Raw genomic sequence first — 72,089 nt, forward strand, 5'->3', positions numbered from 1 at the left:
GTAGTAGTTCTTGGGTTTTCAATAATTAAAAAATTGTCAGTAAACATGATTTATTTTTAAAGAACAGATGATTTGGAATGAGATAGATCTACCTTTAAAACTTGGCATCACCACTTCAAAGCTTTGTGACCTGTAACAAACCCTTAATCTCTAAAATCTCAGTTTCCAAACACCTTGGATTATTGTGAAGATTTAATGAGAAAATTAATTGAAGTACAAAGCCTAACATATAGTAGGCACTCCATAGGAGTATTGTTGCTATTAGTTCTAAAAGAGAAGTATTTCCAGAGACCTTCATAGATTTCTAAATCCTCATGTGACCTATGTTTCCACAGACACCTGTGGTACTCTAGAATCTAATTCCCATGAAAATGGATGCTTTTTCTATATATACATGTTATTACATTCTATGTCTCATTAGATGGTTGTTTCTCAATATAAAATTAGAGTTATTCTAATTAAAATGGTGGGAAAAAAACCAATAATTCCACGTGGAATTAAGGAGATTTGGCTAGTCATATAGGGGTCACTCACTCAGCCCCATAGACTTTGTGTTTCAAATATAATCCTCAGCCAAACTCCAAAGTATTTTACAATTTTATTACATTATTTATATTTTACAAGGTATTTTGCATTACATTAATTATTTTATATTACCCTCAGTTTATAAAAAAATTGTCAAAATCATATATTTTACATTTTTGAATTCCATGAGGATAATCTGCACTGAGTATAGAACACACATATGACGACTTCAAACATTCTAACCTGTAACTACACCAATCTGTCATTTTAGTCTTCATTTAAATTCTGGATTCAGAATTTCATTGTTTACACTTGAATACATATGGATAGTTCTAAATCAAGCTGAATATTTCAAAATATCATGGCAAGGAGTAAGCTATTCTGATGAGATTTCTCCTTTACCAGCAAGGTGACTGAATGCTAGGATTTTGGCTTTCTCAGTAATTCTGAGATGAGAAAATTAAAGCCCCATGGAATCAAGGAAAATACATTCTGAGGCCCTTCTTAGATCTTGGTTGAGACTTTTGCCCACCAAACTTGACTTTTTCGTTAGTGTTATCTATGTCACTTTATAATCCCATGAATTGCCAACTTACTGGCACAACTTGCTCTTGTTGGCAAAATTCCTATTTCCTGAACACTTTTAGGAATGAAAAACTGAATTGAGGACAAGTGGAGTGATGACAAAGAAAGAACCTAAGAGTGCACCAGAGCACACAACAGTAGTTTCACTTGTGTTTATCCATCAATTAACCAATCACTCCAATATGATTTATTGATTACTTCCTCTGGGTCACCAGGGCTTGTTCCAGTAACGCAGGAGTCTACAAAGGCTTTGTTCATACACCTCTTTCAATAAAAATATTTTTTGTCTTTGCCTCTAATATATGCTATTTATTTATAAAGTATACAATGATACCACTCTGCTAATATATTATGTACACTGTTCAATGCTTGCAAGAATATAAAATAAAAAGGAAGAGATAAAAATAGATACAAATAGCAGTCTTAGTATTTCCTTCCACATCTGCTCCAGTGGACCAGTTGGCACACCTCTGGTGGTATTTGAATTTTATTTTGAAGACCATTGGTCTAAAGGTATTGGATGGCTCTCAACAGGTTAAAGTAAACAGTTTTGTACAACGGCCAGCTTTTCCAAGGGAGGCTATGATCTTCATTTCTAAAGAGTGTAGGCCATATCTAGACAAGCTGAAGTTAAGCCAGTTTTCCATTCTCAGGCTCTCACTAGGTGTTAACACCCTGGCTCCATAGAATGCTAAGTGTGAAAGATAATGGAGAGGGAGAAAGTTTGGGGTAAATGTGGATGTGCTAATAGTTTTAAAGGGAGTGTAACAACTGGAACTCAATTCCAAGCAAATGAATGGCCATTCTGGTTCAACTGCAGGACAGGTAGGAATTAGACAACCGGAGTACATGAAGTCAGAGTCCATCATAAATGTTAAAGTCTCCAGGGTGATATAGAGCAAAGAGGGTAGGAAGTACAAGGAGGACGGTGAGAAAAAGCTATGGTGGAAAACAAATCTCAGATGCACATCTAGAGAGGAAAAGAGGGGTCCCCTTAATTCAAGGGGTAAAGTATCAGGCATCTAGGTGACAACAAGAAGTTCCAGGTTCCCAGTAGTGCTGATCATAAGAAGACACAGACTGCCAGATTCCTCTAAGCTCTACTGCTCCCAACTCACCACCTGAGTGTTTTATTAAGATGCCGTTGCTGCCTTTGCCTCCAGCTAGCTGATCTATGAGGCCCCTGACAGTTCCTTATATCCTTCTTGGAACAATATTTATAGATTTGGCTGGGGAGCTATATTGAGAAAAGCTGAACAAAAGGCAAGAACTGACATGGAGCTCTGGGGACTGACCAGCATCTTCCTCACAAGGAGAAAAAAAGGAAAAATGTAGTGCTTTCATTTTGTCTGCCTTATTATTTTTATGCCTTTCTTTCTAGTTTCTGATATACATCTGGACCTCTATTTTCTGATTCATGTGGTCATTCCATTTTAATAAACCCAGTGGTTACTGGAGATTCTGCTTTACCCCTTCATCTCCCCCCAAATAATTCCTGTGTCCATTTGGCCAAATCCTGAAGCCTGAAGTAATCCAAAATGATGATAATCCTCTATTGCATTTTGAACTGCCAGATCTTCATACCAACTGGTAGAATCACATTTAAATTAAATGATTGAAATATATCATACAACCACCCCATTTGTCTTTCTTTCCACTAGGGAAACAGGATAACTATAGCTACATATTAGGCATAGAAAGTTAGTTTTACCTGGAAAAACAGGGCCAAAATTAGACATGACACCTATTTGTGTATCAAATACCATGGTATGAGTGGCAAGAAGTCACAATTAAAAGAATAGAGGAAAGTCAGGAGACCTGAGTTCCAGTCTTACTCTTCATTAAGCCATAAAATGTTTAGTCTATTTATAACTCACTTCTGATCTGTAAAATTAGACAAACAGACTAGAGCATCAGAGATTCCTTCAGGAATTAATATTATATGATTCTATATCATAATGGTGTGGCTTAAATAATTTTGATATAAAATATTGTCATTCCTAGTTTGGGGGGGGTGTTAAATGAACTGTGCCCCAGCTACAGATTAGTACAAAACAGAAATATAATAAAAGCCAACTGCAATCATCCCCTACAACCCCACCTCTGGAATAATAGCAACTTTCTTTTCCTTGCATTGAGTCTGCTGAACCACCAATTCTATGGGAAGGCTAATTAGAAGGAGATATGTTTGTAAGAGAGTGCTGGGAACCATCCAGGATATGTTTATTCCAAAGGGAAACAGAAACTCATGCAAATTAACAAGACTGTTGACTTTGAAAATAGCATATTATTAATTCAGAGAATATGTACTTAGCTCATAATAACTTAATAGTTTCAGAAAAGGGAAGGATGGGGCTTGCTAAAATATGTCATTATTTCTGAAGGTATGTTTTCAGAAATGCTCGCAGGAAGAACGAGTTGAAACGAGTCTACCTGTTTGTTTCAGCCCAGAAGGCTATTTGGATAAATTCTGAACTCAACAGGTTCTTACATGTCACCTGAAAAATATTTGTTGTTTGGGTGTATTTGAAATAACTTTCAAAAGACCACAGTGTGAACATTTAAAATTTTTTCTTTCTAGCTGAAGTCAGTTGCAGAAACTCTTTTACTCCTTTATCCTGTCCTTTAGTTTTAGACCACAATTCAAATGGTTCTTGGCTCAATTAAAAAAAACATTAATTTTTTTAATTTATTCTCAAACATAAGAGCCCAGGTTGGCGGGGGGGGGGAGGAAATACTCCCTTGTTTAGAAAAGTAGATGCTATTGTTTCTAAATGATCTCTTTTCACTGAGAGAACAGAATGTAAAGAATGACTGTTTCTCTTTCCACTAGTAAATTATATGGAAATAAAACCCTGAATTCAGCATTTTTCAAATATGATTTTCAAAGAATGACATATAACATTTTAAGGGCAGCAAAAAGTTTAACCTTTAGAACAAATAAAACAACATGAGCAATAAGTATGTAATTTCAGAAGGGAACACATTGCTTTCTGGCTGCTCTGCTAACAATTGGCTACTGTACATTGTGCAATTCTTCCAGTAATAAGATTTCTATATATGCTGGGTCTATTATACTTAAAGGCTATAATCTGGGAATGCAAGATATTTTTCTGGTAATTTTTCACTATCATCTACCTTTTTGGGGGGACTAAGTAAAAAATATATTAAAAATATGCATGTTGATATTTTACAATAATCAAGTAGCCTATAAAAATTCATTAGCATATTTGGAATGATTCAAGTGAAAATGGGCAACTTCTGAGAAAAGGCAAACAGAGGAGACAATTTCTTAAGTTATTAACCTGAAAGGAGGACTTTGAAAGTGTCAGAGGAAGGAGATTGTGAAATCCATATGTTTACATAATTTTGGTGATTCTAAGCAGACTCCTTAGAGAATGTAGGTAGAGTCCACATTTGGTGGCTTCTCTTTCACAATTTGAGCACACAGAAGCAAGAATACCATTTGTTGACTTTTTAGATTTATAGCAAAAAAAAAAAAAAAAAAACCCTGATTTGATCTACAGTGGAAACAAATCCAAGGTATTACAATGTTCTTTATGGATTACAAATTAACATGTAAAATACTACATAGCAGTTATAATAGGCTAAAGACTGTTTATGTTCTTTATATACATTAACATATTTAATACATCAGTAAGATAGGTATTATCATACTTTGCAATGTAGAGACTAGACCCACCAGTGGGAAGACCTGCCCAAGTATGCACAGCTTGAGGGGTACCCTGGGATCTGAGCTCAGGCAGTTTGGCTGAGGCAGAGTCTCAGCCCTTAATACAGCCCGCCTTCCCGTCTTCAGTCATAGAACCTAAAAGCATGCTAAAAGTCAAGTAGTTCAGCCCTCTAACTGAAGCTCAGAGAGATGAAAATATGTTTGTATACCACAGTAAGTTGGTCACAAAGCCAGAAACAAAATACTGATTTCATTAGCCCCACTTGAGAACTCTCAACTCCATTTTTTTTTCCCTTGGAAAAGCAAAGTACTTAATAATGCCTTTAAACATTTATAATTAGATCATTCTGTCTTTTCTTTGGTCTAAACACGGTTAGTCAGTTGAAGAAAAACTAACTAGAATTGTCATTGCCCACTTAGCGGGAGATGAGGTATACACCATTAGCCAAATGACCCAGAAGCAGCTGGAGTCTCAGACAAGGAAAGATCTTACAATACATTTCAAACAAAGCACTCTTTTCCTCAAAATTCATTTTCCCTCCAGGCCACATTTCCTACAAGAAGTATACCTTCAATTATTTGCTTTGGATTAAAGCACACAACTTTGTTTTCTCCTTTCTCCCTCTGTCTCTGTGTTTCTTTGGGAAAATGGAAAACTAGATTATTGAGCTCCTGGAATGCTTCTTCCTCTTCCCCTTATGGTGATGTCTTAACCTTTTTTCCTTCGTTCATAACATTTCTATCAGGTGGTGGCAAGGAAAAGGAAAGAAAACTTCTGTCATTTCCATGAAGGCCTTGAAGCAACAAAACGTTGAAACTATTGGCTGGATTCAAAGTGCTTCTACAGCATTCTTCACATTTCTGGATTCTTCCCTGTGGTAGGAGAGAAAGCTGATGTTCACATGCAGAGTTCACTGTCACAATCACAAGAATTTTATGAAAAACTAAAGCTTCGTGAATAATTTGCAGTCACAACTATTAGAAGTTGTTCCTTATAGACTGCATAATAGACGGAGTAAGAATTGTCATGTGCACCCTATTTCTGTAGATGTAACCTCACCCTTTTTCTCCCACTCAAATGAACATACTATAAGTCATGTTACTTACTATAGGAATCACCTTGATGTGTTTTGCCTTGTTTTTTTTTTTTAAAGTAAATATCAGATATATTTTAGTACTTTTCTTAACATTCCATTTAAATGCATCTCACAACCCACTGGTGCCCCAAAACTACAATATCATTAGATGACCAAAGAATTCATAAAGCAGAGTCAAGCATACACTCATTCATTTATTCAACAATATGTATGGAGCCCCTGTTATGTGTTAGGCTCTGTGCTGGGGACTGTGAGATACTAAGATGAGTAAGAAAAGGTCCTGGATCTCAAAGCTCACATTCTAGCGAGAGAGACAGAGAAATCCACAGAGTAACAGTGGTGGATTTAGGGTGAGGCTTATAGGGTCGCTCAGGATATTTGCCTTATCTGGAGTCCAGGGAATGCCTACAAAGTCTTCTTGACTTTTTGGAGGAGGAAATGGCTGGGAGCCTTTGGGATAGGTGGTAAGTGGCCAGGTGTAGTTGACCATGTAGATTTGCCTGTAAGACTTACACGCACTCTTTCCCGTGGATGCTCTAAGACTTAAAAGGAATTATCTTCATCAGAATAAATCTTCCTGGAGTAAGGTCATGCCCCCCTCATGGAGACATTGGTATGCAAAGACTTGTTAATAGGGAAGGGGAGCAATTGAAAGCCCAGCTCTCTTGCCTCTAGACAGATAAGTATTGAAGGTCCATCCTAGTTGCTGAGTTCCCCTAGGATCATCTGAGCATTTTGTTGTACATTTCTTTCTTAATCTTTTGTTTGTTTTTATTATTGAGAGAGAGAGAGAGAGAGTGAGAGAGAGAAAGTGAAAGAGAGAGAGCTTGAGCAGGGTGGAGCAGAAAGAGAGTGGGATAGGGGATCTGAAGTGGGTTCTGCACTGACAGCAGCGAGCCCAACGTGGGGCTCAAGTTCATGAACCCTGAGATCATGACCTGAGCTGAAGTCAAAGCTGGAGGTTCAACTGACTGAGCCACCAACACCCTGTTGTGCTTTTTTTATTCCTTTCTGCCCAATCCTACTGTCTCCACCTCCCTACAGGGACACTTCCCAGTAAATGTTTTTTCTCACAACTTTTTATCTCAGAATCTATTTTCAGGCAACATTACTGAAGATAAAGACTGTAGAAGCAAACAGAAGAAAGATCTTTCTGGCAAAAGGAACAGATTAAACAAGAGAAGGGTAATTTTGTTAAATTACCATTTGTTAAGTAGAGACAGGGGTGTCAGATGGTGAGCTACTGTTCAACAAGAGACCACAAAGGAATTGAAATAGAGAAGATTGTTACCCATAGGTGCAACAGGAAGTACAGAGCCACTCAGGGTGCTCAAGGCAGGGTGCAGGCAGAGAGAGAAGCAGGCCTTAGAGCACGTGCCTTTGTTAGGGTCCATGGATAGAGTGGTTTCAGGCTCCTATGCTAAGGCCAGATTGGTCAATATAAGCCAAAACAAGTGGGGTTTCAGTCAGTTCTTCTTCTTCTTCTTCTTTTTTTTTTTTTTTTTTAATTTTTGAGAGAGACAGACAGAATGTGAGTGGGTTAGGGGCAGAGAGAGAGAGAGAGATGCAGAATCCAAAACAGGCTCCAGGCTCTGAGCTGTCAGCACAGAGCCCGACAAGGGGCTCAAACACACGAACCGCAAGATCATGACTTGAGCCGAAGTCAGTTGCTCAACCGACTGAGCCACCCAGGTGCCCCAGTCAGTTCTTCTTTTTAATGTTTTTAATGTTTATTTGTTTTTGAGAGAGAGTAAGAGAGAGTGAGAGAGAGAGAGAAGGAGGGAGTGTGTCAGCAGGGGAGGGGCAGAGAAAGAGGGAGACACAGAATCCAAAGCAGGCTCCTTGCTCCAAGCTGTCAGCACAGAGTCCCATACGGGGCTCAAACCCACAAACCATGAGATCATGACCTGAGCCAAAGTCAGATGCATAACTAACTGAGCCACTCAGGCACTCTGACAGGCATCTTATCTAAGAGGTATACAAGGGGAAGATCCTGGGAGGTGGAGGAGGTTTTGTATCACAAGGGAAGTCCTATCAGGAACACAACATCTACTTGTAATTCTGTAGGCTGATATCTCGGGCACTTGTGTGAGGGTCTGTGAGCTTTAACACCCACTTCCTCACTAGCTACTTGACCAAAAGAATGGATGCCAAAGCAACAATATCAAAGAGTAGCTTAGCTAAGCACTTAACACAGAGACAAGAAACAATATGTGCGTTTCATATTGTAAGCGCCTCATACCTGTTGTACAACTTAAACAGAAGATGAAACTGGAAGGTGAGGTGGACATCAGGACTTCAGGAAGCTTATAATCAAATTTTAGGGAATTTGGCAGCATCATATAGGAGCTGGTGAGCCACTGAGGGTTTTAAAACAGAGGAGTAAGTTGGTAGAGGTTTCTGTTTTTAATGGAGCGTGCTGTTGACTGTGCAAAGAAGTCATTTCAGGGGCAAAATGTCAGAGGTAAGAAAATCCATTAGAGACTGTTATAGTAGTCTAGGAAAAAAAGAATGAGAATCTCAACTAGCTAGTGGTAGACTCCAGGCAGACAGAAGGGTCAAGATGACCTTGTGATTTCTAAAATAACTAAATGGATGGTGGTATCATTTACTGAGTTAGAGAATACTAGAAAAGTTGAAGTAGTAAGGTGGAAGTCATGAGTTCACTGTTATGCTGTGGTTTTGAGGTGCTTATGAAGACATCCAGGTTGCCATGTCCTGTGATAGATACTTCAGTGAGGTTTCTGGTGGAGATAAAAATGGGAATATCCCCACCACATGGCTGAGAGCTGAGGTCCACGTGTAGGGGGGTAGGACTGGAGGAGCATACAGAGATGAAGGAATTGGTATCCAAGCACAGTAGCTTGGTATCGATATTTTATGGGTGAGACAAGGAAGAAGAATCTGCTCCACAGACACCTTACTTCACAGGTGGAAGAAGAGAGCAGAATCTGAAGCCTTCTCTGGCAGGACTTATTATTGTGGAACACAGACTCTAAGCAGAGATACTTTTCTATCAGTGATTTTTCCGACGGCTGTGTTATGCATCACATTGAGAATTCTAAAATGACTTCCTCCCCTTAGTTGTTTACCCCATCACTCATTCATAACAGGATACATCTCATCACCCCTTTGCATTTCCATGCCTGTCGGCGCACTAAATAGAATTATTTCCACACTCGATATAAGGATACTGTGTTGTGTACAAAAAAACACCGTTAACAAATTTTCTGAGAGAATATTTTCAAGGTACCACTTCTGAATAAATGCTGGGTGCAGTCTGAATATTTTATGGAATGCTGCCTGTCCTCATTTCAGAGCTTTTTATTTAGATTGATAGATTGTGATGAAAGTGGCCTCCATTGAGTAGGTTCATAAGCAAACTGTCTCTGTGGCATGTTTTTACCATGTTACTCTACAGAGCAACTTCTTAGTTCTTGCCATCATAATGCTTTTGAGATTACGATATAAGGAGCTAATATCACACAATGTTAATCAGGTTAGATATTTGGCTATATAGGAGGGAAATGAATACTCAAAATGCTAATTTTGGCACAACTTTGGTCACTGGCAGATAACGTTCCTGAGTTTTTAGGTGCCTGGAGTTCTCCTGGAATCCCCTAACTAGCTTGTTTTTGCCACCTGTTTTCTGTATCAAATTTGATGTTCTGTGCAAAAGACATGGGCTATTTCTGGTAGGAATGAAGTGACATAAATATTTACAGAAATACCATGTAAAGTCCATTTCTTATTTTCTATGTCATCAATTATGCTGTCATCAAACACGCCCACTCTACTAGAGGAAAAACGCACATGAATAAAAATGGAGATAGCCTTCCTAGCACAGAAAATCCAGAAATATAGAAGGCAAGATTTCACAAACACATTGTTGCCTAGTTAACTATCATTCTATCTTTGGCCATGTTCTTAAATATAAAGGTACCTCTGAAACCCTGTAGGAATGAGAACACTGTCCAGTTTCAATTATTTTCGAGTTTTCTATTTCTAATCTGCAAATAACTTTTGGATGATGTCTGTGGCCATTGAGTGGACTCTTCAATCCATGAGTTTCACATGAATAAATGTGATATCTTTGAGAACTAGACATTTAACTTCTGTACACCTCAGTTTCCTTGAATGCAAAAGCAGAAAATAACATTTGATGTGATAACACATATGAAACCACTTTGGAAAGTTTGTAAAGCAGGCTACAAATGTCACTGGTTCTATTCTGTGTTCATTAAACACTTCCTGGTGTCCCCAAGTTATCTACAGCATGGTGCTCCTTGGGCCTGCCTTAATAAAGCTGAAGAGGAGGAGTGAGAAGGAAAGAGGTTTCCGTTGCTTAGCAAAGCTGTGAATGCATTACTGTAGTTTTTGATGGATCTTGATGTTGAATTTGAGGTTCATTACCCCACTTTTGCTTGCTACCTAGTTGTGGTAATTTACTGAGACCAATGGGTTCTGCTACTTCATGTAGGAAAAACTCCTTGGATATTAGTGCAAAGACAGGAAAAGCTCTTTTATATTTGTAGAAAATAAATGTCATTTGGATTCAAAGTGGTATTGTGGGTATATGAAGAGAAGTCCTCAGATGAAAGCATTCACTCAGAAAGACAGTGTCCAATTTCTGTTCATAGCACTTCAGGTGATCTTACCTGTCAAAATGATAAAGTTATTTATTGCCTTTAAGGACACAAATTTGAGTCAGCCCAAATTGTTCCTTCAAGTACTCATATTAAAGTTGTAGTTTTGTCAGTAATATTAAATTGACCCAGGGGCTTTATTTTCACAGGGGAATACTTACTTGAGCTTGTAAAAGGGGCATTTTTATTCTTGATTGAACAACATACTGGAAGGTGTTAACACTTTTTATTTCCAAGGCGCTATACACACATTATCCTACACTCATACTATCTATGCAAACTGGTTTGATATTCTTGTCAGCAGCACCAAATTTATAGCCAAAGGACCTCCAGGGCTTCAGTGATTTTTTTTAAAGGCAAGAAAATATAGTTTCAGAGTGCCCTATCAGTCCTCCATTCAGCCCAATCCCCCACGCTGGACTCTGCCTTTTTGCATGCAGAAATCCCTGCCCACTTGCTCAGACACACTTCGGGGGACTCCCTTCTTTAGGCAGGTTCGTGACCTGATTTTAAATAAACACATTGCTATCACTGGTTGAGGGAAGGCTATTTACTTAATCGTTGGCACTCCATTTATTCTGAAATAATTTGAAATTTAGCCTTTTCCTATGTCAGTTGAGAAATTATGCATAATTAATATATTTGAGAACAATTTAGAGAGGACTTCAGACATAGATGTAAGAAAAGCCAATTTGTGAAATGTAAATTGTCACCAATCTCAATAGCAACTATAAATATTTAAAATATACCCTAGGAAAAACAGAGGGGTGAAAAGAATGTGTGATGGCCAGTCTTCTAATGAGTCCCATGGAAAGACACTGTGTTTGGGGTTTTATAGGTTTATTAGGGAAAGTAGCAAAGGATGAAAAACTGAGCACCTACACTATTCTGGGCATCTTACAAAGTGCTTTGTATAAGTTGATGATGCCATTTGTTCTCCACAATTCTTTGATATTTGGATTATTTTTAAGACAGAGTAACAGACTCTGAGAGGTTAGGCAACAGTAAGGTTAGGATTTGCAACTGGACAGTCTTTGGTGTTTTTTATACATTTGTTTTGATTTTTTTTTTTTTTTAAAGAGAGAGAGAGTGCCAGCTGGAGAAGGGAGGTAGAGAGAGAGAGACAAAGAGAATCCCAAGCAGGCTCCATGTCCAACACGGAGTCTGACGTGAGGTTCCATCCCACAATCCTGGGATCATGACCTGAGCCAAAATCAAGAGTGGGACACTCAACTGATTGAGCCACCCAGGCACCCCAGCAACTGGCATACTTTGATTTGAATCTATTAAAAAAGAGACAACAGGCCCAAAATAGAGTCACTTGTGCTAACCATGTCACTAAACCAAGATTTAATAACTAATTTAAATACAGCTTCAATCTCTCCCAGGAATGGAATCTTAACCCAGTCAATCTGGAATTATCTGCTCAGCACTAGTGAGGTATTCTGTCTGACAGACTCCTGCTGTCCCCCAGAGGAAGGTGACCGTACCTTAAACTATCCACATTGTGCTAGTAACTTCCTTGTCTTGCCCTCCTCTGCCTATACAAGTCTTTAATTTTCCACAGTTCTTTTTTTTTTTTAATTTTTTTTTTCAACATTTTTTATTTATTTTTGGGACAGAGAGAGACAGACAGAGCATGAACGGGGGAGGGGCAGAGAGAGGGAGACACAGAATCGGAAACAGGCTCCAGGCTCTGAGCCATCAGCCCAGAGCCCGACGCGGGGCTCGAACTCACGGGCCGCGAGATCGTGACCTGGCTGAAGTCGGACGCTTAACCGACTGCGCCACCCAGGCGCCCCAAATTTTCCACAGTTCTTCAGAGACCCTTTCTATTTTGCTAGATAGGATGCTGTCCAGTTCATGAATTGTTGAAGAAAGCCAGTAAGATCTTTAAAATGTACTCAGTTGAGTTTTGTTTTTTAGAAAGCCTAGCTCTGTGCTCCTAACCTACAGACAGCGCCACCCCTAGACTCAGCAGGCAGCAAAGGAAAGGAATAGAAAGAGGCTAATTCCTTTCCAGATAGGGGCAGTACAAGATGAATATTCTATGTCTATCTAATCCCAGCCTGTTCTGTTGCTAGTTACCAAACAAAATTTTGAGTACCAGAGAAAGGGTTAGAATTAAACCAGATTAAAAATCTGTCCCATGGTTGATAATCAGGAAGGTTTAATTTGTGAACGTGGCTATGTGTGACACTATGGGTGGTATCTCTAGACTCGATCATTTGTACATATAGATTATATGTTCTCCTCTTGTAGGGAAATCACATGGTTTCCTGGGTGTGCAGGTCAGAAAGATGTCAGGACAGGAGTTTGTGTCTGACTCTAGAAGGCTAGATTTACAGCTCTGTTGATCAGCAGTTTAGATGGAACACCACAGGCTCCTGACACTTGAAACAACAAAGATTTGGTTTCTCTTTCCGGATTCCACCCCATGGAGCGGTATTTTCATCGCGCTCTTTTTTTTAGATGTTTGCTTCTTGGTACCTAAACCTGCCACAGAATTCAGCTTTGGCCTATGCTGCTGCCCTTATGCTTTCAGTTCTTAGTTGCTGGAGTGATGTTTTTCTTCATCAGTTCTCTTTCCACTGTGTGTAGCCTTGCCTCCATTCGTGCACTCCCTGGCTGACCCCTGGCCTTCTTCGGTTTGGATCCACTACCTCCCCTTTTTCAGTCTAAAGGTCTCTGGAGTGTTTGTGGTTTTGTGTGTGTTTGTTTGTTTTCATGAACAGCTCCTTGCTGCCCCCATCTGGCTCAAATTGTAATTGACCTATCTGTTGGCAGACCAAGAGTTGAGAGTCCTACCTGAGCATTAGATCACACCGTGTCGATCCCATATTCTTCTCTCTTCTTTTTCTCCTATTACTCTTTCCAAACGTTTTTTTTTAATTACCTTCTCTAATATTATTTCAATAATAACTATTTTTTCTTGGATTTGTCAAATCAATAAAACTGGTTATATATGTGTTCATCTTAAATTTATAACAATGAGAACTTTTTATTTTCCTTTGATTTTAAACATAAAGTCTGTTTTCCTTATTAATACAGTGTACCTGCTCAATATTGAAAGTTTTGAAAACACCGAAAGGCATACAGAGAGCAAACATCATTTATAACTCAACTACAACAGATAGTTACCATTAACATTGTGTTGTTTTCTGTACGTGTTATTTATAAGATTCTGTATGGGTGGTTCCATAGCCTGCTCTCCCTCTTAGCAATATGTCATTGGCTATTTTGGCCCTTTTAATAGTGACAACCTCCTTTCACAGGCGATCATACTCACAACTTTGTTGGGGTCTCAAATCATTATAAGATTATAAGCATCTGCAAAGCAGATTTTGGATATATGAACAGAAGCTTCTGCATTCTCTCCACACTGTAAAATGCTAGGCTGTTTATGCTGTGATGCTCAATGAATGAGGTTGACTGTCTGTTTTGAGTTCATGATATGTTTTCCAAAATGGCAATAAAAATGGTAATGAAATGTTAAGTTATTCTCAGCTACTAAATTCCTAGTACCAGGAACATCATAAATTGTCTTTTTGATGATCAAAACTATTTGACCATAAATTTCAATGAAGTCACAATAACCTCTGAATTTCTCTCCAGTCCTTTTTATCCCATATGTTTTCATCATGACTGAATTACTTTGCAACTAATTAGAACGTAAGAGAAAATACAGTATATATTAAGGTGGTTTTGAGAAGTCACTAAATTTATTTAAAAAAAAATTTATTATAAAGGGCATTTGGTGGAGCATCTTACCCCAAATACCCTTTTTTGTCAATAATTCATCTGTCCATCTTGCCTCCTTTCTGGCCATAGTGAAGTAATTCCTGTGTATACTTTCCTGTGATCCAGAAGGGAATGGATAGGCTCAAAATCAAAGCTGCATGTCAAAGGAGAGCTCAAAATCACCAGCCCTGGTGCTATACTATTTCTTTCTAATGTTTCTAGCTTACAGAAGCTGGTGAGGTTGAATAATATCCCAAGCCTGAAGGAGAATCTATGGACAGGTCTGTTTTTAGCCAGTGCATGAGGTCAGCCTTGATATGGGAGGGATGGCTCCACTCCTCTTCTCTCTTAATGGTAAGAAACAAAATGTTACAAAATAAAGACTAAATTGAAGAAATGAAGTTGTTTTCATCTAAAAAAGATAATAAAAAGAGCAGAGAACAGGAACATGCTTTTTTTTCCCCCACCAATTAATAATCTTCACATTTTAAAGAAGTTTTAGGTTCACAGCAAAAATGAGAAGAAAGTACAGAGAGTTTCCATATGCTCTTGCCTTCACACACCCACAGCCTCCCCCACTATCAACATCTCACACCAAAGTACATTTGTTGCACTGGATGAGCCTATATTGACACATCATTACTGCTCCAAGTCTATAGTCTACATTGTGGTTCACTCTAGTTTTTCATATCACATGAGTTTGGGCAAGTGTATATGTACCCAACATCATAGTATTGTACAGAACAGTTTCACTGTGCTAAAAATCCTCTGCGCTCCGTATATTCACCCCTCCCTTCCAGCCCCCCCCCCCCCCCCCAGCCCTCATCAAGCTCTAATCCTCTTACTGTCTCTATAGTTTTTCCTTTTCCAGAATGTTGGAATCATCATACAGTATGTAGCCTTTTCAGGTTGGCTTCTTTCACTTAGTAATATGCATTTGAGTTTCCTTTATGTCTTTTCGTGGCTTGATAGCTCATTTCATTTTAGCATTGAGTAATATCCCATTGTCTGGATGAACCACAGTATATCCCTGTAACCACTGAAGGACATCTTGGTTGTTTTCAAGTTTGGGCAATTAGGAACAAAGTTGCTATATGTATCTGTGTACAAGTGTATGGTTCGTCATTAAGTTTTCAACTCATCTGAGTAAATCAGAGTGTGATTGCTAGATTGTACCACAAGAGTATGCTTAGATTTGTCTTTCAAAGTGGCTATACCATTCCACATTCCCACAAGTAATGAATGAGAGTTCCTGTTTACTCCACATCCTTTTCAGTAGTTGGTGTTGTCAGTGTTTTGGAATTGGCCATTCTAATACGTATGTAGTAATATCTCATCATTAATTTACAATTCCCTAATGACGTATGATGTTGAATATCTTTTCATGTGCTTACTTTGTGATCTGTATATCTTCTTTGGCGAGGCATCTGTTGAGGTCTTTACCCATTTCTTTCACTGGTTTGCTCGTTTTCTTATTGTTGATGTCTAAGAGTTTTTTGTCTATATTTTGAAGAACAGTTGTTTATGAGAGGTGTCCTTTGCAAAAATTTTCTCCCTGCCTGTGGCTTGTCTTCTCATTTTCTTGAAGAGCATGCTTTAGAAAAACAGCTTTCTTTTTACTTTTGTCTCCATGGATAACCAATGCAGAGAGTTCTTCTTAACATATTTAGAAAATAATTGTTTAACCAGAGAAACTGAATAAATTATATTTGCCTGACTGTTCTTGGTTCTAATTCTGGAAACTCAAAATGCATGTTCTATGATCTATGGATACTTAGTATCTAGCTCTTCCTACTCTAGATGCTACATGGATGTGAACCGGCAAGAAAGAATAGAGCAAAGAGACTTATTTTTTTAATGTTTTTTTATCTTTTGAGAGATAGACAGAGTGCAAGTGGGGGAGGGGCAGAGAGAGGAGAAACACAGAACCTGAAGCCCGCTCCCAGATCTGAGCTGTCAGCATAGAACATGATGAGGGGCTTGAATTCATGAATAGCGAGATCATGACCTAAGCCAAATTCAAAAGCTTAACCAACTGAGCCACCCAGGCGCAATGCAAAGAGACTTCTTAACTTTATGTTTAATGTCTCTGAAGGCAATTCTCTTCTGGCATAGTATTTCCTGTTCAGGATTATTTCTGTCCAAGTACAGTCAGGACTTTTTTTTTTTCTTCTTTTTGCTATCCTAGAAAGGACTACCAGGAGATTAAAGATAAAATATATGGTATTATATTTCAGCTCTCTACCCAGCATTCTCAAACATCTTACAAACACTTATCAAAAAAAGATATTATGTGATATTTTCCTTAGCGCAAATTAAAAAAGAAATGTTTGCTCTCTGTTTATATTCTGGTACCATACAATGTATTCTCAAAGAAGAAAAAGCTTTACAAATTCCTTTGAAAATAATGTTTTTGCTATTTCCTTTCTTTTTCTCTCTTCCACCCTTTCTTAAACATTTTCTGAATGCAGCTGAAATTATCTTCAGTTTGAATTCCATGTAATTCTTTGCTTATTTTCTGTTTGGTCATGATAGGGAATGATGAGGATGATAAAGTCAGAACTTTATAAAAGCTATATGTAAAATTTAATTATAGATATTGAGTACATTGGGATGTTAGGTAATCTTCCATTTATGCTTTGATTATATAAGCATACTTATAATTTCAAAAGTGTTCAGACAATAATTTTAGATGAAATCAATCAGGCACTTAAGCAAAGTTAGATTATTATGGTAAATACACATCCCTACACACAAAAAAATATTGGTTTTGATTACTCTATATTCTATCATTACACACATAAGCATAGTTTTTCTTTCTCTCAACCCTTTCCATCTTCTCCTGATGAAATCCCCTATCCTTTGAAATGTTAGTGTGACACTAAGAACTTCATGATAAAAGATGTAAGAGAAACATGACCTTTCTCAGCAAATGCAACACTAAGAGTGTTGTCTATATTTCCATTTCATCTTTTATATGAAAAACACAACAGTCTTCACTTTTTCAATAGAAAGAGACATTGTAGCAGTTAACAAGCTAATAACACAAGTGGACTGTGTTTCTCCTAAGGAAAGTATTACATAGGTTCAAAACTCTTCAGAATTACAGTAATTTGAGAAGAGCTGCCCTATCAGTTTTATTTAAGGGCATGTTAGAACTAGTACTCCAAGCTCTTCAATCTGTCAATAGACAATTAGATGTGCTACAAAACATCTCTCCTCTACAACTTGTGTCTTCAGTGTGTTTAAATTGGGTGAAATCACAGTTATTAGCCTGATAAGCAATGATGTCATTGACTCTTTGGGCTACATTTCTTCCTATTAAACATGGCTGCATGAGGGAATAATTTTTGGACAGCTGCATCAGATGTTGCTGTGTTTTGCAGATCTAGCTAATGTGGAAGCTTCCTCTCTATTGAACTTGGTATCTGTACTGGAATAAATTCTCAGAAATCATTAATAAAGTAATTTTTTAAAATGCTCCTGCCGTTTCTGTGAGCTCAGATTACAGCAGTTACAGTAATTACTACTAGTGATATGCAATATACCCAGGGCCTATTAAGGAGATTTTTATGGGCCTCTTTTTTGCAATCTTTGCACCTGAAAGATTGTAAAGGAAAAAGGGTGCTAACGATGGAAGCCTCAGTACTGCTATCACCTTACTGTTTATGATGCTTATATGAATACTTAGAAATTTTGGTCCTTTCTGACACAGACTCCTCTCAGGCCATTGACAGAATTACCACCTTTAGGCAATTTGCATGTTCTAATTAGGGTTCCCTTAAAAATTTACTTGGAGGACAAACTACAGCTCTTACAGAGGGTAAGACAATTATGAAGACTCATCATTTGCCATCTGTGCTGTTTTCCAATAGACCAGTGGAAAATCATTTTCTTGGAATACTCATAGTCATTTATGTCTGAGGCCCTTAGGGAATTGATTTTCCCATAGGACCCTTCTAAGGAAACAGCATCTGGCTATGGTCTTTTGCTTCCTACTTGAACACAGCCAAGAAACAGGATTGTCTCTAATTGAGAGTTCCATATATAAGAATCCTATTCAGGCTTTCTAACAGGCCTGAGGCTGGCTCTAGGAACAGATTGGATTTTTCTTCTCATGGCTACTTAGCCATTGTTTCAGTGTCTGCAGATAGGTGGACAATTTCTCCTTCCTTTCCTCCTTCTTTCTTTCCTTTCTTTTTTCTTTCCTCCCTTCCTCCCTTTCTTCCTTCATCTATAACATTTATTTATATGTAGCTCTTTTCTGAGCATGGAGCCTGGTGTGGCTTGTGGTTTATTTATAATGTACTGTCTCCCTGTCTTCTGTTTGGAGGTGGGCATATCATCCAGAGATGATTAAGCATTCTGTAGGTCCGTTAGATATCAATGTAGATTGCTGGACTCTTAATAAAGCAAGCCCAGTGATGACCCCTGCAATAACAAGTTTACCATTAAGTATTATTTGCTCAAGAAGAGGTTATGTTGTCTCTTCAGTCTTAGACTTTAGAATCAGTGATGGGTCATAGTGGGCATGAACATAAGGAGAAGGGATGTGGGAAGAGTGTTCCTTTCAAGTCAGTGAGTACTCTCAGAGAAGCAAGTGGAAGAGTCAACTGAGAGGCATTCTCATTCCATTTTGAAATCTATAAACAAATAAGTTGAGTTATTTTCATCTCATAGTTATCTTTAGTAGTGCCGCAATAGTATTATGCATAAGGGGGAAATGTTGCCTTTTTTGAATAGTCAAAGTAACCTACATCCTTTTCAGAATAAAACTTTTTCATATATGAGGAAGAGGATAGTGTAGTGATATATATACACTTGGAAGCCAGGTTACCAAGTACACATTTTGGCTCTGTATTGTGACCTTCTTAACCTACCTATGGCTCAGTTTCCTAATGTATCTAATGGGGTTAAAAACACCATCTACCTCGCAAGGTTGTTAAAGGGATTAAAAGAGCATATATTTATAAAGCAGTCAGAATGGTGACTGCCATGTAGCAAGCAACTTGAAAGTGTGTTCCAAACAAGTAAAAGTTCAACCCACTCCAACAAGATAGAAATTGTACATTAATAGGGAATGGAGGAGTAGCAGTGAAGGTAGCTTATACAGCATTACATCAATGCAAGATGACATTGCTTATGATTCATTTTCCATGGACAGAGTTTAGATATACATTTGGTAGATGGCCTATAAATTTTATTGAGTGATTGAGCACTGTGCTCAGTATTTTGGTCCACATTGCTATTTTTCATATAGATTCTATTTTACAAAGCCTTTTCATTAGATTTGAACAAAATTATGGTCACAGTGGTTCTCAGGATCTTTCACCGTAGAGTATTGCTATAGGAAGCACTTAGATAAAGGCATTAAATTATCCTTTATTGATAAGCTACACTTGGTGAATTAATTTTTTATTTATACATTAACTTTTAATAGTCATTTAACTTCAGAAAGAGTCATAGACATATGGTCTTTCAATATCTTCCAGTTAAGATATTCTAAAATCAATCTTTTCATTTCCAGAAATAAATCCAATTTGATCGCGTCATTTCCCTGATTAGAGGTATTTAGTGTCTCTCCATCATCCACACAAGATACAATACAAGTACCTTAGTGTACATGCCCTTTCATGATCTGGCTATAACTTTTTTTTTTTTTTTTTTTGCCTAATCTCTTATCATTTCTTCCATTTCTCCTCACTTTAGCTCTACAAATATAAAACTTAACGCAGGGTTAATACCTTTTACATTTGCACCTGGAAAAAGCTGTTCTCAGCACCTGTAGCATATCCTTTTTGATTCCTCACTGTCTACTTTCTCCTCTTAGCTCATACCAAACTGTGACTTGGCCTTTACATTTTAGCTCTGTTTAACGAAATTTCTAGGGCTACATAAGCTCTTTCCTCCATGTTGTCACTGTAATAACAATAAGCCTAGCATGTGTGAGGTTCTACTCCTGTTGCTTTACATATTAACTCATTTAATCCTCATAATTAACGTGGAAGGCAAATATTCCCCCATTTTACAGACTGGGAAACTGAGTCACCAAATAAGTTAAATAAGTTGTCCAAGGTCATACTGTTGATTGATTACAGAGCCATATTTTAAGGGCACTGCACTACACTGAAGCTTGTATATTTTTATATTTTTCCCTTTATCAGATCTTAATAAGTATTTATACACATGACTCTGTTCCGGTAAACACTTCCATGGCCTACTAAGATCCTTAACTGATAGATGCTCAATAAATGTTTGCAAGATGGTTACTCATTCATTAAAAAAATTTGAAAATTAGAAAGTGCAATTATTGAATCCAAAGAAATTCATATGATTTCTCAAATCTCCATTGCTTTTTTCCATCTTCTATGTTTTCTGATTAATAAAAACCACAGTGATGATATTGCTACTATTTTATTTTCAATATACATAAACTCTTGCAGTTGAATTGGAGACTGGATCTCATTTTGCCTCTTTTTACTTGACATTACCAATAATTCACCGCTTTAGTCATCTTTTCATTCAGGCTTTAGTAGACCAGATACTGAGTTTATATGTTATTATAATACATTTTCTCAACCTTGAAGACATAACTGCCTCTGTTTTAAAAACTTCTGGGGCACCTGGGTGGCTCAGTCGGTTAAGCACCAGATTTCAACTCAGGTCATGATCTCAAGGTTTGTGGGTTTGAGCCCCATGTCAGGCTCTATGCTGACAGCTCAGAGCCTAGATCCTGTTTCAGATTTTGTGTCTCCCTCTCTCTCTGCCCCTCCACCACTCACACTCTGTCTCGGTCTCTGTCTCTCTCTCTCTCTTTCTCTCTCTCTCAAAAACAAATAAACATTAAAAATTTTTTTTTAAAAAAAGCTTCTAGGCAAAGGGGAGGAATTGAAATAAAAATGAAACATAGAATTTGTCACACTCTAAAGAAATATTTTAATAACACACCACCAGGATGTTCTGCTTTTGAAATAACAAATTATTTATTTTCGAGTATGTAGGGAAAGTCACGTATAAGATCACAGTAAACATCAGCACATTATAGAAAGATGACTTCATTACTTTGCTCTAGTCTTAATTCCCACATTTCTATATTATGTTATCTTATAGGTTGATTGATTTTTTTTTCAGGCATTTAATAGTTTACTTCATGGTCCTTTGAAAAAATACCACAGGCCCTTACCTTACTACCCCCTGCCTTTTTTTTTTAACAATACTTCATAGAACATTAGCCTGATCTGGATCTCGTAGAAAACACGACATGTTTGTCAAAATAAAAAGCATTGTTAGCCATCTCCATATTGACAACAAACCTAGTCAACTCACTTTAAATGTAGATCAAACTGATTGGCTCTGACAGGAAACCACTTAAATACGTTTGTATTTTATGCTTAAATTCATGCTATATTTTTCATCTGTTTTTTTTCTTTTTTTTTTTTTTTTTTTTTTTTTTTTTTTTCCAGTTCCAAGAAGACACAACTTTTAGGGAACTTAATAAATTAGGTATGGTCAACTTTCTGTGTATTTCATATTTTCCTAGTCTCTTTGTAATGGCCATAGAAAAAGAACTTGGGAATTTACCACTGGAAGAGTTTTTAACATTAGAATGGTGGAATCTTTCTTTCTTTCTGAATTTAACAGTGCATATGGATGCATGTGCAGGTGCAGAATGCATCGCTAGAATGGCCTTGTGTCCTCACCAGTCTAGAGTTAAATTTCCACCCCTTGCTGCTATTTTACTTCTCTAGAAATATTTCCTATGTAATTTCCTGTTGCATCGATATAGTTTTTCCTATTCTAAGTTCTATTGAGTCTCACAGACCTAGCTTTGAAGATTTCAAATTTCATATTCCTTGAAAAAATATTTTCTTTCATAATTATTATGCCCACTCCCCCAAAAATAAAATACAAAAGGAATAATTGGAATGTCTCTAATAGCCAGGTACAAACTCCTAAAACATAACTATGATCTTTAAAAAGCATGCTACTTTTTGCTTATGATTCTGTCAGCTGAATCAACCTACAAATTTTATCTAAATGTTAAACAGTATGAAACAGAATAAGGTAGCCAGTATAGTTCCAATACAAAGAAAGAAAGTAAATCGTATTGTTTATTTTGTGACATTTTCTGCAACGTGTTGCTTACCATGGTAAATTTTTTTTTGCAAAGTTTTGAGACAGCGCATAAGTAGATGATATCCATTTCCAGCACTGTCAAAGTGAATTCCAACTGAGCTCATTTTTTTTTTATTTTTTTAAGTTTATTTATTTTTGAGACAGAGACAGAGCATGAACGGGGGAGGGGCAGAGAGAGGGAGACACAGAATCGGAAGCAGGCTCCAGGCTCTGAGCCATCAGCCCAGAGCCCGATGCGGGGCTCGAACCCACAGACCGCGAGATCGTGACCTGAGCCGATGTCGGACGCTTAACCGACTGAGCCACCCAGGCACCCCAATTGAGCTCATTTTTTATCTGTTTGTTGGAAACCAGATTTATGACCACAGGTAATGTCTCTCTGCTCCCTTCCAACAGGACTTCCTACCAAAAATTGAACAATACTATTTTGCTATTTTAGTTTTAAAAACAAAAGTTCCCACCCATATATGTTTTACAACCCTGCTCACCAATTTGGATGATTTTGTTGATTTGCCTCTGCATACACGTGAGTGAATTGCTTATTTCTCCCTTCTCCTCTAATGCCAGGTCTCTCATTCTCTGCCTCTCAGAGCCTGAATGAACTACAAGTCAAAGGAGACACTTAGGAAGATCTTAGATTATCATCATCCATCCATCCCATTAAAAAAATCTTAAAAAACATTTTATGGTGGCTAAAATAACATTCATAAACTTAACAATATCTTAGTTTCATTTGTATGGGTATATTTGTGTCAAAATAGTTTCCGATGCTACCTTATATTATTTTTTCTCTTTGGGTAAGTACAGTATTCTTGTAAATGCTAAAGAATCACGTAGTTCCACAATTCAAACTCAAGTATTGTTGCTGTGCCCTGGCTAGTCATGTGGTCCATAGGCTGGACCTGTGGTAAGAAGTAAGAGTGTGATAAAAATATTTTAAATTCCTTCAGCCTTAATACTTTTATTTTGCTCAGATTATGGTGAAGACAGGCACACAATAAGTCATTAACTTGCTAACAAGAGAGGGTCTGGTGAGAAACACTCTCTCTCATGCCAGGTAACCTTCTCCTTTTGCTCAGTATTTAGGGCCCCCAGGGAGAGGCCCAGGACCATGAACATATCAAGTTCATTGGATATTTCTTAGCAGCTTTTTCCAGGGTGGCCCTTGTCATACACTGTCTATTTCTCTTTCCCTAGGGGCACAATTTGAATCAACATTCCTCTCTTGTTGAAGACTCCAAATCTTTTTACAAATCAAAATGTGTGAAATTTTAATCTGCATAGCTCTAAAGTCTAGAAGACATTTCCTGGTTTGTGGGAATCCTATATCAGATGGGCACCCCTAGCTTGAAATGTTAAATATGTTAAATTGATTTTCTTAAGGACTTCAATGCAAATGAGAAACTTTAGAAGGGAAAGCTATAAAATTTCATATGGAATCATGAAACCATCATGGTGATTTGGTAACAGAAAATGTGGGCAAATGGTCAGACAGATTATGTTGTAGAAATCTTGATTCCAAGGCTTTGGGTGAGATTCTAAGAAGTATTCATTGATTTAGATGACTGACTTAGAAGTAAGGTTAATGGACTTTGGAAGAAGCATTCAGAATGGAAGTGAAGAATGAGGTCTCTTGACTTCTTTAAAACATAAGAGACTCCTAAAAACTGAGAACAAACTGAGGGTTTATGGGGGGTGGGAGGGAGGGGTGGGTTGGTGATGGGTATTAAGGGCACCTCTTGGGATGAGCACTGGGTATTGTATGGAAACCAATTTGATAATAAATTTCATTAAAAAAAAAGATATTATTAATCAGGCCCAGAAGCTGTACTAACAACAACAAAATCATAAACACTCAGGGAAAGAATACAAAGAATTTTAGTGACAAAATAGCATAAAATATGAGGATGTACATAGGAAAATCCTCTTAAGATGAAAAGGCAAACGGGCACCTGTGTGACTCAGTCGGTTAAGCATCCGACTTTGGCTCAGGTCATGATCTCCCAGTCCGGAGGTTCTAGCCCCATGTCAGGCTCTTCGCTGACAGCTCAGAGCCTGGAGCCTACTTCATATTCTGTGTCTCCCTCTCCCTCTGCCCCTCCCCTGCTCACACTCTGTCTTTCTGTCTCAAAAATAAATAAATAAATAAACATTTTTTAAAAATAAAAAAAAAAGATGAAAAGGCAATATGATAAAATTAAATAAATAACAAATTAAGGAAGTAATTCTAAAATACCACAAGAATAAGCATTAAGAAAATCCTCCAAGAGAAGTAGGCACTAAAGGAAGGTGTGTTTATAGACAGATGGCAAAGTAGTCAGTCACACGTGGGTCTAGCCCACTACTCCAATTCAACTGGTCCCAACCCAAATTGTGTTTATCATAGTTAAGGTCTGAGCAATTGTATTTAATTTGAACTTTACAGAGATTAATATAATTAGATAAAAGATGATATGCTAATGGATAAGAATATAAAACTATGAACAACATAGTACTATTTCTCTGAGATAAGAAAGAGCTGAGCATTTATATTATTGAAAGGGTGTGTTGAACTCTAGTCACCATGTGGATAGCAGATAGCATCTCCAGTAATGCTCTACTGGTGAGAAAAATTTTTCCTCTACCTTCTAGGTTCTTTGGCTGGTCTAATAGTCAACTTGATGTAAGACAGGTTAATAGGAGAAAAACAAAATTACATATAAACAGGGGACCCATAAGAATATGTGATCCCAGGACAAGTAGGGCAATTGAGATTTATATACTATCCTGAGCTAAGAAATGTGATAAGGGTCTGGGACAGCCAAGCAGGGGAGGATAATTCACAGACTATCAGAAGAGCAGCTGTTTGGTAATTAGGTGCTTACCTTGCCATACAGATAGGTCATTCAAATAAAAGTTATCTCTAATAATATCTCTAGTAATATGTCTTTCTCTCTGAGCCAGGCCCCCTATCTAAATTCTTTTAGGTAGGTAAGGGAGAGGTGAACATTTTTCTTAATCTGCTGGGTCTTGATTACATCCAACTCAAAATAATCCCCATGCCAAAGTGGCATATTCTGGGGTCACATATTCTCTTCCCCTTCACTGCCCAATGCAACATGTTCCCTTAATAATTTAGAGGAATTCAATTCTCCAGTGCCCATGTAAACTATATTTTTACCTTCTTCATCTAGTCTTCAAGTTAGAGTCATAGTTTTCTGACACATTACAAAAAGATTTCTTGGACTCAAAAAGTGATCTGAAATAGTGGGGATTCCAAAAGTCTTGCTCAGTAGGCAGCACACATAGATCCAGTACGGAGAACTGGGCCAAATGAGGGGCAAACATGACTTTTCTACGTTCAATTTTAAGTCTCTACGTATAGAGGTAGTCGTGAAGGAGTCACAGTTACTTCTTGGAATGGAAAGGTGTGCTTTGCAAATGGAATGCACTTTCATAATTTCAGATAGCTATGTTTACTCACCCTGTAATAACAAGATCTTAAGTCTTAGGTACTTCTTTGCTATCCTTGTTATCTGGATTGCTCATTCAAGCAGTTACTTGTTCCTTGTTTACTCATTCAATAAATATTTTTTTAACTTATGTTGGCCAATGCAGACTAGTCTATTTTAGCAAACAGTTTGCTTAGCATGTGTCTGGTCACTCCAAATATAAACTACTTTAGGGCATAGATGAGCTTATATTTTCTTTATATTACCCCACTCGCCCACATCAGTTCTTGGCATGTAGTAAGCAATTAATGCCTACCTAATTAATTTAGTTTAATTGAAATTACATTCATAAGGTGTGGGGATTTTGACTAAATAAATTCAGGTATTAGAATAACTCGTTTCCATAAACACTAGAATTCTGAATAAATGAAGCCAAGAATGTGAATGTTTTAATTCTATTGGCAGTAACAGAGAGACATTAACAATTGCTACATCAGTGTCATGCTTGAAAGAGAATGCTTATTTTGAAAAAAAACAAAAGAGTCTTGGACATGAATGGAAGCCCCAGAATCATTCCTGGATTGTTCTTAAAACTATAATCCAGGTAAGAAGTTGAGACTGGTAAATAAAGAACTCAGTCAAGTGTCAGGTTTCAGGAACAAGAGTTCACTCGCAGGACGATTGTTAAAACTTTGATAATCTTAAGTTGGCTCTTTCAGCATATTGCCTACATTTGACTGTCTCTGGCAAATTCTACCCAAATATAGTCATGTGTTTAAGTGAAGAACCTCACATGATCTGAGACATCTAACTGAGCTCTCCACAGGTAGGTTAGAAAAGTAGTTAGTGGTGCTGTGTTGGGCTCAAAAAAGATGGGACACTTTTTTCAGTATAAAGAAGTGTTGAAGAAGCAGAATTTCCTGACTTTGCTGAGGGCCAGCCCTGCCTTTTTGTATATGGGCCTGGTACTTAGAAACACAATGAACTCTTGGTTTGAGAGAATCTCTCAAGGGTGTATATTTTCCATGTCAAGACTTGAGTTCCTGCCAATAAGATGAGGTCCTTACTATTTTTGCAACATAATTGTAGTAGTAGGATGGGGTTGAAAGTTTTGAAAAAGGGAATTCCCATGTCAACCCTGCCACCTCCTGCAACATTCCTCTATGCTTTTGTCTGTATTTGACTCTAGTCATAGGAAACAACTCTTCCTGATGATTCTGGATGGAAGAGGCCATAGAAGAAGGAGCATTTTCCAACTGCTTTAATGTGCAACCTTCTTACTTCTCAAGAGCCAGTTATCAACATGCCACCTCAGTATGTGAAAAATTACTTGACTCCTAGAAACTCCCAAAGAACTTTTACACTATATTCTGCCTTTCTTGGCAGCTTTCCTTAGAGACATTTTGGCATAGTTTTTCCTCTCTTAAAGGATAAGCTTTTTCTCCTCCATCAGATATTTGCTAGGCATCATCAACTGATTTCTTTGCTCACCTACATAACTTTCTGATCTGGCCTAGGACTTTATCTCCATAATGCCTTTTTCTAAAACTTAAATTTTAAAATGCATGCAACTAAATTAAATACAGTTTTAAAAAATATCCTAGGGACAACCTAAAGAAGGGGAAAAAAACTTTTAAAACAGCATCCAAAAAGATCTTCAGTAAAGACAAAGCATTTGTCTTGGTAGTGGCAAGGAAGTGTATGAATTGATTTCATGCACAAGCAATCTCAAATTTTATGAAAACAGGTTGTATTCCAGGACTGTTTGTTTGGAATTTGGAAAGTATTCTCTCATAAAAACAATATGTTGACTAGGGATTAGAGTGTCAGGCTAACTCACAAAAGCTTACTTAATTCATGGAGTAGAACTGCAGTATGTATTGTCAGAATACCTGGTAACAGGAATCAGGCAGCCTTGAGAGTTAAATGGAAGAAGAATGTCTTTTCCCATTTCCTAGGGATGCCTCTAAACAGTAATTTGAAGCCTGTGGGGTTTGCCCTTGACATCCTTCTACAACCCTGTCTGATCTTACTTCCTGCACTCAATGCTACTCTGGCAGTCCTAGCACACGCTTAACCTGCCTTAAGGCACTCATACTCAGGCATCTCACCCATGATTTCATTGAGATTTTAAAGGATCTGTCTTCCTTCATCTCTCAATTTCCAATTTTCTCAGCATATTTACATTTAAGTGCTAAAAACAGATCAATCAAAACCAATTAAATCATGCTATGGTGTGGAAAACCAATGACTTCTCTGCAAGTATTCTTTTAAAAGAGACTTGTTGACCCAAATATATAAATTCAGATAAAATTGTGCAATTTAGGGTAACCTAGGTGGCTCAGTCAGTTGAGCATCTGACTCTTGGTTTCAGCTCAGGTCGTGATCTCACAGTTCATGGGTTCAAGCCCTTTGTTGGGCTCTGTGCTGACAGTGCAGAGCCTGTTTAGGATTCTCTCTCTCTTTCTCTCTCTCTCTCTCTCTGCCCCTCTCACAGTTTCTCTTTCTCCAAATAAACTTTTTTAAAAAAACGGAGTAATTATGGCAATTGGACAGGTGTTTTTAAGGATGTAAGAAGTATCCTAGAAGCAGGCCAAATTGCAATTCCCATCACATAATTAAGCATATTAAAATTACATATATATATATATATATATATATGACAATCTGACTTTATATTTGACTTGGCACTACAGTTTCATATGCTTCAGCTCTTGGTTCTGGTTCTGACACCTCAAGACTACTTGCCATTTTTTTAAAAAGTATTTTGTCTCAGGTTAATTAGCATTACCTACTGAAACAAAGAGTTCCCAAATCCCAGTGGATTTACACAATAAAAGTTTATTTCTGTACACACAAAATCCTGTGGAATTTTTCCTCCAATAGGAAAATCAGGTGGTTCTGTCATTTGAGTCTTTCAATCTAACTGCTAAAGAAAGAACATGGGAGATTGGACATATGGCACATAGCTTTTCTGCCTGTTTTTTCGTTGGCCACAATCTATCACATGGTTCAATCCAACTGCAAGAAAGCCTTGAAATGTGGAATAGCACAGAGATAGGGTGAATGTTAGCACTCTCTGACACACTCTTACCAGTGGATATTTGTCCTCAGAGTAAGCTGCTCATCTTTTTCATGGTTTCTTCTCTATCTGAAACCAAAACTTACTTGAATCTCCGAAGTTCCTTCCCTTCACTTCCAGATACAGGGATACCAGTTGTGTGTGTGTGTGTGTGTGTGTGTGTGTGTGTGTGTGTGTTTGCTTGGCTAATGTATGGCATAATTTATGGCAATGAAATGAGCAGGAAGGTAGGCAGAGGAGGCTAGAGTAGTGTGGGACATAGAAAGAAATGAGCAACATAGGTAGAAATAGGAAAGACATGGAAAGATTATTTGTACATCATGGTTTATAAATCAAGGACTCTTTTTCTCTAGTCATTTGTTTGCTTGTTGTTTTAATAACAGCTAGTAAGTCAGTCTTTTTTTCTCTGCTAGTAACTTCTTCAAATAATTGTTTAGATACAAACAGTAAGTCTCAAGGTACAGGGTCCAAGATGATTATGTCTAGCGCTTAAAATCTTAGAATGACTATACTGACAAACTCCAAATATGTAGGCAACTCTTTATATGATGCAAGTCCGAAGAGGAAGCATACATAATTGAGAATTATGGATAAGTCACCCACTTGACTTCACAATTTTGCTGGTGTGGACCTCTTGGGAATTGCTATGAATTCAGTTATTTGTGAAATGGAAAGTGAATAGTATCTGATACTTCAATGGGTTTACACAATAGGTTCTGAGTTCGGTTTTGTAAGTCAGGAAATATTCAGATTCCTGCTTGAGTGGACATTCTTCTGAAATGTCTGATGTGTTTTCACTGTGGAATTAGCCCCAACGTTCTTAATGTGGAGGCTGCAATTCCTCAAATTGATTCAATCTTCTAACTGCACTTTTAAAACGCAAACATTTTATTTCTTTTGTTTATTTTATCTTCCTTTTCATTGTAATTTCCATTATTTATTTAAAAATTTCCAACCGTAGTTTTCATTTAAGCAAAAATAGTCATATGTTACAAAGAAGATGTGGACAGCAGAGCTGATATTAGAACACAGAGCAATTGACATGGCGTGGAAAGGGAAAGAAAGCAACATACACATGGAGAAATATGTGTGGAGTATGGAAGTTCTGGAGGTTGTTTTTGTTTTTATTTTTGGTTTCCTGCAGTTGAAAGTGAAGTCTATCAGTATGCACACAAGTCCCAATAACAGGTGTATTAAAACTCAGATTATGAAATTTATGTAACAAAAGGTAATTTGACTATTACCAATACACAGATATAGTAAATCTGAGAAGAAAGAATTGTTATGTACTGAAATGTGTCACACTTCAGAATTTTTAGTATACTTTTATCTATTTCATTTAATCTTCAAAACAACCTCATGAGTATGTAGGACATGAATTATTATGCCCATTTCATTGTTAAAGCAAACACAACCAAAGGGTTTAGGCAACTTGCTGGAGTCACACTCTCCTTAAATGGTTGAATAAGAAACAGAGCCCACTTTTCTTTACAGTCCAATTTTCCTTATGTTATAACAACCTGGAGTTTTCTTATCACCACATTAAGACCTAACTGGGAAAGCTAGTCATGTGTTGGCTTTTCTAGAAGCTGTGGTTTCCTCATCTCTAGGGAGGGTCTTTCTCTAGATTCTCAATCCTTTTTCTTGAAAGGTGGGAATACTAATATCCACTCTTTGGTGGACACATGGAAGCTATGCACTATGATAGTTAAAAGCCTCATTGTCATCCTTGGTTCACAGTTCCTATGCAATCTTGAAGCAAATCCCATGGCTCTTTATCCAGAGTACATCCTCAATTCAACCACTTGTCACTTCTGCCTCTGCCAGATGCCTAGCTTGCACTATTGCAGCAGTCTTCTGACTGAACTCCCTGCTCCTTTTCTCACTGAGCCCCCTTCCAAGTCTAGTTTCCCTACAGCTAGTAAACCATTCCCTCCTCTGCTTGAAACCTTTCAAGTCTCCCTATCAGACTCAGAATAAAATCTTCCACAATGTCCTACAATATATGTCCCTGGGAACTTTTTTATTGCATTTTCTACTACTCTCCTCCCTTAGCATACCATCTTTAGTCCCATTGCCTCCTTCTTATCCCTTTAATGTGACAATCAATCACTTTGTAAGCATGTGCCACCCCCTGGAGTTCTTTCCTTGCAAATGTGTGCCTGGCTGGCTTCCTAACTTTGGATGGGTCTCATTACAAAGATACCCCTGCAAAGAGCTCTTTAAGCCATCCTGTCTAGCTAAGTTGTACCCAACACATCATCACTTATTTTGTTTTGAGAATTAGGATTTTATTTTATTATTTATTTTATTTTATTTTAATTCCAGTGTTGTTAACATACAGTGTTATGTTAGTTTCAAAACACCATCATGTTTATCCCTTATCATACTTATTATATCAGAAACATCTTTATTTATTCATTTTCTATCTTCTCCACTGCAATGTGAGTTCCATGAGGATAGAGACTTTGTTTGATTTGTCATTATATTTTCAGTGCCAAGAGTAGTGTCTGCCATGTAATAGATGTTTAATAAATATTTACTCAGTGGGCAAATTTGTTGAAGAAATGAGTGACTGATGAGGTAAGCCACTTGGGTCTTAATATGGCTTGGCTATATCTTAGCTAGATGGCATTCAGTATTATTTAACTTTCTTAGCCTCAGTTTTCACATCTGCAAAATAACAATTACAATAATCTCTGCCTCACAGTTGGTTTGTTATGAACATTAAGTGCGATCATTCACATGCATTGCTTCACAGGTGCCTGACAGATAATGGCCAAACTTTTTGACAACTATTGACTTTGCTACCCATGGAAAAAACATAGATAAAATGCAATTTTGTTATTCTCAGTAGAACTGTGCCCATCCATTTAGAACATGCAATCAATGGAACGAGTGACTCAGCTCTTAATTCAAGCTGTGCAGAATCTTGGATCTCAATTTTTTGAGATTGCACAATGCCTTTCAATAGAAAATGTGGCAAAAACATGTTCAGGTTTTGGAGACTGCCTTTGTTTTCACTGTCTCTGCCAATAATGTGGCTTTTTTTTTTTTTTCAGAGATCTGGCTAGAGGCTGTTGAATCCTTCGTTTCACCTGGTTTAACATCTGGTGCCAGGAGGGCCTTGTGTTAGATTTTGGGACGAGGTTTTGTGAAAGCAAGATTACACCCCTTTGCTTGAGTGGAGGGCTGAGCCTGGGCTTGAAGCCAGGCATGCTGGAAACAATGGTCCAATTTGCTTTCCAAAGCTTCTGGCTTTATGGGCTTTGTTAGAAAAGCGCAGAATCACTTCACACTTCTGTGACCTAGGTCTGGCCCTGGACCGTCCTCTGGATGCTTAGCCTGGTGGTCCTGCTGTGTCATTCTGAGGCCAAAGGTGGATGACTCCTGACTCTTCCCCTCTGATGGAAGTTCTCCTGTCATAGGTACTCAGGAATTTAATGGGCTATGGCTGCTTCTAGGGCAGCCCCATAAGGACCACCTTCATGGCAGAAGATGTTAATAGAGGGAAAATTTCCCCAGAAACCTCATCACAGTAACATTGAGAACTCAAGAAAAGTGTAACAGAGAGGGCCTAAGCTTGAAGATATGTAGGTCAGGCTAAAAAATTATGAGAATCATGAACGATTTGATAGAAAGTGCTTCAGGATTCCTGAAGCCTGATGGATTCCTGAAGAAAAAATCTGAGACACACAAGGTCCTGTTTGACCAACTCCCACTTGCAAACCAGTGTTTTCTACAGCTGTGGGAACAATGATGCAGACAATACCTGTTAAGACTCTAGAGTTCAGTAGAATCCCTTGATAGGCTTGCAGAATATACAGATTCCTGGATCCCATCCTCAGGACTTTTTATTTAATAAATCTGTAATCAGGATCAGACACCTGCTGTTGCCATTGTCTTTCTCCTCCACCTTCTCCTTCTTTATCTCCTCCTCCTTCTTCTTCCCTTTAACATATTTTATTGACATGCAATTAACATAACTGAAAAGTATGTATCTTGAAATTCTGTTCAATGAGTTTTAACAATTGCATACATCCATATAACTACTTCCCAAAACAAGATATAAAATATTTCCATCACCACAGGGAGTCCCCTTGTGCCCCTTTCTAGAAAATTCCATTTCCCCTAACCTCCTCTCCCCCATTTTCTGATTCTAGTCACAGATTTCCTCAGCATGCTCTTGAATTTAGTGTAACTGGAATCCTAAGATAAGTAGAGTTTTATATCTGGCTTCTTTTGTTCAACATAATTTGCTGCATATAGTATGCAGCAATAGTTCGTTTCTTTTTAAATTGCTGCCTAATATCCCATTGTTTAAACACAGATTTTTATTTTGCTTAGATAGGCATTTAGATTGTTTTCAGTTTTGACTATTATGAATAAGTCTGCTATAAACATTCTTATACATTTCTTTTTGTGAACATAAGTTTTTATTTCTCTTTGGCAAGTACCTAGGAATGAAATGTCTGGCTCGTAGGATAGATGTATATTTAAATTTATAAAAAAAAATCACTAGATACTTCTCCAAAACGAGTGCATCATTTTACACTCTCAACAGTAAAGCAGGAGAGTTCCAGTTGCTCCCTACGTTCACCAACCAACATTTGGTGTTGTTAAAAATTTTTAATTAAAAATGTTAAGCTCCTTTTTGTCTATTCATTGGTCATTTGTAATATCTTATTTCTTGAAGTGTCTGTTCAAATCATTTGGATATTTTTCATGGGGTACTTTGTCTTTTTTATTGTTCATTTTCATGAGTCCTTCTATGTTCTAGGTAGAAGGGTTTTTGTCAGATACTTGTAGCAAATGTTTTTTTCAGTCTGTAGCTTTTCATTTTTTACAGATTGCTTTTGATAAGTAGACATTTCTAATCTTTGTTGTTTAATTTGCCAATTTTTCTTTTGTGGTCAGTGATTTTGAGGGAGTGTTTCAAGAAATTTTTTTTCCATGATATTGCAAAGATATTCACCTATTTTTTTTTTCTCTAGAAGTTTCATAGTTTAGGACTCTGATCAGTTTGAGTGTGTGTGTGTATGTCTGTGTATGAAATGAGGTAGGAGATTGAGACTCATTGTTTTTCCATACAGGTATTTTATGGAAAGTATAAATTGCTAAAAAGACTTGAGTTAATCTGATGTCTTGGTTTTCTGCATTTTTAATAAGCATTTTAAATGGCTGTGGTGCAGAGAATTCAAAGATTATTTAATATATGTTGCTATGGAAGAAAAGTGAATAGATGTTTATTTTGCTTTTTAAGGGAGAAAATTATTAGCCATTTAATAATAATACTATCAATAATCACTAGGAGAGACTAAACTTTATTAAGTTTCTACTGCTTTACCTCAATTATAATGAACACCTTATATCTTATTTAATCTCTATAACAGTCATATGAAGTAGATATTATTACTTATATATGAAGACACAGAGGCTCAGTGAGCCTAATTCATTTATCCAAAGATGCCTGTTAGTAAACAGTGAAGCCAAAATCCAAACCCTGGTTTTATGACTCTAAAGCCATTGTTCTCTGCCTTCTTCCATTGTGTACTGACATTGTTTCACTGCTTATAGTAAATGTAATGGTTCCTTGATGCAGTGGTCCTCAAATATCTTTCTCTCAGGTCTACTTTATACTCTTAAAATTTATTGAAGACCTCAGAGAGCTTCTATTATATGAATAATGTTCATTGACATTTATTATATTAAAAACTAAAACTGAGAAACTTTCAAAATGTTGATAAATTTATTTTAAAAATCGTGGTAAAAAATCCATCAGAGATTAGCATACATAACATATTGTAATGAAAATTATTTTCCAGGAAAGCAATTAGTGAGAAGGGTGGTATTATACATTTTTTCAAATCTCTATAATATTTGGCTTAACAGAAGATATCTATATTCTCATATCTGCTTCTTATACAATATGTTGAGATGTGTTCTTTTTGTTGAAGTAAAATCTGGTGGCACACATATATATGGTTTGAAAAAGGAGCAATATTTTAATGGAATTTTTAGATAATTATGGCTATTCTTTGATATTACATCAAACACCAACAAATTGTGGTTTCTTAAATATTAAATGATATTTAAATGTGTTGCATTGTAGGATCTGAAACCATATTTCATATCAGTGAGCTCTTTGCACTCAGTTTAAGTGAATATTTTATCCATGAATGATTGTGTAACAACATGCATTGGTCATTTAGAAAATATAGGTTTTCTGAGTTATAAGGATTCTGGTGGGTATGAAAATGCACTGCCGAGCTCTCCTACCACGGGGAATAGAATTGACTCATAGCATCTGCTTCTGCCTTTCTGGATTCACCACTACATTTGAACAAAAAAGGTCAAGCTTTCCACGGCTGCTCACAGCCAAGGAATAAGCATAGTGGAAGCACTAATGCAATCCTATACCTGTGAGATGCAGACCTGCTCAAACTGGTGATATTGACTCCAGCATGTGCCATTGGCTTGTCAGAAACATTCCTGAAATTGTACTGCAGTCTGACACTCTTGTTACCCCAACCACTTTCCTGCCTCCCTCCTTCACAGATGTCAGACCTACATTTCTGTGCCTTCCCTAACTCTCTCTCTTTATCTTTCAGGCGCATGTGCATCAATAACTCTCTTGAATGACTAATTTCATTTTAACATCTGCTTTTCAGCAGACTAGAACTAATACACAGATCTCTAAATATTGACAAATTTTATCACAGAATATCAAAATTCATAATTATAAACATCATCCCTGATTTCATTAAGAAAGACTTTTAAGTATTGGGAAGTTCTCAAGTACAAAGTGGAAGACATGAGTTTTTTCCAAAATTCTAATTTTTTACTTGAAAACTTGAATTTTACCATTTGCAACATATACTGTCAGTTGTTTTCCTTGAAATTGCAAGAGTACTCTATTTAATTGTGTGAAAATTTCTGCCAAAATCCTAAGTCTGAATAGCCATAGTATACATACCTGTTGGTGGTTCTTTCTAGGAAAAAAAAAAAGTGGCTAGTTTAGCTCACAATTCAAACAAACGAAGTCTTTCCCTTGAGAAAATCACTGAGCTGCAGAATGCCAGCAAAGGTGTTTTTAATCCATCCATGCCATTTCATTTAATCACTCTGAATATTAGAAAGACAAGTCTTAAGGGCCATGATTTAATAAAATTAGTAATTTTTACTGCTGTCTCAAAGACATTCCTAAGTGGAACTGGCACTACATTTCCTACAAGTGCATAAGAAAATAATGACCACTGATAGTATCTGTTGACACTGACTCGATTCAGCTCTGACCTGAGTCATTTTACCCAACATTGTTTTTGATCCATCAGTGCAAAAGTCAATGCAGTAAGAAAGGCAAATGATACTTTTATATTGATATAAAAATAGTTTTGATGTCACAGACCCTGTAGGTGTATGGAATCCCTATATTTTCACAGGCTATATTCTAAGAACCATTTAATGGAAACATCAAACATTTATTGAACACTCAGTAAGTATAGTACATTTTTCTAGGCCCTGAGGATGCACAGATGGACAGCTCCATGTAAATGCCCTCAAAGAGCCCTCTAGCTTTTTTAAAAAGGACACAAGTTATAAATAAATAGATTAGAAGTAGTGGAGTATGCTATAGAACAGAGACAAAGAATATTTTCCTTCTGGCTGTAAGGGTCAGAGGAGTTCATAGTAGGAATATGATTATTTTGGGGGCAGAGGGAAGAGAGAATCTTTTAACTTTTTTATTTCTTTTATTTTAGAGAAAGAGAGAACGCAACACAAGTGGGGGAGAGAGGCAGAGGGAGGGAGGGAGGGAGGGAGGGAGGGAGAGAGAGAGAGAGAGAGAGAATCTTAAGCAGGTTCTGAGCTGGGCATGGAGGTGGTGTTCAATCTCATCACCATGAGGTCATGACCTGAGCCGAAATCAAGGGTTGGACACTAAACTAACTAAGCCACCCAGGCATCCTTACTAGGAATATGGGGTTTTTTTAGAAATTGACAAGTATATTGTAAAATTTTTTAATATAAAATTTATTGTCAAATTGGTTTCCATACAATACCCAGTGCTCATCCCAACAGGTCCCCTCCTCAACACCCATCACCCACCCTCCCCTCCTTCCCACCCCCCATCAACCCTCAGTTTGTTCTCAGTTTGTTTTTTTGAATTTTTTTTTTAACGTTTATTTATTTTTGAGACAGAGAGAGATAGAGCATGAACGGGGGAGGGTCAGAGAGAGAGGGAGACACAGAATCGGAAGCAGGCTCCAGGCTCTGAGCCATCAGCACAGAGCCCGACGCGGGGCTTGAACTCATGGACCGTGAGATCGTGACCTGAGCCGAAGTCGGCCGCTTAACCGACTGAGCCACCCAGGCGCCCCTGTTCTCAGTTTTTAAGAGTCTCTTATGCTTTGGCTCCCTCCCTCTCTAGCCTCTCTTCTTTTTTTTTCCTTCCCCTCCCCTATAGTCTTCTGTTAAGCTTCTCAGGATCCATATGATTCTTGAGGCAAGAATTGAAGATTGAATAGTGGCTTATCCAAAATTTAAAGGAGGTAGGAATTCTGGGAGGAAAGCAAAGACATAAAGGCATGGCAGAGTGTGAAGTTTTTACAATATTCTATCTGAAAAACAGTAAAAATACTATTTTAATCCACCTCCAAGATCCCAGAAAGTTTAATTACATATTTTGCTAGAATTTTTATTTCTGTGTTACTACTCAGCCAAGTAAACCATTGGATGGTGTCTCTCCTTTGCGCCAGGTACAGTGGCAAACACAGCCTTTATATTGTGACACTCATATTTTCCCTCATGGTGGCTGCTTCTTAATCATTTCTCTGAATATTGTTTTTTTTCTTTTTCTTTTTAAATAGGACCCCCAAATAAGACACATCTGAATATTTCCCTAGCCACTCAAGTGAAACTGCTCAAATTGTATTATCCTCACATACTTGGAGCACAAATGTCCACATTCTCCAGTAGCTCAAATCTGGTTTATTTAATATGTATAAAACCATGAATCTTAAAGTCCAAGCCCTTGTTTTCCCAAACATGCTTATGATTTGCTAAACCATAAAGAGAGTGGATACTTTAGATCAGAAACCCACAGTGCAAATAAGTGTATTAGTGTGGTGTGTATTGAATGTTTATTTATGTAAACTCAAGATTGCTAGGGAGAGTTCACAACAAATCACTATGATTCAGATGTTTCCTAACAACCACCTGGGGGAGGAGTGAGATCTCATTTAATCTTAATCACTGGCAATCAGGGACATTTGACAACTGGGAAATATCACACAAATTATTAGAAGAGCAATCACAAAATATAATAAAAGAGAGAAAGAAATATAGTCTTCCCTTGTCAGGGATTTATGAACAATTATGTAAAATATTTGATCAGGTTTAAATCTGAGTCGTATTTTTAACTAAAATCCTCTCTATAGGAATTACAGCTCTTGTAGACCAAATCTTTTTATATGCAAGAAAGAAAAAATAAAAAGAATGGATATCAACACTGAGATTCACATGTTCAGTTTTGTGTATCTCCTCAACATTTGGTGTCTATGTGGAAGTTTTAGCTTTATAGCCTCTCTATAAACTTATAAATATTTCTTGACTAAGAAATTTCCAAGGGTTGTGTCACCTTAGCCATTATGTTAGAGAAGATTAAAAACCATAACAAGTAGGACTTGTTCCACCAGCTCCCATCCCCAAACCTCTGAGGCTTGAAATGTTCTTTTTGGTTTCCCCCCATTCTAAATATTTTTCTACAAGTGGAATTTTATTAAGGTAAACAATAAGACTGGGGAATAAGTGGGAGAAACAAGTCACATGAAGGCAGTCTGAGAGTGTATGAAGGAGTGTATGAAAAAAAGAAATGTAGGCAAATTGCTGTAACAATGGCTCTAAAATTCTCAGTGGCATTTTTCAGATGTAACACCAAAAGCACAGGTAACAAAAGCAAAAATAAGCAAGGAGACTAAATCTAAGTAAAAAATTCTCCACACAGCAAAGGAGATAATAAACAAAATGAAAAAGCAACCTACAGAATGGGAGAAAATATTTACATACCATACATCTGATAAGGGGTTAGTATCCACAGTGTATAAGGAACTCATAAAACTCAATAGCGAATCACTAGCTAACTCAATTTAAAAATGGGCAAAGGAACTGAACAGACATTTTTCCAAAGAAGATTTACAACTGACCAACAAGTATATGAAAAGGTGCTCAACATCAACTTGGATGATTGGAAATGCAAATCAAAACCACAATGAGATATCTCCTCATACTTGTTACGAAGGCTATTATCAAAAAGTCAAAAGGTAGTAGTTGTTAAGGAGGATGTGAAAAAAAAAAAAAGGAAGTCTTACACACTGTTGATAAGAATGTAAATTGCTGCAGCTACTATGGAAAACACTATAGAATTTCCTCAAAAATTTAAAAAAAGAACTACCATGTGATCCAGGAATACTACTTCTGGCTATGTAACTTAAGGAAATGGAATCAATATTTCAAAGAGATATCTGCACTCCTACGTTCATTGCAGCATTATTCAATAGAGCCAAGATATGGAAACAACCTGAGTGTCTACTGGATCAATTGATAAAGAAAATATGATATATAGAGATATAGATACAGATGTATATTATTCAGCCTTAAAAAAGAAATCCTGCCATTTGTGACAATATAAAACTGGAGGACATTATGCTAAGTGAAATAAACCAAAGAAAGACAAATACTACATGTTCTCACTTATATGTGGAATCTAAAAATGCTGAGGTCACAAAAGCAAGAGAGTAAAATGGTGGTTGCCAGGGGCTGGAGTTTTGGGGAAATAGGGGAGATGCTGGTCAAAGGATATAAACTTTCAGTTAAAGATGAATAAATTCTGGAGATCTGGGTACAGCATGTTGACTATAGTTAACAATACTGTATTGTGTATTTGAAATTTGCTAAGAGTAGACCCTAAGTGTTCTGACCACAAAAACACACAAAGAGGGGTGCCTGGGTGGCTCAGTCGGTTAGGCGGCCGACTTCGGCTCAGGTCATGATCTCGTGGTCCGTGAGTTCGAGCCCCGCGTTGGGCTCTGTGCTGACAGCTCAGAGCCTGGAGCCTGTTTCAGATTCTGTGTCTCCCTCTCTCTGATCCTCCCCCATTCATGCTCTGTCTGTCTCTGTCTCAAAAATAAATAAACATTAAAAAAAAATAAAAAAAAAACACACAAAGAAAGTAAAGTGATATATGTGGTAATTAACTTGATTATGATAATTATTTCACAATGCATACATATATCAATACATCACATTGAACACCTTAAATATATACAATTTGTATTTGCAATCATACATCAATAAAGCTGGAGGTGGAAAATCTCAGCTGCTTAACAAATTAAAAGTTTATTTCCCATACTTGCTGGAGTCCATTGTGAGTCAGTGGTGGTAGGGACAGGGGTTACCTGACGATGCATTCAGGGACCTACAATGCTTCCACCTTACGGGTTCACCATATCCCAGTGCTCTGGATTCCACAACTAGATTCTCTGCCTTCAGTTGGCAGGAGGGGTAAGAGGGTTAGAGATTGACTTGTGAGGTTTGGGAGGCCAACCCTAGAAAGGATGTTGTTCACTTTTGTTCCTATTCATTGACTGGATCTAAGTTGTAGTACCCCACTAACTGCAAGAGAGGTTGATAAATATAGTCTGGTTATATACCCTGCAAGAAACAGAAACAGAGTTTGGTGACCACCTACCATTGTCTCAGTCATACTCATCAACATGTTCTTAGTGATAGTGGTCAGCATTATGGGTAGATTGCATGACAAAACGTTTCAAATCTATCCTAATAGGTACTTATAATTTTATTTATTCACTCAAAAAATATTATCAAGTACCACTCTGAGCAGGGCATTGGACAAAGTACTCAGTATGCAACACTAAGCAGAGCATATAACACAGAGATATATCACAGTCCCTGCCTTCAGGAGCTAATGGTCTCCTACCAGCAAACACACCTACTTTCTCATCAGCTTTCTTCATTCATCCCGAAGCTGCTGACAGTGTAGGAATAAGAGGGAAGGGGAGGTAAACATTTGTCCTAATTTACTATCCCAGAGGTTATTCTAGCCACAGATGTGCATTTCAATTTAGCCACAATAGCTATTTTAGGGGCAATCCAGAAGAACATGTAATTTATATATAATGGGGCTTAATATTTTTTAAACTGCTTATATACACAGGTGAAGAGGACTTGGAATTAGCTGTGTGATCTTGGGCGAATGATTTAAGCAATCAAGATTAATTCTTGATCTATAAAATGGGAATAAAAATAGGATCTACCTTTTAGAGTAATTGAGAATAACATGAAATTACATTGGTGATGTGGTTAGCAGAATGCTCAACCCACTGTGATAAAAAATGTGATATTACCTTTTACCATTTTTACTGAACTTAAAAAAAACAACCCTGAGAAGTAGAGTCCATTTTATAGATGAGAAAAACTATAGTTCAGAGAAGTTAGGTATCTAGAAAGAAGTTGCAGGGTCAGGGTTGCAGGGTCAATCACAGGGTCAGGATTGGCACCTAGGTTAGTGGCCTTTCATTAATCCATGATTTCTTGCAAGGCCTACAAGTTATAGAATACTTTTGAGGACCATTCGCTTTCTTCTCTATTGAAAAGAAACTGGGCTAACCCCTCTAATACAATGGAAAGACAAGTACTGCTTCCTCTGGGTAACCTGACATGACAGTTTTTATAAGCATGGAATTTTAGTTTTCAGGCAGCATATTTGCAAAACATCTGCACCTTGCTGTTTTGGGGTAAAGGTTGCTGTAGTTTACAGATGGTGTGGAAAGAGAATAGTGAGTGTAAGATTTGCAAGGTCTGAGTTCTAATATTTGTTCTACAGGTGGCCAGCTGTAGGACTTGAGATAAGTCACCTCATCTTACCTCGGTTTTTTTATTTGTAAAATAGGCTTCTGCAACACCATGTAGTTACTAAGCACCCTGCCAATGTAGCATAAAGCAGATTAACTGATGAGTCAAAAGACAATGAAAGCATAGCATTTTGGAATTAGAAGTGAACTCATCTTTAGACTCAGGCTGCTGAATAGCAGTTTCCTGATGCTACAGCCACTTTGCTGTTTGGAGAGTTTAAATCCTTCCTAGAAAGGAGGGAGAGTCTGAATAGTCCCTGTTGCCATGGTAGAGAATATTCTGAAGATATGAATTGTGTCTATGTTGAGGGTCCAATTATGAACAGACCAAGGTTCATACCCTACAACTATCGCTGTGCCCCGACAGAAACAGACATGGTGTTGGTAAGTTTGTGAATGAACTTTTATAACCTGTTATCCTCTAACGATGTCTTTGTGGTCATCATAGAGACATTTACTTCATTTACTATAAAGACCAGACAATAGTATTCTTTTCATCTATCCCAGCCCTTAACTAGTGTATCTTTTTAAAAGAAAACATAATCTTACTGATTCTAAGATTAGGGTGGAGAGTCTGTTATTGAAACGATATAGTTACATTTCAATCAAAACGTTATAATTCAATAACAGTTCAGTCCTTTTATTCTGCCAAATCAAGTTGGCAAAAAATTTGCTGATTAATCTAAAGACCTGAAGTAAAAAATAGTTTATTAAAAAATGCCACTATTAGATTTGTTTAGAGGATTTTTCTAAAAAGATCAGATATTTATCTCATAGTTAACATTTCAATTTATTTTTATCTGTGAGGAAGGAGGCACAGAGAAGTCCATGAGGAGGAATTTGTCACAGAGGAGATGGTAAGGACCCAGGTATGCCAGATTTGTGACACTGTCCTCTTTTCACCAACTGCACTTGGAACATTCATCTGGAACTTGCTTTGGTTTGGGAAAAAACAAAAACAAAAACCAAAAAACAACAACAAAACTCTGTGAAGGATTCTGTTATCTGAGTCCATGAATGTTGAGAGATACAGTCACCGCTACACAAATAACTTCATCTTAATCTGAATCACAGTTGCCTAATTTGTAAAATGACCAGTACAGAAATATTTGCCTCCCAGGATTTTCACAGGACTTACATGAGAAAGGAACCAAAAAGTGATGGAGACTTAGCTGGATTCAATCATTGTCAGCCCCTTTCCTTCCTAATACTAGCTTCCATTCGTGGCACACGTTCTGTACCCTTATCTTTGCTTAAACACTTTCCATGAATCATCTCATTAATTGATCAAAACATGAGGAAGGCTGAAGCTTCTGGAAATTAAATCCACTCTCAAGGTTACCAGGTCATTAAGTGTCAGAGTCAGTTTCTAACTCAGATGTCCCTGACACTGGAGACCATGCTCTTGATCATCAGGTGTATTTATTTCCTGTTGCTGCTGTAACAAATTACCACAGATTTAATGGTTTCAACAGCACAAATTTATTCTCCTACAGTTCTGGATGTAAAATCCAAAGTCCATTTCAGTGGGCTAAAGTCAAGGTGTTAGCAAAGCTGGTTCCTTTTGGAGGCTCTAGGATAGAATCCGTGACTTGCCTCATCTAGCTCCTGGAGGTCACCTGCATCCTTCCTGTGGCCCTGTCTTCTATCTCCATAGTCACATAATCGTCTTCTGTGGTCAAATCGTCTCCCTCCCTCTTTTAGGATACTTGTGATTAATTTTAGGGTCCACTCTGATAATCCAGGATAACCTCTTCATCTCAAGATCCTTAATTTAATAACATCTCCAAAGTTCCTCTGCTACATGAGGTAATGTTCACAAATTCCAGGAATTAACACCTGGATATCTACCACACCCTGTTACCTTACTTACTTTTCCCTTCCTACTATATGATAACCCAGCTTTAGTTTTATCACCTAATTGTGATGTCCTTCTTGGTTAAAGTTCATAGTTTAATAGGTTTGTTAAAAAAAAAAAAAAAACAATCAAACTTGGCTGGGTGGGAGATGGCAAGATGCACACACTGAAAGAATTTAGATAGGACAGATGGGTTCTTGGTGTTCCATAGGGCCAAAGGCTTCCTCCCTTGCTCATAACTCAACAGGTGAGAACACCAGGTTTGACTGAGCTGAACCCCAAAAAAAGGCTAAACATATAGCTTCTCCCTGACTCATGATACAAACTGGCCAATGTGAATTTGAGTATCTGGAGACATGGTCAGGACAGGCTCCAAAGTTTCCTTCTTTTCTGAAACTTTTAGGTTTTCCTCCCAATTCTAACATCTCTGTTCATGTTTCTGGGAAGCTTTGTTAATGGCAGAGGCAGGATCTTGAAGTCCTTTTGTGATTCACTTCAGATATGTCATTCTGTAATTTTTATATCTATTTATTCATCATAGATTCGTCCAGATTTCTATTTATTTATTCATAGTTGATCATAAACACAAAGAGCTTAGTGTAATTTCTAATTCTTCTTATTTTTAAAATTATTATTATTTTTTACATCTGAGATTTTCTTCTCTACAATCAACCCCTGGAAATGAACTAGTTCACCGGTTAAAAGTACTGTAATATTTTGGGGCACCTGGGTGGCTGTCAGTTAAGTGTCCAACTCTTGACTTCAGTTAAGGTCATTATCTGTCGGTGGTCAGATCGACCCCACGTCAGGCTCCACATTGAGTGTGGAGCCTGCTTGAGATTCTCTCTCCCTCTGCCCATGTTTCCCCCAACCCTGCTCACACACACACACACTCTTTCTCTCTCTCTCTCTCTCTCAAAAAAAAAAAAAAAAGTACTGTGATATTTTAAAGCTTTTGGTAGACATCGCCAATTAGACCTCTACAAAGGTTTTGCAAACATGTTGTACTCCTAGCGGTGCACATCCATTACATGCTTTCTTTTTATCACTTTTTTTTTTTAATTTAGAGGATCATGCTTGTTGGGAAAACAAATAAGGACAGAAGGCTGTAAATACCCAATCCCACTTTCCAGAAGTAAGTTCTGGTAACAGATATTTTCTCTTCCAGTCAAAAGCTTACACATGTGTAAGTATAAATTGAGATCCTACCAACATACTATTCGGTCACTTTAACTTATGTGCTTAACAGTATACATTGGTCACTATTTTACTCTAGTACATAAAGAGTTACTCATTCTTTGAAATGGCTGCCAAGTTTTTATTGTATGACTACACCCTATTTTTTTAAACCAAGCTCCTATTACCTATTACATTTTCATCTCAGCTTCCACACAACAAACTTTCTGCATATGTTCCCATATTTCAGAGCCCTCATACTGTTATTCCTAATTCTATTGATTACCTTGGGAATAATATATCCCCTGCCTCACATGAGGTGGGGTATTTTTTAATTTTTGTTGAGGAATTGCAATGTTAGGAGATAATCGTGTAGTAGGGAAAGAGAGGGTGTCATTTCAGAATTTATCCCAGTATGACTTTTTAAAAACTGAGATATAGTTGAAATACAGTGTTATATTAGTTTCAGTGATTCAACAATTCTATACATGACTTAGTGCTCACCCTGATAAATATAGTCACCATCTATCACCATACAATATTATTACAATATTATTGACTATGTTCCCACTGCTGTACTTTTCATTCTTGTGACTTATTTATTTCATAATTGGAAGTTTGTACCTCTTAATCCTCATCAACTAGTTCACCCATCCCCTCAAACCCTTCCCTTCTGGAAACCACCACTTTGTTATTTGTATTTATGATTCTGTTTCTGTTTTTTTGTTTGTTTGTTTGTTTGTTTGCTTATTCATTTCCTTTGTTACTTACTTACTTACTTACTTTATTTATTTATTTATTTATTTATTTATTTATTTAAGAGACTGAGTGAGCAGGGAAGAGGGGAAGAGGGACACACACACACACACACACACAGAGCATCTTAAGTAGGCTCTTGTTGAAAGAAACAATATTTATGAAAGAATTCCAGAAAGATACTCATTTCATTTATTTCTCCAGTTATTTTAAAATCAATCCTCAGATTAAGGAGTTTAGCAGAGAGGTTGTATAAATAAGTGTGATCCTTTGCCCTTCTGCAGAATTACTTGAATAGCATTGTGCTTTGATATTAGGCCACTGGTCTGCACTGAAGGGTAGTGTGAAGAAACAGCTCCAGGAGAGCAGCCCAGGCCAAGTGTCAGTATCAGAACTTACCTGAACAAGGCATACACACTTTCCTTCTACTTCAGCCATAGGGTTATTCAGGGACCAAGATTGGTGTTTTTTCCCTGTTTTGAGGACCTAACGCTCTACTTAGAAGATGTTGTCTTTCAGGGCTTATGATTGCCATAGAGTGACAAAATCCTACTTTTCCTCCCCAGAACAGAGCAGCATTGTATTTTTAGAGGTCATCACAGCATATTCATCACATTTGCAATCTTTGAGTCAGCTCTCTGTGATCTAGCCAGGACTGATTCTTGAATTGCTTTTTCTGATTACTTAAAGGCATTGTCTTTGTCCATTTAACATAGCTGGCTTGGCTTCCATCACATCTGTTAGCATGATCATTCATTTGTTTAATATCAAGTGGGCTTGAGACTCCTGAAAGGGTGATCTGAACCTGGCAATCATGCTCAGTTTCATTTGTTTATAATTTTGTGGCAGTGCATCGAGAGGTTATAATCTTTTGTCTTTTTCCAAGGTTTCCCTCCACCTTTTCTTTCTTACTTTTTTTTTTTTTTTAATCCTGAGAGAGTTTGTGTTGCCTCTTTAAGGAGAGAAAACTGTGGGGCACCTGGGTGGCTCAGTCAGTTTTATGTTGGACTGCAGTTCAGGTCATGATATCACAGTTCATGAATTCAAGCACAGAGCCCACTTCAGATCCTCTGTCTCCCTCTCTCTCTCTCTCTCTCTCTCTGCCCCTCTTGTGAGTCTCCCTCTCTCTCTCAAAAATGAATAAACATTTTAAAAAATAAAAAGGAGAGAAAACTGCATATCATTCAGAATGTAGAGATTCAGTCTATAATTTACTGCTTTTTCTTGGTGATTTTAGACCTCCCCAGTTTTCCCATTAAGACCTATACACCCCATGGCTACTATGAGGATTAATGTTTATGCAGCAGTTGCTAGAAAGCAGGGTGTCGGAAGGGGTGGCTAGATATTAACAGTGATATAAAAATTTGTATAGAGATGACAAAATGACCTACCATAAAAAGCTACAAAGCCTGAAGTAGTTTGCCTGGAGAAAAGCTCATGAGAGATGCCAAGGGGTTGATGATTATCCATTTTTAAGGATACTCACATATTATGGTCTAGCTCCCTTGAGAGGAAGACAAGCTAGAGGTGATCCAGAGGCAGGTTACATCCAACCAAGGTTTCAAAGTCCTAAAGTATGTTACTTCACAAGGTTGATTAGAATCTACCTGTTCCTAATAGACTTGACTTCTATCAGTCTAGGCATCTGAAGAGAAGACAGGGAATGTTCTTCGTTCATTTCCAATTCTATTAAGTCCTATGATCTTATTAAATTCATGATACAAATAAATTTCAACTTGATGTGTTTAAAGCTATGAATCATAATGGCTATGTAATAAGGAATACTTTTAAATCCTTTGAAGACATGTTTGTTTGAACAAATTTCATACTCATCTAATATCATGACACCAAAGCAACAACAAAACAAAGAGTATTTACTGATCTTTTGTGGATTTGTTTGTTTGTTACCTTTTTTTTTTTTGTTTTTTAAGTAAGCTCTACACCCAACATGGGGCTTGAACTCAGGACCCTAAGGTCAAGAGTCACATACTCTACCAACTGAACCAGTCAGGTGGTCTCAGCATTTACCTATTCTTTAATGGCAGTTTGAGAGTAGCTAAATTTTCTCGTAGAAATTTATTTTCACTTGTTCAGTTTATTAATAAGCTGCAAATCATCTGAGTTTTTGTCTTCTTTGGAGGAAACATAGACAAAGAAAAGAAGAGCTAGAAAAGAAGGAAATGTCTGAATACTGTTCCATAAGATACTGGTGTACAATTTTCTACTTCAGTAGAACTCTTCCAAAGTGCTTTTTTCTTATTTATAACTTTTCCGTTAATTTTTTTGTAAAAATAAGCATATAATCTGGATGTCTCTGTCAATAGCAACCAGAAACTGAGATTTCTAGGGTTAGGAGGTATGCTTAAAGAGAGAAAACTTGAGGGGGGGAGAAACATGACAAAATTAAAAGAATTCTTATAAGCAAGTGTGGCAAAGACCAGGCTGTGAGAGATGCTGCTAGAAGGGAGAAAAGCTATGGGGTATTCAAGAACAGGGAAGAGGGTAGGATTAGGTGGGAGCCCGTGAAGCATGGATCATAATAGGCTTTCTGTTTTCTGCTCAAGAATAGTTAAAAGCTCTTAATTTATCCTAAGAGGTAGAAGTTCCTTAAAAAGGTTAGGTGTAATGATTATGGTAATTACTGACTTTTTTCCTTCTTAAAGATGTTCGGTCACAGTCTTGATTTCCCATCCCTTTGCGAATAAGCTGTGATCGAGCTGTAAGACATAAAATGGGCAAAATGGAACTTTAAACCTAGAGACGGTTTAGAGCAGTAATTAGGAGCAGAGTTTTTGGAGTCAGAGAACCCCCTCTCTTCAACTTCCCTTGGGAAATGCGCTGAGACTCTCCAAGACTTTCTTCATTTGTAAAATCAGTTTTAATAATACCTGCCTCATAATGTCTCTTAAAGGGATATTCTAAGAATTCAATGACAAAATGGACAAGTTGCCTGACACATGATAAATGCTCAAAATATTATAGTTGATACTACTTTTTATTGTTGTTGTATCTAATCATTATTCTGTGGAATATCTGAGTGGTATATGGTGTGGTGACATACTGAAGGTGTTAAGTGAATGTTAAATAATGATTAAGAGTGGAGTGGGTGACCAAAAGTTCCGGAAGAAAAGTGTGACTCAGGGGCCAGCCTTTCCAGAATGCTAACCAGACAAGCACATTTTTGGCTCCAGCAACCAAACAAATATACCCAAGATCAGAGCCCTTCAACAGGTCCATGGAGCCAAAGCTCTGGGAACCAAACATCTCCACCACCCAGGTCATCTAAACCATCTAAGCATCTCAGCTGGTGCTCTGTAGGTCAGGAAATATGAATCAGAAAGAGGATGTGATCTTGGCAGAGAAAGCCTCACTAAGATGATCGTTTACAGTTTTGTTTTGAACAGGAAGAAGCTTGGTACCTGCTCATAGATGACAATGAGAGGGAATAGTTCTGGACAGGTAGGTAGGAACCCCAGATCTGGTTTTATTTTGCCACTGACATGCTAGAAAATCATTGATAAGACATATCTCTTAAATTCTCAGAGCCTCAGTTCCCTCTTCCAAGCAAAAGGATTGGACAAGATGACCATTGAGGTGTTTTTCAACTTTTTGTCAACTTTATTAATTTATTGGTTTCTTTCCATTAGTCTATAGTCTATTTAGTCTATTAGAATTACAATAATTCAACTTATTCTGTGATTGCACATTTGCATTTCACAAATTTTTCATTAGAGATGTATACCTTAGTAATGTAAAATAAAACACAATTCCCCCTCTTTACTTTTTGTCCTTTCATTGATTGGCCCACGTGAGTGTTGAAACTATGAATAGGAGGCTTACCATGTAGTGTTCCAAATTAACTAAGTATTAGCTAGTGAGTCAACAGAGTTCAAAAAGTTAGTATACAGGGTTAAAACTTACAATGTCATTCACATTTACACAGAGAATATTTTCCAAGAAGGTAGATATTTATGGTAAGTGAGGCAGAATGAAAATATTTGCATGTAGCTATCTCTGGACAGCTGGAGAAAGTTTAAAATTTTAAAACCAGGGGCCAAAATGATTAATTAATTTTGTCCCAGTTTGTTTACTAAGGAAATGAGATTTTTTTAATAGAAACTTTTTTTTTGTTATTTTTTAATAAAAAACTGGGTAAATACTGAATCTGCAAATTCAAGTATACTGTTTGCTTGCTCACAATATTTAGAATGGAACATGGGCTTTACTTTTATGACTTATAGCAATGTTCTGAGATTGGTCTTACTTGTATTCCCCATTCTCCACATTGAATTGCTAAATAATATCACTGGCTATTTTTTATTTTGCAATGCCTTTCAAAAACTTTTGGAGAACATCTCTAAGGGAGACATTTTCAATAGTTGTATTTCATTTGTTTCTCATGGGAAGAATCACAAGTTTCCAAGAACTTGTGAGAGTTGCATTCCATATCTTCTTCAGTATTAGATGTAAGACCTGATTTTTAAAAAATGTTTATATAGGAAAATCATGCTTATACGCATACTGTCTTGTGTCACCCATAAAAGCAGTGGCACAGTGATAGCCAAGTCACCTCTTAGAGAAAAAAACCAGGCAGAAAGACATGTTTTTATTTTTTACTCATCTCATAGATCTTGCACTTTGTCTTAAGAAACGGAGCACAATGATGAGGATAATCTCTTGCTCAGATTTTATTTGGTCGTGTACTATCTACAGGAGTAAGAAAATAAAGATCTATGTTCACCTCCGCCTGGTCTCTCCAATTTCTCCAGACTGTGGAATGCTGGGATTCATACTGTGAATGCTCTGAAAATCAATTATTGTCAGATTCTGTTTTCAGGGCTGCCAGACAATATTTTGGCTCAACTTCAGTCCATTTGGAACACAGCTGTTAAGTTGTTGACAAAAACTAAGGAAATATGAACATGTTCCACCCTTTAAAAAAAATTCCATTTGTTGGCAACCATCTCGGTGGATTTGAAATTTTCTTATTGAAGAGCAAGTTAGTACCACTTTCTGGCATCCTTTTGGGCTGAACTGGTCGTCCCTGTGTTCCAACACACATGGCACCCTTCATTCACCACTTGAGATATTCAGAATTTATTTTTGATCATGAACTTGAGCTTTAAATTATTCTGTTAAAAACTGCCCCATAACTTCAGGTTATCCTGGGATTTAGTGTCTCACTAGTCTCGCCACTTTTCCAGGTGCATTTTTTTAAAAAAGACTACTATGGCAAGTTAGCATTGATTTACTTCTAAAGGATTAGCAGTTATACTATTTTGCATGTTTTTTATTGATAGTAATAGAAAATTCTATTCAACTAAACAATACATAAGATTTAGCCATTTAAGAAAATAGGGAAATTACAATTATACACATATTACATATGTATATAAACATGTATATATAGCATGTATGTATATTAAACATGTATATATACATATGTAATATGTGTATAATTGTAATTTAAGGTAAACAAATGTACATATATTTGTTTACATTAAAAATAAAGACAATGGAAAGATAAACCATAATTTTTTTTAAAGTTTAACTGTAGGAAGAGAGAGAGAATAAGTTAGAGGGAATAGGGAGAGAAACTAAATTTCCTTGAACGTATCTTATTTATAGACTTGTCTTTGGAATTATGTAAGTATTCACTTCATAACAAAACAAAATGAAATAAACATAAAAGAAATTTCTAAAAATTAAAATAAAAGGATTTTAAGTGAATTTAACCATGTGCCTAGCTATCAGTGCTTCCCAACTGAACTTTCTGTGATAATGAAAATGTTCTACAGCTGCACTGTTCAGTATGGTAGCCTCTAGTCATATAGGCTACTGAACACTTGAAATGTGCCTAGTGTTGAATTATTTTGAATTATATCTAATTAATTTAATTTAATTAATTTAAATTACACTTTTAATAGCCACAAGTGTCTAACAGCTACCATACTGGACAGCTCAGAAACAGAATAATCACACAGAGTATGCCAAGTGATTTTAAAATGCAATAATTTAGTTGCATATTCCTTGGGAAGTAATACCCTAAAGTGAAAAGAACTTAACAATAATATTAAACTGTTTTCAGTAATGGTATTCTTATAGTAATATTGGTATTATTCTGAGTCTGTTGGGTGTACACTATGAATAAATCAAGTGAGTAATTATGTTGATACCTTTGAGAACTCAGATATTTGGCATGATATTTGGCATGATTGGAAGAAGATACAGACTGAAGGTTGATAAATTTAAGTTAAAATTTTTTGAAGCATCTATGTGCAAATATACATCATGATGTATATTTTCTTAAGAAAGTTTTCCCAAATCTGCTCACGGAAAAGGCCTACGTAGAAACAATACCAACCCAGTAGCAGTAACACCTCCAGTGCTCAGATTATGGTCTTTAAATGCCTTTTCCCACTAAAGAGAACCAGGACTCATTGGAGAAGTAGTTAAGTCAGAGTTTGGGTCAGGGAATTCATAAGATAAATCTGGAACATCTTCCTGTCATAAAAAACATGGGATGCATTCAAAGACTGATAGAATTAAGTCAAAAAGACTCAGAGCCAATTTGAAAAGCTCCCTCTGGCCAAAAATGGAAAATTCTGTGCATCAGAATGAATAACAACTGCAATGGATTGAAAAAGTTCAAATATGTATATCTTGAGCTTATATTAATATTTTAAAAACTCAGTTATCTTTGAGGGTGCTAGAAAACAACTCATTATTTTGAAAAACTAAGTAATCAAGATTTATTTTGCCTTTTCAATAAGGACTACGCTTTGGAAACCCAAGGAGTTGTTGAAAGAAAATTTCACTTTATAACACTATTCTATCTAACAAATAAAGAAGTAATGATAGTATCAGAATATCACTATCTTTCAACCCCTGATGAATCAATGGATCTAGGCAATAATCAACAATAAATAATAATATCTTAAAAAGATGATAGAGGGGCACCTGGGTGGCTCAGTTGGTTAAGGGTCCAACTCTTGATTTCCGCTTAGGTCATGATCTCATGGTTGTGAGATTGAGCCCTGTTTTGGGCTTGGTGATGAGCACGGAGCCTGCTTGAGATTCTCTGTCTTCCTCTCCCTCTGCCCCTCCCCACCCTCTCTAAAATAAATACATTATTTTTTAAATTAAAATAAAATTTAAAAAAGATGATAGAAGTATGATATGATAGATATTTATTTTTCTTTGTTTTATTTTTGGTTTTGTTTGCTGATGGAAATATGAAAAAAAAAATACACAGAGTTTGTCTGGCAAAATAAAAACTACAACAACAAAACCCAAAACCCACAATCAAACCTGAATCTGATCAAGCCTCTAGATCTAACCACCAATTTACAGACACAACCAAAAACAGAAGACCTGATAATGGACCCAGATGCGTACAATTAATGGAATCAGACTATGGAATACCATAGCAAGGGTCAGCAAACTATGGCCCATAGGGTCAATTTGGGTCCTGATTGAAACAAACATATTGTAAGTAACTTTAAGGAAATCAAAAAAATCTAAATACGGCTGGGATATTGATGATTTTAAGAAATTTTTAAGCTTTCTTTTTGTTTTGTTTTAGCTATGATATTACACCTATATTTTTAAGAGCACTTATCTTTTAGATATATATTCTGAAATGTTTACAGAAGAAATGACACAATATCTAGGGTGTGCTTCAAAATAAGCCAGGGCATAGGGAGTGAGTGAGTATAAAGATAAGACAAGAATGGCCATTTAGTGGTATTTATTGGACATGGTGATAGATAATTTGTGTTAATTACACTATTTTCTTTACTTTTGTATAAGTTTGAAGATTTCCGCAATAATTTTTAATGCCTCTTTTCATGGAACTTGCATTCTAATGGAGGAGATGATAATTAAGATAACTATATATCTATCATAAGTTAGATGCCAAGGTGAGTTTAGTAGAAAAAAAAACAGTAAGATTTTGAGGGGGAAAGGATATGAAATGTTGACAGGATGCTACTAAAATTTTTGAGAAGGTGGCTTGCAGTGTGTAGTGTATAAGCCACCTATCCCACCCTTAAGTTTGGAACAGAGTCAGCTTCCTGAGCAGCACCTGGCAAAAACTGAGCTACCTAAAGTGGTGCTTGCAAGCATACACTCTGGAATAAATTTCCTGGGTCCAAATCCCAAATCCCAACTCTGCTACTTACTAGCTGTGTGAACTTGGGTGAGTTCTTCAGCATCTCTGTGCTTCAGGTCCCTCACGTTGTATGTCCTTGGTAAATGTCAAAACAAATGTTACTGACATGGGAATTGATGCTGAAAGTCTTTTCAAAAATTAACAGGCTTCTTATCAGTATACTAAATGAGTTTTCAATATTCTAACACAGTGGTTCCCAAGTTTAATATGCATCAAAATCAGCTAGAGGGCTTGTGAAAATACATACTGCTCAACCCCACCTCCCTCTCCACCAGCAGAGTTTTTAATTCATTAGGTCTGGTGTGGAGCCAGAGATGTTGTATCTCTAACAGGTTCCCATGTAATAATGATGCTGGTCTGGGCACCATTTTAAGAACCATTGCACAAAGAATTCTCTTATTCTGCTGCTATTTCAAAAGAAAAACGGAAAGATGAATACACATGACTTTAACAAAAAGCAAATTTTTTCAAAGAAATCATTTGCTACCCTAGCCTCATATTAACAGAGGAAACAACATTCTTAGTTTTTCAGCAAACTGAGAGTTTGGGTTTTCTTCTCTTGGCTTTTATGACTGAATGAAGGAAAACTTCACTTACAGGGTAAAAATGACATACCAGCTGCAGATTATTTTTCCCATTCTTTTTTTTTTTTTGTAATGAAAAAATTCAACGTAGCCAGACAATTTCTCACCTACTCATCTCCATCTAAAACAAGACACCATCTGTTATGTATCCACTTAATCAGCACCATGACAAATTGGAGCACACTCAGGCCTCTGATACCATATACCACTCACCAGGAGTTTCTGACTAGACCTTTGGAAGGTCCTGATCAGAGGCTGAGAGGACAGCTGGCCATTAGACTGCAGCTGGATACAATCAGAGAAGATGCCCCCAAGGACTCCCACCAAATAAGTAGGGTCAAACAGCCTGGCCAGGATGACGCTTGGAAAATGAGTTACCTGGGGTCTGGGAGGATTCTGAGTTTGATTTACTTTTCAAGAAGGTTAAGTTATCTTTCAAAAGCAAGTCTCTTTTCTCTTTGTGTCCATCGAACATGAAATGGGGATGTTGAGAGTTTTCAGCATGTCCCCAATCTGTGCCTGGGCTATCACTGCAGTGCTGGCTCACAGACAAAATGCCTCTATGCATGGAATGGAGGGTCTAATTTCTTTTCCTGCTGGTCTGAGGTGACCTGTCAACTGAAGCTAGACAATCCACACCACTTCAGAACTCCCCTCCAGCAGCTACAAAGGACTCTCATCTCTTTGCTTGCTAACAATCCATATGAGTTCAAGAGCAGAGAAAGCAGGTGGGCATTTGAAATGAGAGGGGAAAAAAATCAGCTAGAGGAAAGGAAATAGATAAAAAGCAATGGTATAAGAAGGGAAAAAGTGGAGTCGGAATTTGGAGACTGTAGTCAGGGGCAATGAGGTTAGCAGCTGAAGTTTCAAGAAATATTGTAGGTGAATTAAAATATATATATGGTAGAAGGAATGAAGAAAGAATATAATGATACAGAACAGAAGCTATGCAGATGATGACTATAGGCTTAAAAGGAATTTTGAGGGTTCATGATCTGTTTCATGTCTCCAAGTATTTAGCCATTAAAAAGTAAAAATCACATATATAATTTGAAACAGTTTCATGATGGTATTTTCCACAATTCCCTTAGTAATCCATCTGTAGTATTGGGAAAAGAGGAAAATGCTTAGTTCTGTAATGAATAGAGTACATAGACAAAATAATCCCATAGGAATATAATTCTAGAATGCAAAAGAGAAAATGTTTATTCAAGGAATAAAGGGGAGATAAGAAATATTTGAAATGTTCTTAGCTCTTTACTTTTTTTCTTTCTTTCATTTGGCAAATGTTTATGAGAACTGGCTGTGTGCCAGGCTCTCTTTCAAGGAACGAGGGATTCAGCAATGAACAAAGGAGATAAAAATTTCTATCAACTTTTAGCAAGCAAGAGAATACCTTGAAAATTTTGTTGAATTGCAGATTCTTGGGCCCAAACCCAAGATTCTGATCCAGTAAATTTGTGAAAAGGCCTGGGAATGCATATTTTAAATCTAAATTTCGGTGATTCTGATAGAAAGAAATATTCCCTATAGATACTACATTCACTCTTAAGGCATTTCCCACACAAGTAATGAGTCTGTCTTCCCAGTTCAGCCCCTGAGCTCCAGACCTATATATTCAAATTGTCTTCTGGACTTTTACAATCTGGCCTTAGGAAGAGAAATGCTACATGTAGAAAAAAGAAGAAAAGAAAAGAAATTACCTCTAAATCCATACCTACACTTCTTTCTACATTCCCATCTCCATGAGAAGCATCACCCTCTAGTTATGAATGAGTGAATTGTAAATTCATCTTAAAATCACACCTCTCTTTTCCTTTCATAAATCTAGTCACTCCAGGACTATTTCCCTGATATCTAGTATATTCATCTCTGTTCCTTCTGTTTTAGGTCAGCCTCATTAAACACCAGCTTGATTATTTCCAGTCTTCTAACTATTCTCAGAATCTGCTCTTCCAGTCTATCCTCTCTGCTGTTTCCAGTGTGATCTTTCTAAAAATAATAATAATAAAATAAAATAAAAAAAACAATGATTTAACTTCCCCATCAGTAGCCTCATTACTGACTCAAAATTGCCTCCTGAACAAAATCCAAGTTTTATGAAAAGGTTAACTCATAATGTTATATATATATATAACTCTCCAGCATTTTCCACTTACAGAACTCTTTCCAACTTCCAATGCCCTACAAGTCAGCCGTCACTCAATCATACTTTTCAATCTGCGATGTCTTTGCTCATTCTTGTACCTCCATATGCCTAGAATGGCCTTCTTCATACCCATGGCCACTTGATAAATGCCTACTCATCTGTCAACACTCACTTCACTATAAAATTTCCTGAATACCCCTGTATACCTTCCCACTCCCCCAAAGAACTGACTTCTTTTCTTTGTTCCCCTATATTACAGTGTGCTTCTGATATAGCGAATATAGCCCCTTAGGACGCATATTTCATCACTTGTGTGTCTCAGCTGGGTGTGTGTTGGCAAGCCTCTTAAAGACATGGAGCTTATTTTGCCCTATGTGAGACATTTTATCACAGTGTATTCTCAGTCTTGGATGAATGAATGTATGAATGAATGAATAAATGAATGAAAATAATGACTCATTAAGAAGTATAACTGAAAGCTTTGTGACATGGATTTTTAAATATCCTATATTTTACTCTTGTAAACTATTTTCATTTGCCTGTCCTGTCGTACTAAATCTGAATCAAATAAAGCGTGGTGCTTCCTTTAGTTGCATGCCAGTTTGAACTTTTATCTTTAACAATTAAATCTCAAATTAAGTTCTTTAAGTATTATAGATCTTAGTCTAAGTATTATAGATCTTAGATTTTTGTTCTCGAGCAGAAAAAAACTAAGCTCCAAAACTTCTTTCCTGCATATAAATTTTGTTTTACAATGGTTTCAAGCTTTGTTTATACCTAAGAAAAGAAACTGATTAGTGGTCACATGTTGTAATAGTAGAGAATGACTCAGATTTATTGGTCTTATCTAAACTATTTTCACAACATCTGGATTAGGAGGGAGTAGAGCCTGTTTTCTTTTATAGTAACAGATTCCAAGTACTTCATTAGCATGCCTGAGTGGGTCAGCCTTTGCTGTCTATTTCTCAGGTCTATTTAACCCAACATCAAATGAACCTTATTATATAACCCAGGTCTTGTTAATTTCTCAAGGAATACAGAGGTGAGTCCACCACTGATCTTGTTCATGAACTAGTAGCGGGATAGTAATGTGTTTATTTGTTGCTATACTTTATTTTTTAAACAAGTGTATCATTGCTTATTCAGTGTCTGATGTACTTTGAGTTGTTCTCCAATCGGTAGCAATAGGTTCATAATTTTCCATCTGCACTCAACCAAGCTTCCATGAAGCTAATATGGGGTATTTGGCAGATGATGATAACCCCACATTTCTGCAGCCTTTTATATTTACAATGCACTTTGCCAGGCATAATCATCCTTATTTGATGCCTGGCAGTTTTATGAGAAAAGAGTGAAATTTACTGGCTAGTAAAACCTAACAGACTCTTGTGTGCGCCCTTGTAAGGATCACTTCCTTACACACTGGGATAAGTGACACCCTTATACCCTCTGACCAGATAATTTTCTGGAATAGCATGAAAGAAAATATTTAGAAGAGAAAAAAAAGTAGATTATTTTCCTTTGCTCCTTTTCCTGGTATGTATTACTTTGTTGTGGCTGAAAAATAATAATGAGAGAAGCAAAACTTTACCTTCAGGTAAAAGTGTCTTTGAATGAATCTTTTAGAGATTCCAGATGCTTAAATGCACATTTGCAGCAGTAGTTAGAAAAAATCATTTTCAAACAGAACTGTTTGCCCCTGATTTATTCCTCTAAATAATTCTTACACTAAAAAAAAAAATAAATCCTGACAATTACCTGAATAATAAGAGAAATCTTCCTGTGGTTAATTGTCAGTTGAGAGAAACATAATGGTGTAAATAGCACTTTAAAAAGATATTTGTCTTTTCTGTACCTTACAGTTAGTTCAAAATTATGTCTCCTGATTTTTGAAGCACCAATCTTGAGTTGTTTAAATTCAAGGACTTCATCTGTATAGAGCTGGGAATTGCCAAGATATTAATACCTGCATTTTTATGACACATTCTAAAGTCAATAGGAAAGAGGTTTCTGAATAAAAGCCTTAAAATTACCTTATGAATTATTAATTATGGGGCATATTACCTTTGAATTATAAAAGCCCAGAAAAATGGAAAGGAGAATTGAAAAACATCAATCTCAGGTTCTTTAAAAATGTAATACCAATCATTTGAGCAGTGTACAAATCTTTTATTAAAGATAAAAAGGAGGTGATACGTTTTTTATTAACTGGAGGATATGTTCAATCCACATGATTAAAAATCTCATTACTAACTCAAGTCAGGAAAGTGATTTATTACTAAAACAGAATGGGAGGCATTCGGTTGTCCATAGCAGCGTTTATCAGGAGTGGAACTATCAGTTTGTATCTATTTTAGCATGCTTAATATTTTTTAAAGGTGGCCTTGCCATCTGTTTGAAGAATTGAAGATATTTTTCTAAAGTTGGCAAGCTTAAAGAAAAACATTAAAGCAGAAAAATTAGCTGTTTTTCATTTAGCTTAAAGTTTTAAGTTTTAGAAGTAAAGATTCTATTTGTGCTTTAATGAAGGTTAAGTTTTCTAATGTAAAGGAAAAAAAAATAGAGAGCCTATTATGGTTCCTGTTTTCAATACATATATTTTTAAAGGTTCTAGTTTGTAAACATTTATTATAGGAAGACAATTTTGGGGGTGGGTGGAGGAGAGATAATGTCATGTGTATTTGGTATTTGCAACGACAATGATTAGTATTATTATCTTTCAGATACATTGTTAACACTTTGTTTTTGAGAGTAATTGTGATCATTGCTTTTCTGAATGATTTCATAATCCCTCAGGTCTTTTTTTAAATGTTTATTTATTTTTGAGACAGAGAAAGAATATGCAGGTGCACAAGCGAGGGAGGGGCGGAGAGAGAGGGAGACAGAGAATCTGGAGCAGTTTCCAGGCTCTGAGCTGTCAGCGTGGAGCCGGATGTGGGGCTCAAACTCACTAACAGTGAGATCACGACCTGATCCAAAGTCTGATACTTAACCAACTGAGCCATCCCGGTGCCCCAATCCCTCAGGTCTTACTTAATTCAATATCTAAAGTATTATATTTAGATATCAGTCCCTTGTCATTAACATAATTATTTAGTACTGAATTTGTTTTTATTCATAATATAATTAAATATATCCGTCCAGATGTCAGGGAAATAAATGAGGGTTGATGCTGCTATGATGTGCTTCATGGACATTGAGTGTAACCTGGAAGCTGGGCCTGATTTGGCTTGATGCAGGGGAGACAGGGTTTAGTACAAGGAAAATGGCACTATTTTCTTAACACTTTCAGCTGAGGATGAGCTTGCTGTGTTGGGAAGATACTGAGAAAATGGCTTGGGGAGAAATGGGAGGAAACAGCTTTGGTTGTTCATCATGAGATTAAAGGGAGTGAGTTTGGATTATAGCTAAAACAGAACCCAGTTATGGGAAATTTAGGATCCGACTGAAGTTATACAAAGCAGTGGAAGGTTTTAAGAAAAAGAAGTGGTGGAAAGAAAAAATGAAGAGTCATTCCTTGGGCTGGAACATTTAATTCAGGGAGACAGCCAGAATGATACAAGCAAATGATCCCATGGGAAGTAGGTGATGAGGCCCAAGGCAGTAGGAACTGAAAATTGATGTTGATAAAAAAGCTCTTAAAAAAAAAACAAAACAAAAAAGGTCTTGAGGGAAGAATTTACTAGACAGCTCTGATTTTCATATCATTTGCTTATAGTTTGTTTTAAATAATTCAATGTTTTTTAAAGACAGAATTCTTGATGTTTTCCTTCATATCTCTGTCCTTTGCTATGACTGGAAGGCCATTCTTGGTTTTAGGTGGTTATGTCAGTGCCACAGATCTTAGGGAGCATGTAAAAGTTATCTACAGCCTTTCTTTTCATGTAATCCTTCATGCAGAACCAGACACTGAATTCAGTCAGAACTTCTGTTCACTCCTTGCAGAGGTCATTTGACTCTTCTTGTCCAGGCTGGGGACAGCTGGGATTGCATCTGTGTGCCCATTTTGAAATGGTGCCTTCGTGGATGGCTTATTTTAACTAATTCTAGGGGCACCTTGGCTTGAGGCTGTTTTGGAATTTGGGTTTCTAACTCTGTAAACATTAAACAATAACTTCTGTACTATAAGTTGCCAGTATTATAATGGACAAGAAAGACTGAGAACCTACCAATACTTTTCTCTCTCATTTAAAAAGAAAAATTTTACTTAAGAATGGTTGCCATAGATATGCTCACATTGTTTAGTTTCTTGGCATGGGTATGTGTGTATATCTTCTCTGACTTATATAGTGCTTTCTGAAAAAGAAAGTCTACAGAGTCTCATGTCCATCTATCTATATTTATACGTTTGTGAGTGTACATATGTACTCTAAAGAAAAGAAAAGAAAAACTGTGCTTTGAATACAAAATGCCTATTACAAAGCATCATATTTCTTCAAGCTGTTTGGTGCCTTTGAGTATTTGAGTTTAGACAAATGCCTTTTCCCTGTTCCTTTATTTATTTATTTTTTTAAGCTGGCACATTCTTGTTCAATGAAAACAAGGGAGCAAGGGATTATTCTAGCCATTGAAATAGAAATGGTGTGTGAATCTGACAGCTGGAGCTTGGGTGTGAGATACTGCAATTTTTGCTGTAGGGAAAGGAGATAAAATGAGGTTTTGAATTTCATAGCATAAGGGGCTACCTAAATAGCAGCTGTTAGGTATGAGATCCCTGCTGAAGATTAGAAAATGATGGGGGTTAGGTGTTCCTAAACCCAAGGAGTTGGAGGTGGGAATGGGTGAAACACATTGCTTTCTTTGAAGTGATTTTTCCCCCTTTTCTAACTCATGGCAATTGCTTTCTGAGTGTAGAGCTGCACATTCATAAATTCTCTTCACTTGCTTAGACTAAAAATACCTGCAGCCTTAGAGTTTTCATTTTGGAGGAGCTGAATAATATCCACAGATTACACGAGAGAGTACATATTTTGAAATAGCGGAAATTGTTAATAACATTTCAGTGGGTTTGGTTCTGCATTTCAAGAGGGAATGTTGTAATGAGTTTGACTTCTACATGACAATAAAGTGATCTCTCTCTCTCTCAACAGCACTTAGTTGGTAACTTTTTTATGCATTTATCACTCCCTCATATTAAAGATTTTTTAATATGTCCTATCTTTCTTAAAAGAGAGATGCTCACAGTATACCTCTCCTTTCTTATTTCCCCTCTTCCACCATTACACATCCTCTCCACTCTCCAATCTCAATGCGCTACTTTCAATTCCTCAAATATAAGTTGATATCTCTCATTTCTATGATTTCACAACAGTATGAAATGTAGAAAATAAGTTTCTTTCCCCAAAGTAACCACTACAAATGCTTACATGTTGTAGTAGGATGGTTTTTGTGGTGGACTCCTAAACATACTTTCCAAATAGCTAGCCTAAATCAACGGTTCTCAAACTTTTTGATAACAGAATCGTCCTTAAAATTATTGAGGACTCCTGAAGAACTTCTACTGAAGTGGTTAAATAACATCTATCAATATTTTCCATGTTAGAAATTAAAATGGAGAATAATTTTATTATTTTAATCATGTTTTTAGTTGTTGTTTTCTTTTACTTTAGAGAGAGAGAGAGAGAGAGAGAGAGCGAGCGCATGAGTGAGGGAGAGGGACAGAGGACAGAGGGAGAATCTCAAGCAGGTTCCATGCCCAGAACACAGCCTGATGGAAGGCTCCATCCCACAGCCCTGCAATCATGACCTGAGCCAAAATTAAGTCAGACACTCAACTGACTGAGCCACCTGGGCACCCCTAAAATGGAGAATAACTTTAAATGTTATTTATCAATTCATTAAAAATTAACAGTAATAAATCCATTACATAGTAATATAAATAACATATATGACAAATAAACATTCTAACATTTAAAAATTGCCATTTTTCTCAAATGGTAATTCTCCAGATTTCTTTCTATTATAAATTATATGATTCTAATACTTTTAAATATTTTGAGGTTATTTTATGGTCTATTACATGTTATTATAAGGTCTATTATATGTTTTATGGTCTATTATATTTATGGAGAATATTCCATGTGCACTTAAAAGAATGTGTGTTCTGCTATTGGGTGGAATGTCTACACTATACTATCGATGTCTACTAGATCTAGTTGGTTTATAAGTGTTGTTCAAGATTTTTATTTCATTATTGATTTTCTCTCTAGCATTTCTATCCATTATTAAAAATGGGGTATTGAAATTTCCAGTTATCATTGTTAATTGTCTATTTCTCCCTTCAGTTCTGTCAGTTTTGTTTCATGTATTGTGGAACCCTGTTGTTAGGTGGATATGTTTTAAAAATGTTGTATCTTCCCGATAGACTGAACCTTTTGTAACTGTAAAATGTCCTTCTTTGTCTCTACTAACATTTTTTTGCCTCAAAGTCTATTTTATCTGATATTAGTATAATCACCCCAGTTTTATTCCGGTTACTGTTTGCATGGTATATTATTTTCTATCCATTTACTTTCAATCTATTTGTGTCACTGAATCTAAATGTGTCTTTTGCAGACAGTCTGGAATTGTCTTCCCATGGCGCATTCCCTCATTTCATTAGAACCTCTATGCAAATGTCACTTCCTCGTCCCTGCCAGATCTCCCGTGCCTAGAATAGTGACTGATACAAGGCAGTGACTCAAAACATATTTGTTGAATAAATAAAATTTAACCTAATCTTATATAGAAAAAGTTAAATTTTATGGTTTAATGTTAAACAGAGTACAAAAATTCTACTCTTACAGTTTCAGAAATAACATGCAACTAATTGTTAACAACCTACCACTTGTCAAGTTTTAGTGAATTTTAAAGAAGAATATTCAGAATGGCATTTCCAGAATGGCAAAGTAAGGACTTCCCAAAAAAAACACTTTTCCATAAAGCAACAGGAACACTGGCACAAATGATCAAAATCAACTTTTTCAGAACTCTGGAAATTAACCGCAGGCATACAACAATCTGAGCATAGTTCATTCAAGAAAATGGATGAATCTTGGTAAGAGTAGAGAGATTCATGGTGTTTTAACTTCATCTATTCCAATCTACCCCTCCCCAGATCCATGATAGCATTGAAAACCGGAACAAAGGCCCTAAGGCAAAATCCTGTTTGGCAGGTTAAAAGCACAGCAAAAAGGCTTGTGCTGACACTGCAGTGAGTGGAACAGCACTGTGACACCACAGTTGAAGCTAGAGGCCGGATTGTTCAGTCTTGTGGTTCCTGGTAAATTCGGATTGTAGTCTGAGAAAATGGGAAGCTATTAGAAACTATTGAGTAGATAATTGACATGATCTGATTTGTGTGTTACTGGGGTTACTTCAATCTATGCTCCCTTTTGAGTGGTGCACAGCTTTCATCCTTATCATTTTCTCACCTTTTCTTTTTTCTTGCAGAAAGTTTTGTGGGGTTTGTTTGTTGTGGGTTTTTTTTTTTTTTTTTGTGGGGGGGAGGTGTTGTATGTTAAGATACCAAGAGTTGCCAACTATGGATCTAATATAAGCAGTTAGGAACCCCACACCTGTGTGGGACATGAAAGGATTTTTGTTAAGGGCTGCAGAAGTCTTCACTTTTCAGTAAAAGAAAATTTTCTAAACACATATTTTGAAAAGAAGCCACAGTGCTAGACTATCTTATAGCACAGAAATAATTATTTACCAAGTAGCAATTTAATTTATGAAAGACAGGAAGAAGACTACTTCTCTCCCCTTCTGTTGTTTACATTTAATAATAAGAAGAAAGAACCAGTACTGAAATATTTTATTGGTAATCAGAAATTAAATGCCATTGGTTTTTAGCTATAGTAATAATAATTTCCAGTATCCTTTTGTTAAAATACAGATTGAAAAACAATTCTCTATAGCTTATACCCTCTCTTTCCAGAGCAAACAAGCTTGAAGAATGGTAGTTGGACATGGCTATGAAAAAAGTGGTAAATAGGGAACCTAATGTTAGTCTTTAATTAATTGTGTCAAGTAAGTCATCTATATATTTCTGAACTGGGATTATTTCATCAACAGTCTGTTGAATGCTTCTAATTAATTTTTTGAAATGTCCAAATTCTATCTGACCTGTAACTGTTATCTATTTTCTGTAAAGAGCTTTGGAGTGATGCCATTGCTATATCTGGTAAGCCTACCTCTTGTGGTAGCCTTGGATCTCATATTTGAATACAATTATATTAGAGAGCACAGATTAATTTGTTTTACATATTCAGAGCTAGTTTTTTGGGAAAATGCTATGCAAATTTATGTAAATTGGAATACATGTTTATGTAAAACAACATGTGATTATGCATCCCTAAATTTACAAGAAAAATTCTGCTAGTCTTCTCTTAAAGTAGAGAAAATACAAATATACTCACAATCCCAGTTTGGACTAGGATTCTTGCTAGAATGGTTTGTCTGGCATGTGGAAAGGCTCTCATGTGCCATGGCATTGGTTAAGGATTCTGTGTTTCCTTTGCTGAAACATGGTTTTCGGCTTGAGTTTCAGAGGATGTTGCCAATTTTATCTCCCCTTCTCTGCTTTCCTTTATTTCTGTGATGAAAGATCCTGATTTCCACTAAGTAATTCAAAACAGTTTTGTGGGTTGGTACTCATTTTATAAATAAACGTATATTGGTCGAGGCCACTGCATTTGCCTTTTTGTAATGAACTGTCATGTCATAAACAGAATGGCTCATCCCAGCTTTCGGAGACACTCCCTTTGTTCTTTCTCTTTTTGCCATGCATAGGAATACGATTGCTTCATTCTTTTTGGCTATGGTGACCACATATGTAATATTTGGTCTAGACAAGGACACCTTTGAGAATAAACAGGTTGTAATCATTAATTTTTCCAGTTTTAGGGTTTGAACAAAGACCAATCCAGGAAAGCTGAGACATCTGATTACCCTAACGATGGCTAATTCTAATTGGTTTTTTCTCCCTTTGGCAAGTTTATGTGACTGCTCCATTTGCATGTTCAATCCTAATTTTTTTATTTTTCTAAGTCTTGCAATTTTTCTCAGTTAGATATTCTCTAGAATTCTCAGGCAAGAATGTTATCTTTACCTATCAATCGTTTTAACTATTAGTTGTCAAATTTCCTTTTCCCAAATGATTCCTTTCACTGTTGTTTGGCTTGGTTAAAAGGTAGAAATTTCTCCATTAGGTTTTATGTTTATCCTTCTCAGAAAGAGAGAGAAAGAGTAATTGAAACATAAACTCCCATCCTTAAGCAACCTCAGGCACTGTTTCTTTTCTTCACAAGTTCTGTCAGTTGCTTTCTTTTTTCAAGTCTGCATGTTGCCAACCTGAGAAAAATCTTACCTTCCAGGAAAGGCTTAAGGCTGTGGTAGGCAAAAAGCACTGAATGTTGTAACAACTAAATAGTGAGCTATTTTACTTGCTGGAGGTGATTCCATTTTACCAAGCTTGATGGTAATTGGAATGATACATCCTGAAAAAGGAGGAGGGTCATGAGAAATTTATACACAATTTCTCGGAATGAGACATTGTTCTAGCAACCTGGGGGCTTAGGTGACAGAAAATTGAACAAATTTTGACTCTCTTTATTCAATAATCTTTAAATTATTTTCCACTGTTGCTCAAATATGGTAGGAAAAAAAAAAAACATCTCACAGGAGAGTGAATAGAATTGAGGCAGTTTCTGCACCTTTGTGAGTGTGTGACAGGGCAATGGAAGGACAGCTAGCCTACTCAGAGGGAGACTGTGATTTCAGTTTACTGACTAGGTTTGAGGCTTGGTTTTTGCTAATATTAAAGGGGGGGGGGTGATAATTATCTCCAGATGATACACTTGAAGTCTGGAGGAACAAATGAGACATTGAATATTGAAATATGTTAGACATCACATGAATGTAAGTAATATTATAATGCCATGTATCTACATAGTAGGAATTAAATGAAAGTTAATTGCCTGATTGTTAAATGATGAAATGAAAGTGTCAGTGTGCAATTACAATTTCTTCTCCCTCTTTTAGCAGATATATGTATTTTTCATCCCTAATACTCTAAAATAACTTTTTGTAGAAAGAGAAAGGCAAATTTATTGATTTTAGGACAAGCAACTTCCTCTCCGATAATTAGTCATGGTATTCTGTTGTCTCATATCCTTTTCAGAATAAGGCAAAGTATGAATAAATGAATGTATAAAAAATCATGGTTTTAAAGGAAAGCCTCGTGAATCAATGGTTACATCCTCATGAAGCTGGAACAATGGATGAAAACTGAATAAATATTTGGGAACATCCAGATTGCTTGTCTTTTACAATGTGTTATCTAGAACTGGAGTTTGAATCTCTGAACTGTTGGTCACAAAACAACCATCACTTAATATCCATGTATTTTAGCTGGATTACCCACTAATTTCTATACGTAATTTTACTTTAATTGATCTATAGTTAATTTCAGCTATTAATATGAATTATTGTATGTATTTCTGCAACTCTTCCATTTTACTAATTGTGCAGTTCAGCTGTAATTTGTATCCTCACAGTTTTGAGGACTTTCTATATTATTTCATCCATGTTAAGGGATTAAAGTGAGCTTTATCCTAACCCTAGTATTCATGACCCTTTTCTGTTTTGGATTCTTTGTGAAGGAAACTGCATAATTAAAGGACAATAGTGACATGGAAACAAATTAATGCTTCAGCAATGGCCTATCAAGTGTCTCACACATTCTTCTTATTCCAACCTTACCTCCCCCTACCTCCTTCTTCATCTGGTCTGAGGGCAAGATATTTTGATAAAGTTAAGAGGACATAGCTTGGTTTTGAAAGGTTGCAAAAGCAATTTTGCAATCCTTACATTCAGGGATGCCTGTAGAGGGAAAAAGCCCGGTGATTGTGCCCTTTTGAGTCATCAGCTCCATGGTGGACAAGAAGGAGGAAATAATTTTCCTGCCCCTACAACCATCTGTTTGTTCATGCTTACTGCACGAGATACAGCAATCAAAAGACAGCAAGAAAAAGGGGCGTCTGGGTGACTCAGTTGGTTGAGTGTCTGACTCTTGATTTCAACTTGGGTCATGATCTCATTGTTCCTGGCATCGAGCCTTGAATTGTGCTCTGAGCTGGCAGCATGGAGCCTGCTTGGGCTTCTCTCTCTCCCCTTCTCTTTGTTCCTGTCCCACTCACACACACTCTCTCTCTCTAAAAATAAATAAATAAACTTAAAAAAAATTTTAAATGACAGCAAGAGGAGTGTGGATTATTATTGCCATTAAGGCATAGTAATATCACATACTAGTAAAATGTAGTCCAAGCAATGCTTCATGTACCCACCGGTCGGATGATCAGATCCTCCTTGGATGGGGAGCCAGTGGTAGATACGAGTAGATGAGCAGGAGCCACCCAGAAAAGGAAGGAAAAGGAAGTGGTAGTTCCCTCTTCTTTATCTATCATGTCTTATACTAATGGGTTAAGGGATAATATTGGTCTATGTTACTTGCTCTTCAAGGTAACAAAGAGTCTTTGAAAATTCTGATGTCACATGTAAGTAATGCCACAGTTACGGGTTCTTGAGAGTATAAGGCTTAAGTTTTGCATTCTGCAGGCAAAATATTGAAGAAAATTCACCCCACCATTTACAGTCTTGAAAGATACATGTCCAGAGAATAGCAGCCGCTCTGTTTTCTCACTTCTCTTGGCTAATCTTCATCTCCTAATCTTTTTTGTATCTTCTTTCAGAACAAGGAACCAACTAAATGGTATACACTGAGTCATTAAGTATATTAGACATTTCAACCACTGTTAATTATCAAACAAGTCACAGGACTGTAGGGATATATAAAACATATAACAATGAGCATGACTCCCATACTCCTTATGCGCCTCCCCTGACTTTATCACATGCACACATGTGTTTGGAAACACACATACACACAGAGCAATGTTTTCTGTACAGTGCTGTTTCTCTTTTTTTGTAGCATGACTTGTGTATCCCAGAGATAGCATCCTTTCTGAATTGTACAAGCTCATGGAAGTTCTCAACTATGCAATAAACCTGGCCAAGAAGAAAAATGAGTAACTTATAAACTATAGACCAAATAAAGATTGATACTGGATAAAGAGCCTCTAGTGTGGATAAAGAGCTCCATAGTAACCTATGTTTGAATTTCTCACCTAGGGCCTAATTTAAATATTCAAGTTCTAAAACCAACTAGTGTTATAATCCTGATTGGACGATTGTGAAAACTAACATTTGTTGAGTATACAGTAATTGCCAGTGACTTGCTAAACATTTTGAGAATCTTAGTTTATCTAATTCACACTAGCCCTAGGATGACACTGCTGTTATCATCCTGATTTTACAGATAATTTTTACATCTAGGGGCTATAGAAGGTAAATACTTATTTCTATATGGCAGAAGTCCTTTGGAATCCAAAGCTAAGCTCTTAGCAATTTATTATTGTTTCTCCTATGTCAGGTTTTTGCTTTGTGTGCTCATTTTTATGTATACTCATTACAGACATGTGAAATATGGTTATTCTGAGACACAGTCATCTATTTATGGGTTGGCCACCCAATTAGATCTAAAAAGTGACATACATTCATTTCTTCATATAATTTTTCATATATATGTGTGTGTATATAAATAATTTACTCATGAATTTATAATTCATCTCAAGATCTATTTTTAAGAAACAATGCTGAGTGCTGACTGAAACAAACATTACATTGTTAGATTCTAAGAGAGAACATAATGTTTAACAGTTGCTAGGCACAATGGGACAGTCTTCTTCTCTCCCAATTTATTAAAGTAATGCCACTTATTGTTTGACTGTGCCAACTATTTCAGATGGCTTTGAATACCGACTTGGTAAATGCTTTACTGAAACAGTCATTAAGTTCTCCCACTCCTGAGGCAACCAAATTTTTATCTCTCAAGATGAAATAAAAGTGATCTCAATGTTGCCCAAATCAGCATCTGAGAGGGAGGAGAAAGGTCACTCATGAATGGAGTTAAGTTCTGACTACTTTGCAAAAAAGGAAGCAAGTCAAATCGTAAGTCATGCACTGCTGATTTAACGTGTGGGAACAAGAAAGACAGGAAGAAGCTTAGAATGCTGGAGAAAGCTATGTGCCTGCCAGTGTCATAAAATTCTCTTTGTAATTCAAGAAAAAAAGAGTTGTGCTGTTGGAAATAGTCCAAATTTGGCTGCAATACCTTTTTTTTCATATATCTTAAAGGGTTATTAGTGGCTCTTTTTGGATTTGAATGATTCTGTAGCAATAGTTTTCCTTTAGGAAGTATAAATTGATCACCATCTGAACTAGAAAATTAGCCTAACTCATCAGTTTGCAAATCGCTGGCACAGGATCAGGGTAGTAGGGGAGGATTAAAGTTCATGGGTGGTCTGGCCTGGAAGGAAGAGGAAAAGGTGTTTCCAGGGCAGTTGTCCTTGGCATGTAACTGTTTACCAGTCCTCTTCTTTCCCTGGCCACAAGCAAAGTCCTGCCACTCAGCCTTTCATACTCCAGACTACTCTCTCTCTTCCTCATTCCTCTCTTGATATCCATTGCTGAAGTTGATTTTAAACAGATTTCACAAATGCATGTTGACAAAGAGATTCTCTTCTAAAAAAAAAAAAAATGAATAGTTTGTGCCTTAATTTTTTTGATAGAATTAAATGAAAAAGCTCTAAAAATGAGGAAGAGTAACTCAGTGGTTATTTTAAAATTAGGTAACGATGAAAGAATTTAATTTTGTTATTTTTTTAAAGATTATTTATTTATTTTGAGAGAGCGAGCATGAGCAGCGGAGGGGCAGAGGGAGAGGGAGAGAGAATCCCAAGCAGAATCTGCACTGTCAGTACAGGGCCTGATGTGGCGCTCGAACTCACGAACCATGAGATCATCACCTGAGCTGAAACCAAGAGTCAGATGCTTAACTGTCTGAGCCATCCAGGTGCCCCATAGTTTTGTTATTTTTTCATGTGGTGAGAAAAGAGGAAGAAATGGGCTCACTCATATACTCATACATATCTTCATCTATCATCTATGTTTATGTTTCAGGCACTATGTATAAATCAGATTTTTAATATTTTTTTAAATAATATTTAAAAAATTTTTAAATAATATTTTATTGACTGCCAGTGTGATAAAACATGAGAATTAAGAAGAGAAAGGAAATAGCACCTAAGTTACGGTGGTTTTCAAGAAATGATGATAAAGTAGAAACAGATTGAAAGGTTCAGTATGTTTTGGCACAACCCTATATTGGAATATAATGTTATTATCATTATACAAAAAGAGCAAGACTCCAAAAGGATTAAGAGAAAGCAACTTTCTCCTTCTTTCTCTGTGGAAGCTAGTTTTCCCCTATCCCTTGGACAAAATCCAGGGGCAGTCCATGATTCTTAAGGTCACATTCTGATAATAAAAATTTCTTTAGTCACTTTTAGTTCCACTCTAATTTTAATAACTGGAATGACCATTTCCGCAGTCCAAACTCTGAACTACGTTTAAAGATGCTTCTCTTCCCCTGCTGAGTGTAGAGACTTCTGGTGGGAAATAGGTGTGGTCAGCTGTCTTCTCCAACGTTCTCTTCTCTTTCTCCTCCTATTTCCTGAGCCAAGGCTTCTCAAACCAGGAGAGTGGGGCAGAGAGGAGTAAGTTGTTACTTTATAGGTATTCTTATGACTTGGCATTGACATACTCTGGGGTTAGCGGATACTCCAAATAGTCTCTTTTTTCAAGATTGTTTGGTGTTCTTTGGACGTTGACTGGGGGGAATCTCTCAGTAGTGTAGTTCTCTGACATGGGCATAGCACTACTCCCCCAGCTCCTGCCCCTGTTGATATATCTGACAGCTTCTTATTGCTGAGATTTCTTGGAGAGATTTCTAACCCAAATCCCTTCTGCATTATCCATTTGGGCCGCCGAGGACGCCATGCATGTTTGTCACACCAATTAGAGGAGTGTAGTTGCTTCTACTACTGTGCTTTTTATCTCCTGCCACAGACTTTGGCATTTGTTCTTCTCAGGTGGGGTTCACATCCCAGAAAATATATAGCAAATGCTGTAATGTCCTTTCAAAGCTCTCTCACTTCTTGAGATAAAAGAGAGCACCTCTTTTCCTTTCCCCTAGCAGGGGAATCACCTGGAATTCAGCAACCTCCACCAATGAAACACTGTCTCTGGAATCCTTAGCCTAATTCTTTTTATATCTTCATATAAAGTGCATTTTACTCTCTGAGTGGAGTTCATGGATAACTTACATTTTTCCTCCTTGTGTTTTCTATATTTTTTCAAGTTGTCTCTAATACAATGTCTATCTTTAAATGCTCCCATATAAAGAGTGATTAACACAGTGCTGCATATTTGAACCATTCACTGGCACAAAGGCAGACAATAGTAGTTTCTCACTACAAGGTATGTGATAACTTTACATACCCATCCAACACAATTGTATGAATTATGTAGTGCTTTTTTTTTTGAAAGTTTTCATATGATCCCAACATAGCATCTTATTTGATCAA

Source organism: Panthera uncia, assembly GCF_023721935.1.
Source record: "Panthera uncia isolate 11264 chromosome C1 unlocalized genomic scaffold, Puncia_PCG_1.0 HiC_scaffold_3, whole genome shotgun sequence".
NCBI lineage: Eukaryota > Metazoa > Chordata > Mammalia > Carnivora > Felidae > Panthera > Panthera uncia.